This window comes from Electrophorus electricus, chromosome 13 (genome assembly GCF_041902795.1).
Source record: "Electrophorus electricus isolate QZ-2024a chromosome 13, ASM4190279v1, whole genome shotgun sequence".
In the NCBI taxonomy this organism is placed as follows: domain Eukaryota; kingdom Metazoa; phylum Chordata; class Actinopteri; order Gymnotiformes; family Gymnotidae; genus Electrophorus; species Electrophorus electricus.
The window spans coordinates 10,389,028-10,456,834 of record NC_137509.1 but is presented as its reverse complement, the minus strand read 5'-3'; the positions used below and the strand labels follow the sequence as shown (position 1 = coordinate 10,456,834).

The 67,807-nt window shown below is 40.8% G+C and overlaps 2 protein-coding genes across 5 annotated transcripts; one reads left to right on the top strand and one right to left on the bottom strand.

Annotated features, from left to right (window-relative positions):
- The first annotated feature begins 18,211 nt into the window (after positions 1-18,211).
- Positions 18,212-55,608, top strand: rbpjb (recombination signal binding protein for immunoglobulin kappa J region b). Of its 4 annotated transcripts, XM_035519694.2 has the most exons (11): positions 18,212-18,362; positions 38,315-38,353; positions 43,035-43,130; positions 44,974-45,139; positions 46,220-46,394; positions 48,268-48,405; positions 48,888-49,000; positions 49,289-49,429; positions 49,676-49,831; positions 50,052-50,155; positions 50,451-55,608. In XM_035519694.2, the coding sequence occupies exons 1-11, from the start codon at positions 18,343-18,345 to the stop codon at positions 50,779-50,781; spliced, it is 1,479 nt and encodes a 492-aa protein (XP_035375587.1). In that variant the 5' UTR covers positions 18,212-18,342; the 3' UTR covers positions 50,782-55,608. The 4 variants fall into 4 exon arrangements, with proteins under 4 accessions (XP_035375587.1, XP_081550801.1, XP_081550800.1 ...); XM_081694675.1 differs by lacking the exon at positions 18,212-18,362 and having other exon boundaries at positions 38,314-38,353; positions 44,251-45,139; XM_081694674.1 differs by lacking the exon at positions 18,212-18,362 and having other exon boundaries at positions 38,314-38,353; positions 43,987-45,139.
- Positions 55,609-56,458: 850 nt separating this feature from the next.
- cckar (cholecystokinin A receptor) lies at positions 56,459-64,251 on the bottom strand. Its single transcript, XM_035519925.2, has 5 exons — positions 63,793-64,251; positions 62,708-62,959; positions 59,343-59,604; positions 58,999-59,126; positions 56,459-58,822 (listed from the first exon to the last, which is right to left on the bottom strand). Exons 1-5 carry the CDS (start codon positions 63,932-63,934, stop codon positions 58,221-58,223), a joined length of 1,386 nt encoding a protein of 461 aa, XP_035375818.1. The 5' UTR covers positions 63,935-64,251; the 3' UTR covers positions 56,459-58,220.
- Positions 64,252-67,807: the final 3,556 nt, after the last annotated feature.

The following is a 67,807-nucleotide window of genomic DNA, read 5'->3' as shown; positions in this document are numbered from 1 at the left end:
GGTTGAAAGTAGATTGTGTGATCTGGCAGGGAATAGAAAATCTGGGAAAAGAAGCGGAATTTTGGAACTATTGATGGAACACAGTGCTGTCCATTGCCGAGTGGCTAACCATGGAGGAACCCCTCATACAGTGGATCTGACTCAACTGAACCTACTCTTGGTTAAGAAATAATAATTAAATGTGAATATACTTCCCAGGACACAAAGCAAAACATTACCCAGGGGTTTGAATATTGAATTCATTTTGTTGTGTTTTTTTTCCCCTCATTTTCCCCCCTTTTGAACAAGATCCCAGACCACCATGCCACTGTGTGCCACATTTCATTTCTGCGAGTTTGCAGTTTGTGGATTCTATTTAGTTCCAAAGACAGTTAGACTCAACCACAACCTTTCATAGAATAGGGTGACATGTACTCAAAAAAATGCCAGTGATGGCTTCAGCTTATGTTGATGGCACTGTTGGAATGTTTACTTACGGCATAAATTAACCTAACCTAATCAATCCACCTGAGTTAAGGTTATTTAATGTCTGCAAGAGATCCTCTATGTGAGGATACACTCAAAGGATTATTTTTAAAAATCTGATGATTCTTAAACCGAGAAATAAAGGGATATGCGATATACTTTTAATTGATGGGGGAGTCTCTATTTGAGTGTTTAAATCTTTGAATCTCAGAAAAGTTGAAAAATGCACAATCAGCAGCACATACCCAGCCGACCTGAGAAAATCTGAACCATTCTTGTCAGAACCGAACAATCCTCATGACGTCAAACTGCCAGAATCATAAAACCATGTGCCAACTACGCAGTGTTTTTGTTTGATGAATACAGAGTTTGCCTTGGAGTTATTGTAAAATGAGTGAGAAGAGAAAAACCATCACAAATTCCACAGTGAATTAGAGAGTGTGTTCACATTTCAAATGGTGCAGTTTATGATTAAACTATTGTTAAAGCCTTATTCACATGGAGACTGACCTCCAGGCCAGAGCCAAAGCATCTGCACTCGCCACATAGCTGCGACTCCACCAGACACCTATCCAGGCAATTTGCAGAAAACATGTAACCCTGTGTTGAGAGAAACAAGGGCGCCCACATTTAAACACACACCAAGAAGTGGCTGCCTGCCTAATGTGGCTGTTTACCCACAGCATGGAAATCCCAGCATTAGCCAGGAGCAAGGTATCCCTTCTGGATGAGAGATGAGGCTTTAGCGGATTGATTAAACCAAGCCCTCCTTTACTGAGGCATGGCACACTGACCACTTCTCCCCGCAGCTCCGTGTCTGTGGCCTAAACCCGGAGCGCATGTTTGCAAGGCTGGCAGAGCCCCAGACCAGAGCTCTATTCTGCCCCTGGCAATGTACAGATTAGGCCTGTAATTACAGGCCTGGGTTTGGACTCTGCTTTTGTTTGAGAAAATGGGGAGAGAGAGAAAGAGAGGTGGTGGGGGGGAGTGATGTCATCCCTGGTTTGGAACAGCATAGCTTGTGATCATAGTGCTGGTGTTGGCTTACTGTGCCCAGTGCAGCATGAGGGAACAGACAGGAAGAGATGAGTGAAATCGTAGGTTTAATAAGTCTTGAAGGCTATTAGGACACTGTAAGTGATGGAACAGGTGTTAATGGTCAGCTGGCACAAAAGTCAGACTACACTTTATTCTTATGATATTCTTGCACAATAAGATGTCTTAAAAGCCATTCTCTTTTATTTTGTACCTTTCTTTGGTAACTTTCTTTGTCAGGGAATGTTTTAGAGGCAGTACATAAAATTGTGCAAAGCCAAGACAGAACACAATTTTCCATGCTCCAGCTGAGGCCTGAACAGAGCAAAGGCTCAGATGAAGATTTTTTTACAGCCTGTTGTAGTCGGGTTTATGAGCCATTGTTAAAAAATCTGGGCATACTGAGAATTTATCCAGCAACCCCATTTTATTTGTTATCCTTTCTTTTGACAATATTTGCACAAGTCCAGTCCCAGTCCGGAGTCCTGTTAGAATAACAGAGATTAAGTGCACTTGGGTAGTCTCGATGCTTCTTGACGGGGGAATGCACTACCCATGTAAACTCGTGGTGCAGGGAGGAAGCAGAGATTGCTGGCCAAGGGGCTGGCTACGTTAACGTAAGCTGGGGTTGGGGAATAGTATGGAGGAAGCATTTGTGGCCATGCTGTCCTTAGGCTCTCATTATCTGCTGTAACGCAACGGTGCAATACACCGGTTTGCTGCAATGGATAGTGAGCATGCAGTGCAAAAGTGAATGCTACATTAGCAAATGGGTCACAGGAAACACACTACTGTATCTGACAGGGGTTACAGAAAACTGTATTTTATTTGTTTTCACTGTTTTGGACTTTGTTTTTTTTTTTTTTATTCCATTTTTTTCTCGGTAGATTTTTTCCACAGTGGCTCTGACTTCATCTAATTTTCTTCTTATCCGTCATTACTATTCTTCAATCTCTGTTATACTCTGTTATTTACCTATGTATTTTTTTTTGTGAAAGGAGAAATAGGAAAGAGAGCAGAAACATTGAACCCTACCTAAATGTTCCATACTAACAGTAGATGGAGCAGTGGTGACCTTGAGGGGCCTTTGGAGATCTCCTGATCCTCCCACCACCTAACTTGTATCTTACATTCTCTCGTTCTCACTTCACCTTCTGTGACCCTGACATCTCTGTTTCACTGCTGCCTCTCAGTGTATATGAAGGTGTGGCCAGGGTATGCAGTGAGTGATGAATGCTTTGTAAGGTGTGTGCTGGCATGGTGCCCAGACTCCTCCTGAGCCTCAAAATGCATTTTTGTGTCACCCCCTCAAAGTTTCACTTGGACACTGGCATCCACCTGCATCTACTATTCAGATCTGTGTGTGCCTAGAGGATGTCTTCTAATCTGATTACACTACTGCTTCCATTGTAAAATGCTCTTCAATTAAAGCCATATCAGCAACCTGGAGTTAAACTTCATTAAGTGGAACCACAGAGGCAGAAAAAAACTCAAATGAAAACAATGGAAAACACAGAGGCATTATCAGAGCTTTGGCAGGGGCGAATGGGTCAATCTCACTTTTTCCATGTTATGGTTTACTGGCCAAGGAACCATGTCCGGTCCCCAATCTTGGCCTGTCTTCCTTGTTCTCTTGCTTTCTGTCTCTCTTTCTGTCTTTTTGTCTTTCGCATTTATCTATTCCAGAGGAAAACCAGAGTGGACAGGGAAGGGTGGTGATGTAATGAGATAAAAAAAAATTCAAGGACTTATGGGACATCTTCCTCCTTTCATTTTTGAAAGCAAAAAACCCCCACAAAAGTTTGGTAGTGACTAGATGTCATCTGTCTCTGGTGTTGATTCATGAAGAAGACGAAGACCATTGAAACAATGTGGACACATGACCAGAGTGCCTTGAGTTGTGCATGAGCCAACCTCTCTAACAGAGCTCCCCCCCAAAAAAAGGGGAGGATGGACCTCAAGCGAAAGGAGACGCAGAGAGAAGACGAGGGGCTTTAAAGAGAGGAAATCCTTCTTTTGAGATGGAAAAATGGATTGTCCGGTGAAAGTTGTGCTCGCACAGGGGTGTGGTGTTCTATTACAAAAGCCTGAGAAAGCGAAGGGGCTTTTCCCCAGCGTGTTCTGCTGCTATGCTGGGGGTTTTGAGGCAGGGAGGTCTATTGTTTCAAGCTAGCTACCCACCTGCTCAACACAATATGGACACTGTATTTATATACTACAACAACTATACGTAAAATGATTTATGTGATTTATTACTCTGCACTCGCTTTATTCATTACTTCTTATTTATTTTTCTTTATCTATTTTACTCTCTCTCTCTCTCTCTCTCTCTCTCTCTCTCTCTCTCTCTCTCTCTCTTTCTCTGTGTTGCTCAGTATACTCACCGGCTGTTGTTTTTGACACCATCTGGCTGTGACCTCTCAACCTTTCACCCTTCTCCTTGTTATCTGCTCACTGACAAACATAATGACATCTAAGACTGTGAACAATGATTTTCAGAAACCCAGTTTCCAGAAGTCTCTTTCAAACCCATACATGCAAAGCACTGGTGTTTATTTTGAAATTTTTATTATTTAAGATCAGTTATTATGACTGAAGACCCATCTATTTGTGAAATATTTAAAGGACAACTGACCCTGCTCCCATATTGACTGACTAAATTAATACTTATTGTAGGGTATTGTTTATTATACTGATGTTGTTTAACAAACTCTAGCACTTATTGTTTATAGCACTTATCATTGTTTAAGATAGACCTTGTATTCTGTCCCTGTATTCTACAGTATTCTAGTTCATTGATATGTTTGACTCTAACCTCCTGTACTGTACTAGGATGTATTCTATGAGTAAACGACAAAGCACTTTTGTAAGTCGCTCTGGATAAGAGCATCTGCTAAATGCTGTAAATGTAAATGTTATTATCCCAAAGACAACACCTTAAATAATCTTTATATTTTAGATGACTTGAAGTCAAAGTAAAGTCAAATTCCTTTTTTCTTCACATTTTATGCTGTTAATCCCTTGAGACCGATGACTTCTTTTCCAGCAGACACTTGGTTGCAATGGCAGCACAAATTAAATTTCTTAAAAAGCACAAGAACAGAAGGGCTGGATGGTCCAGTGGCAAAGGAAGAAACAAAGGTGAACAGTTCAAACTAATAGCCGGATGTGGGATTGAAATTTCTCATGAAGGTATTCCAAATGAAAAACTCATTACTTATTTTTTCCATACAAAAGTTGTCCACACAGTTCTTGGACACCAACAAGAATAGTGGCTTTGCGTCAGCACTAGATGTAATAAATAAATCAATCAAATTTGAATGGCAAAGACACCATTTGTTTAGGGATTAAATGAATGCTGGTGATTTAAGATGCATGTTTAAGAGAAGCCAGTCCACATTGTTACACAGTCTGCAGTGATGAGTACAAGATACTGTGCTGTATATCTCAGTGCATTTGTAATAATAGCAAGAGAGAGATCAGGAGCCCAGACCATGACAGGAGGACAAGACAGAAGACCATTTGGCTTAGCTGTCCGTTTTACCCTCTAGATGTTTAGCCATTCAGCATATTCTATTAAACAAATAAACAAATTATAAATCTAAGGACAACACATACCACAGGCGTGGCCAGCAGAGTTAACCCTGCAGACCTCAATTCCAAAATATTCATTTAGGAAAGAAAAAGACAGTGTGTACTACTGAGATGCAAGTGCCCAATAAATGTAGCTAATCGTCTTCAATTCTAACTTTGAATGACTTTGAATCCATTTTTGTATCTTTATGGATGCTTTTCCTCTGTCTAAACTGAGTGTGTCATTCCCTTTGAGCAGCACACAGGGTTCTTATTAACCACCATTGGTAAGGAGATAAACACCCAAACACCGTCATCAATCAATACTGACTAAAAAGGAAGGAGGATAACAGATGATGTCCTTTCTATATGCACACACACGCACGCACACACACACACACACACACACACACACACCCACACACCCACACACCCACAAATGCTCTTTACCCCCTCCCCGCCCACACACACGCCTTGCCACGCGAAAAGGTTTTTGTGTGTGTGTTGGGGGTGGGAGGAGTTGAAGTCCACAACGCCAAGCTCAAATGCAAAGGCAGACGAGGGTGTGTGTGTGCGCAACACAAAGAGGCTGGAGAGCCTTTTGTAATGTATATCAACTTGTGCCACGCAATCACCTGACATTGTTCCTCCAGGGCCCGCCATCCACTCTCTTGCCCAAATCCTACCTCCCTTCCCTGCTTCCTCATAGCAGGTTGGCTGCATTGTCTGTGGGGCAAGCAGGCGGTGTGGACTGGGTGTCTGTTAGAGAAGGGGTGGGGCACGTGGGGGAGAGAGCAGTGTGGAGGGGTGACGCCGACCTCAACGAACACAGCGGTGACCTAAGCAGATGGCGGGCCCGGCTCTCCACTCAGCCAGAATTAATAACGTGTGCCATGTCACATTGTCTGAGATGGACCTGACAAATAAAAAAGAGAGGGGGGGAAAAAATGCTCTTTCCGTCTCTCGTGCTGTGTTCTCTGTAGCTAGACCCCCCCCCCCTCCCCACAAGCTCTGCAAACCTGGACAGTATTGGTCCTTCTATGCAAATGAATACATGTATACATGTAGAAATCATTGCAAAATATAGCATAGCATATACTACCACATTCAGTGGAGAAGCTCTGAATTCAAACAAGCATTTGTCAAGCATTTTTATTCCTTCCCCTCGCCCCCTCTTTTCCACCCAGTGTAGGGGGAGTGATGTATTGAGTCGTTGGGAGACATTTCCGGGGCCTCTTCTGGATCAGTGGGGGCTCCTGCCCCCAGCACAGAGTAGACCCTGAGCTCCTGACCCTATGTCTCCCCCTCCCCCAGCCCCAGTAATTACCACACCACTCTAACAGTCCAAAAGCAAGGTCATGGTCTCAGCACTGTAAGAACACTGCATCTGTGTGTGCGCATATCTGGCTTAGAAGAGGAGTCACACATCTCCTTGCTCTCTGTGAGTGAGTAGAGGAAAAGAAGAGGGTTTAGGGGTGTGCATGTGTGTGAATGTTAGAGGGAATCATCTGGGTCAAGGTTTTGACAAGTGCCCTTGGCTGAGGTTTCATCCCCCACGTTACCTCCTACATCAAGAAATTCTGTTGCAGTCAACAATTTCAGGCCGCCTAGGCAAACTCTTTCCACAACAATAGACAGTGAGATGTGCAGCCAGAAATCGGTCTCTACTCAAAACTAACTATCATACTGTCTCTACTCAAAACCGACTACACTGTCTCTACTCAAAACCAACTACAGTGTCTGTACTCAAAACCAACTAATGTCTCTACTCAAAACGAATTATAGTGTCACTACTTAAAACTAATTATACTGTCTCTACTCCAAACCAACTATCATACAGTCTCTACTCAAAATCAACTATCATACAGTCTCTACTCAAAAGCAACTCTCATACAGTCTCTACTCCAAAATGTACTATCATACTTTCTCTACACAAAACCAACTATCCTACTTTGTCTACTCAAAACCAACAATCATACAGTTTCTACTCAAAACGTACTGTCATACTTTCTCTATACAAAACCAACTATAATGTCTCTATTCAAAACCAATTATACTGCCTCTACTCAAAACCAACTGTAGTGGTGCTAGTCAAAACCAATCACAGTCTCTAATCAAAACAAACTGTTATACTGTCACTACTCAAAGCCAACGATCATACTGTCTCTACTCATAACCAGCTATAGTGTCTCAAGTCAAAACCAATTATACTGTCTCTATTCAAAACCAATCATACAGTCTCTACTCCAAAACCTACTATCATACTGCTTTGACTCCAAAACCTATCATACCTATCATGACAGTCTGTATTTATAAATATTATCAAACATAAATATATGGTAATCTTAAAGTACATTTACATTTACATTTACAGCATTTAGCAGACACTCTTATCCAGAACGACTTACAAAAGTGCTTTGTCATTTACTCATAGAATATATCCAAGTACAGTATAGTAGGTTAGAATTAAAAACACCAATGAACTAGAATACTGTAGAATACAGGGATGAATGCTGATACCTAGAAGTGCAAAATACATAAGGTCTCTCTTAAACAATGATAAGTGCTATAAACAATATAGCAAACTCTAAAAATTAGAGTTTGCTAAAAAGCATAAATAGTGCCCTACAATAAGTACTAAATTAGTCAGTCAATAAGGGAGCAGTGTCAGTTGTTCTTTAAATATTCTGCAAATAGATGGGTCTTCAGTCTGCGTTTGAAGACTGCAAGAGACTCTGCTGTCCGGACAGCAAGCGGAATTTCATTCCACCATCTTGGAGCCAGGACAGAAAATAGTCTCAATGCTTGTCATCCATGAGACCTGAAGCAAGGTATTTCAAGCCAAGCCATACTTGAGGTTCGAAGTACTCGAGGTACAGATTGGGCTTTGACCATTGACCTCATGTATGAAGAGGCTGGTCCATTTTTGGATTTGTAGGCAAGCATCAAGGTTTTAAATCTAATGCGTGCAGCTACAGGGAGCCAATGAATGGAGCGCAGCAGTGGAGTAACGTGTGAACTTCGGAAGATTGAAGACCAATCGTGCTGCTGCATTCTGGACAAGTTGTAAAGGTTTGATGGCTCTTAGAGGAAGACCAGCAAGTAGCGAGTTGCAGTAGTCTAGCTTTGAGTTCACTGCACAAGCACCTGGGTAGAGACTGCAAGAGACTGCACAAGCACCTGGGTAGCTTCCTGCGAAAGAAAGGGTTGAATCCTTCGTATATTACAAAGAAGGAATCTGCAAGACCGGGTTAGATTAGAAACATGAGTTGAAAACGACAACTGGTTGTCCAAGTTCAAGTGGTGGGCTGTCATCCAGGATGCAATGTCAGTCAAGCATGCCGAGATACGTCTGGAGACCTGCATGTCAGAGGGTGGAAAAGAAAGAAATAATTGAGTGTCTTCGGCATAGCAGTGGTAGGAGAAACCATGATAAGACATTACATCACCAAGAGAACGAGTATACAAAGAGAAGAGAACGGGGCCCAATACTGAGCCTTGTGGAACCCCAGTGGAGAGTCTACACGGTTTGGATGTGGATCCTCTCCATGTCACCTGATAGGACCGTCCATCCAGATAGGACTGAAACCATCTCCAAGCAGAGCCAGTCACACCAAGCCTGGAAAGAACAGAGAGAAGAATGTTGTGGTTCACTGTGTCAAAGGCTGCTGAAAGGTCTAGAAGAATCAAAACAGATGACTGTTTGGCAGCTTTAGTGGTATGAAGTTTCTCAGTCACCGCTATGAGGGCCGATTCTGTAGAATGTGCCAGTTTGTAGCCAGACTGATTGGGATTATGCAGCTGGTTCTGGGTGAGAAAAAGAGACAATTGATTATAAACTGCTAACAAATCCCAGCTGCTTATTACAAATTGTAAACAGTGTCTCTACTCAAAACCAATTATTATACTGTCTCTACTCAAAACCAACTATGCTGTCTCTACTCAAAACCAACTATCATACAGCCTCTACTCAAAACCAACTATACTGTCTCAACTCAAAACCAACTACACTGTCTCTACTTAAAATCAACTATCATACTGTCTCTACTCAAAACCAACTACACCATCTCTACTCAAAACCAAATATCATACAGTCTCTGCTCAAAACCAGCTGTAGTGTCACTACTTAAAACCAATTATACTGTCTCTACTCAAAAGCAACTCTCATACAGTCTCTACTCCAAAATGTACTATCATACTTTCTCTACACAAAACCAACTATCCTACTTTGTCTACTCAAAACCAACAATCATACAGTTTCTACTCAAAACTTACTGTCATACTTTCTCTATCCAAATCAACTATAATGTCTCTATTCAAAACCAATTATACTGCCTCTACTCAAAAACAACTGTAGTGGTGCTAGTCAAAACCAATCACAGTCTCTAATCAAAACAAACTGTTATACTGTCACTACTCAAAGCCAACTATCATACTGTCTCTACTCAAAGCCAACTATCATACTGTCTCTACTCAAAACCAACTGTAGTGTCTCAACTCAAAACCAATTATACTGTCTCTACTCAAAACCAACTGTAGTGTCTCAACTGAAAACCAATTATACTGTCTCTACTCAAAACCAACTATCATACAGTCTCTACTCAAAACCTACTATCATATTTTCTCTATACAAAACCAACTATCCTACTTTTTCTAATCAAAACCAACTATCATACTGTTTCTACTCAAAACCTACTTGATAAATATTATCAAACATCAATATGAGGTAATCTTAAAGTACAAATCCCAGGTGCTTATTACAAATTGTAAACCTTTTTTTTCATTTGAGATAATTTTTACAAACAATTTAAAAACGTGTTTGTCCCTTGCGCTAAAAAAAAATGTCCTTTATGAAAAAGGATAAAAAATAGGATGATGCATGTTTTTAATGATGGTCTGTAAAACTTCAGTTGTATCCCCTCCCTTCTTTTGCACACTTTGTGATTATGCTGTCAGTGTGCTCTTAAAATCTGTGGTGTGCTGCATGTTGTGGTGCAAAACTTAAATAGGCCGCACTTCTGATTCCCCCCACACACTGGCAGAGAGTGGAGTGTGGTGCAGTGCTGCCACAAAATATGACCAGCACAGGATGGCAGGATCCTGAGCTGTTCTGATAAGATGTAAGGGACTCTGTCTTGTACTTATCTTGCTTCCTGCTGAGTGTTTAAAGTATTTCATTAGTAGACAGCAATTACTGGCCCAATTGTGTGCTGTCATATCCTTACTTCTGAAACAGCAGTCAAGGTTACTCACCAAGAGGAAAGTGATCTCTGTTCATCACATAGTCCGATATTTTTAAAATACTTTTCAAGAAGCTTTTTTTTTTTCCTTTTTTTTTTTTTTTTTCTCAAACATGACCTTGCAAAAGCATGGCTGTGAGCTCAGCTGACCACATTGATGCTTGAAATCTTAAAATCGAAATACTGATTTTCCAACCACATACCACTGACAAACAAAATTATGTTCACAGAGATTTATGAAATAAACCAGTGTTACTGGAAACATTCACCTCGATTAATATTCCTAAATGAAAGCGCATATGGAAGATAATGGTATGAAAGATGAGCTTTATCATACAAGCTACTGCATATAGTTTGATAGAATCCCCCATTCTGAGCCAGGAATCTGCATGTTTGCTGGAAATATGCAACCTAAAATAGAGAAAATTCACTGACCACAAAATGTTGTGGTTTGTGTGTGTGTGCGTGTGTGTGTGTGTGTGTGTGTGTGTGTGTGTGTGTGTGTGTGTGTGTGTGTGTTTTTCTGCATAATGGTTTGATTTGTCATTGATGACACATGAATTGAACTGACCCCTTGGGACTTCTTGAAATGTTTGCTACCATACTTAATGCTACCATAAATTAAGCATTGGTAGTGGGAGATTACCACTGCTATTAGAGCACGAATCCTATAAAATACCTGGTTTTATTTTTTGCTTGTAATTTAGCTCATCATTTCCAGTCATGAAATCACCTGCAGTGATGAAAATTCCCATCATCAGACACTGAAATGTTGTTAAAGTATGCAGACCTAGTGGATTTAATGACAGGACACTGTTTCATACTGACTCCCCTACAATAATGCATTATATAATTAATTCCTTCACTCCCATATATAGTCACTACTGATGTTAACACTTTTTGTGTAATGTTGTCCTGTACATTATCTGTATATTATGGATTGTATGTATGTTGCATGTATTTATTGAGAGTTAACAAACAGTCAGAACCAAATTCCTTGTGTGTGGCAGCACACTTGGCCAATAAACCAGATTCTGATTCTAATGACCAACTAATATAACAGACTTTGCTGGTAGCTCTGTTTCAACAATGCAAATTAACAGTGACCAGCATGAACCAGCACTAACTTTATGATGCTCTATGATTTTTTCATTTTTCTCTCTCTCTCTCTTTTTTTTTTTTTTTTTTTTTTTTTTTTAGCAGAGTTGTCATGTCATAATAACATGACTGGATGTTAAGTCAGACCACAAGTGGAAGGAAGTGTGAGTCAGACACACCATTCCTCAGAAAAGAGTGTCAAGAACAGGAAGCAAAAGGGCTACATATCTTCCTCTGTCACTGAAACAGGCTTTGCTTCATGTTCAGAGTGTGTTCCCTACCAGGAGCACAGAATGGAACATTGCAGAGTCAGATGCAGAACACAAATGCACAAAGAGGTTGTGAACAGTGAACAATCAAAAATGAGTAGAACAAAAATGTGCAAAAGTTCAAGAAAACCAAGGAAACCATTAACTTGGAACAATGCAATGAGTTACATTCACAGACATAATAGCAATACTTTCCAATATTTACTGGATAGAGTGTAGTATGCTTACAATACTGGTCAAAACCCCTCTTGCTTCAGCTCCACTCTGATGTACCTGGTACTTCTGCCTCTTGTTTCCTTTTAGAAATGGTGGTGATTGGAAGCTGACGTTTGTTTGCCGCTTCAAAAACACATATTCACTACTTGTGCTGGCTTGGATCTTAGGAGAAAACTGGAGACTGGTAACCTAGAACACACTTTAATGGCAAGTGTCTGGAGTATGATGACACTGGTGTGGCCTAGCCACACTCTGACCAGTCTGACTGTCAGCCTGGTAAGGTCCAGAGTGAAGCTCAGGCTGGCACCCAACTATCCATAAATCTCCTGCACAGATCTGATGTGAACTGGGGTGCTCAATCAGAGATGGTGTCCTCTATCAATGATTTGATGGAATAGGGTCTAGGCTGTTTTTAAGGCAGCCGGAAGACCAGCCACAGGGATCAGTCAGCAGAGGCTTTTGAGAAATGTTGGAGCAGGCTGCATCAAGTACGCTTTATTATGGGTGGTGATCCCAGGATGATGTGGCACTTTAATCTGTGCGCAGACTGAACATGACTGTACAATATTCTTGTGGCTGCTAATATACAGATGCTTTCTGGCGTTTACAGAGAAGGGTTGGTATGGGCCTTGGCAAGAAGGCAAGGCCAAAGAGATGGCTGCATGTATATAAGTTTTATGAGTGCTGTTTCTTAGGTGATTCTGTTTTTTGCAAGATTGCCAGTTCCCAGATTTGCTTGTCCAGTTCACAAAGGATGTGGACAACCAAGCAGATGGATTCCATGCAGGTTATTGAGATGAAGGTGGTGCATTTGCTTCATGAAACAGTGCATCTGCCTAGGCAAGTAGTAGATCGCCAGTGCTTATTCAGTACAGCTTTTATAAGTACTTGGACTGTTCTAGCACATAGTCAGTACTAGATGAAAACCTGAACCTTGTAAAAGCAAAAAATCTCACCTGGCTTGGTGATTGGTTTCTGATGTATTCCAGTGCTCTATATAACAGCAGGGTTAGGTAGTAAAGGAATACATGTAATAGTGTTATGTAATCAGGGTACAAAAAAGATAACTGTTTTCTGTTACAGTTACAGAAAAAAGGCAGTAATATGATTACTGGTACATTTAAAAAATATGTTGATTTCTAGCAAGATTACATTACTGCTTAACAAGGATGATTTACTCCTTTTTTGTTTCTTCTTTTATTTTATCTTATCATTTATTTTTATTTTTATTTTATCTTATCACTTATCAAGTGATCAGTTCTCATAACTGCTGACACTGCAGAAGTATCAGCATCAAATGTAGTTTGAAGGGCCCATATCCTACATTTTTCTTGTCTTTATTTTTTTTATTATATGTCCGCTTACAATGTTTATGTTCCAAAAATATTTGGAGATCTGGGAGATTTGGGAGATTGTTCTGGTGTGGTTCACATCTTACTTTCCTTTCATTAACGTACTCGACGCAATTTGATTGCTAAAAGCGGAATTTATTGACACGCAATTTGTTTTTTTTTTGTTGGATACAGTATTTGTTTCATATGACTTTATACCTGTTAAGTGAAAGTTAATCTTCGTTGGTGTTTATTTGAAGGTAAATAGCAGATTATGGGTGTTCAAACACCCAGTCCTTGACATGGACACCGGATTTTCCTCATGTTATGTCCTGCAATCATTATCAGATATAATAAACTCCTGCTGGCATTTCAATGATAACACGCTGAGAATGGAAAGCGGTGACTACGAATTACGAATCGTTTTTCAAAGTGAGAGGCTACTATTCTCAGCAAATTTTTAAATAAACGAATCCATGATCTTATTATGGAAGCACTTTTAGGCAGTATCTTGCAACAAATCATCAGAGGTTTGTTATGAAGAACTTTGTTCTCACTGATGCCAAAAGTAACTATTCCTATCTGTAAGATGTTTACACTAGTGTAGCGTCTTGACAGGAGTGTGGGGATTGGATATTCCCAATACCCAATTCCCACACTCCTGTCAACTGCACATCCAATGAATATGGCCATGTAGTGTGAAGTCGTATGACCGTTTCTACCACTATGTAAAAGAAGTAGCCTTGGTGAATGCCTGTTTTTTTTTTTTTCAGGAGTGTGGCAACTCACTGGATGCAGCAGGTGTCAGGAATAGTGGTACAGGGGCTTCTATAGACAGGGAGGCCTACAAATGTGCAGATGCAGCTTGCCTTATTTTGCCTACCCCACATCTATGCATGAATTTGTGAACAGACTGAAGTTTACAACTTGGGCCCGATGACATGGTGGATTATCCTGCTGGAATATGCCCATCATTGTGGGGGTACGTGAAGGCAATGAAGGGCTGCAAAAGCAGTGAAATGGTCACCAGTCAGTGAGGTGTTTAGGTTTACCAGTGGACCCAACCCATGCCTTGAGAACACTCCCCAGTGGAACCTCCACCAGCCTGCACAGTGCCTTATTGCCAGCTGGGGTCCATGGCTTCAGGGGGCTATGCCACACACAAACCCTACCAAGGAAGCAATTGGTACCATGACTCATCGAACCACGCCATGTTGGCAGTCATCTAAGGTCCAATAAGCAACCTCACAAGCCCAGGTAGGGTGTTGTTTCTGTTGTCCTGGTGTTAACAGAGGCATTCTGGAAGGTCTTCTGCTCCCATATCCCATGGAAGTTAAAGAATGCTGCACTGACCTGTGGGATATGTGTGTGGGGCCTCCTGCATTGAATGTGGATGTGATTTCTGCCAGAGTCACAATCATGCTTCATTCGATTCTAATAAGAGATGTCATCATGCCGTGGACATGCTGGCTAGTGTTCAGCCTCACTCACAAGATAACACCTCACAACTTATACAGCTATGGGTGAGCCATCCACTTAGGTAACACCATTTCATAATCAATTTAAAAACTGCTATCTGCTATCTAACTGATGTTTAGCACATCAGTGTATATTTCATTGTGCATTTTTACAGATGTATTCACTATACAGATTTAGTATGTTTATGGATGTATGCCAATGTAACTACTGTGAACTTTACTGTAGTTACATGCACAAGGCACTTCAAAGTTCAAATTGCAGCATTAAAATGTCATGACCTACTGTGACAGTATTGTAAGTCTTTTATAAAGTGAATCAAAATGCACTTTAAAGAAGTGAAAATAAACTTTTTGCCTGTGTAAGAGAGTAGAAGTATTGTTTTATTTTATGATACACAGCGGAAAGGCCTTCTCTCAAGCAATTTATCCTGTATCAGTAATGTCATATAGCATATTCCGGTATTATTATGTGGTTAAAGTAAGGTGTACATTAACATTGTAATTATGTGCAGATGATAAAGACATGGTTTTATTAGATAGTGTCTCATAGGCTTAAGAATGTTGGCAACCATGGTAAACTGGCCTGGAACTCATGTTTGGCTCCACATTTAAACTACTGGTTTTTGTATTGGGGTAGCTGCCCAAGGCTAGGATTAAACTTTTTGATTTGCTGCACTTGTGTGTGTGTGAGTGTGTGTGTGAGAGAGAGGAGAGTGCAGAATAATACAAGTTCACAAAGAAGGTCAACTGTTTTCCACATAGAAAAAACAGTCTACTGTCTCCGAAACAAACTTTCTACATAGAGTATAGTGCATTTAATTCTCTCTAAACAGCGGACAGATGAGAAACCAATTACTTTGGACCTTATCAAATTAAGCTCATTATTTTTTATTTGATTGATTTACTGCTTTATACTGTAGGTTTTGCATTTTGAATAGATGGGCATATTTTGTAACAAAAATGTGTGATGTGATGTGTTCACTACTTTTTATACAGATAACTAATAACATTTCTTATCTTGAGAAACAGTGCCATGATAATGGTGACCTACTATTGTAGAGCTAACATCAGAAAGAGAAATGTCATTGTTATGGGGACCCAGTGGCGCCCAGCCTTTTTGAAGCTGATCATCCTTCCTTTGGACTGCACATCCTCAACATTAGTCAAACTGTCTGCCCTCTAATCCTTTGGGCTTCCCCCTGAATCACACACACACACACAAAAGGACACACAGATAGTTCAACTGTCTGAAACTCCAACACAGCAAAATGTCAGTGGCCTATTATGTCTGGAGGCAATGATTCACATATATAAAAGTATCATCTGATCTTAGAGCATAAGATGAGTCTGTGCATGTCATTGTGAATTGACTGTACAATTGTTCTGTCAAAACCTAAAAAATTCCTTTCACATAAACATAGTAACTCTTAGCAGATAGCAGTACTTCCAAAAAAATACTTTCTGTATATGTACTGGGTGAACGCCCTCAGAGAGCATCACACATTTAGTGCAGATAAAAATATCTACTTATAAACGATTTATATCATCCTTCACACAAAATCATTTTAAACCTCCACGGCTTGCTAATGAGAACTTCCTCCCTCTTTAAGGACAAATGTTTCAGTTTCTTTCTACATTACTCTACTTTATTTTTTGTGATAGCTCAGTTTTCACCACATCACTTTCCTTCATTTTGATTGCCTTTCCATTAGGACAAATACGTAATAAATGACACAAACAGCCTTTTAAAAAAGCCAAGGCTGGCAGTCAGCGTATCATAAGCTACATGCTACTAGCCTACCGCCCACATTTGTGGGTCAGAATGACAAAATCACATCTGGTTGGGTGCTGGATCAGAATTGGTGAATGGAGCCCAGACTTTCTCTTGGCCAAACACAGAAACAGTCAGCGGCAATGGATTTACAAGGGGCACACTCGTGGATTTTAGTCGTGATTGTTTGAATTGGCAGGAGTAGTAGACTATTCCTTTATTTAACCCCTTAGATGGGTCTTTTCCATTAAAAATAATAATTTTAACAAAGAACATAATAAGGAGAAAGAAGGATTAGAGGACATAGAGGACATAGTACCAAATGGACAAGCAGTGCATTCTGCAATACTAAAAGGCTGTGGTTCTGACATATACGTGTATATTTTATGGCATTATCAGTGATACTTGTTACGGAGGTGACCGTTTAGCTACATTTCCAACATTACCCTTGCAACAATACACTTGCAAGCATGCTTAATAGTCATAAAGAACCAAATGGTGCATGTAGAAAAACAAAATAGTTTAAAAGGAATTTAGAAAGAAACTTTAAACCATACCTGTAATTAGCTTTACAAAAGTTATTATTTTTACAACAGTCTGGGATCAAAGATTAAATACAATAGTCAAACTTTAAAAGACTGTTTCAAAAATAGACATACGGAAAGGCTCCTGTGGTTGCAATGCTTTTTGGGGGCCCTATAGCATGTGTACTCGTAGTTTTTTACTGGTTTCATCTGCAAAGGATTTGGGAAATTTTATGCTTCCTATAAAACTACAAGTAACTGGAGGGCTTCCTAAATCGTAAAAAAACAGAAGGAAAAAAATTGTGGAAAATTGTCTTGAAGGGTCGAGGTTCTCTTCTTTCAGACTCAGAGTCTTGGTGTCTCTGTTACACTCTGTCAGTTCCCATACCACTCACTTTTACTTTCTATCGCTCCATCTATCTCTCTCATCTTCCCCTTGCCTTCATTTCTCCCTCCCTCGCTCTGACAGACTTATAGAACGGTAATAAAAAATGCATAACGCAGTTCCGCACTGGAGACGTGAGCTGGGGATGTCGGGAGCAGAATTCTAAATGTACTGAATCCGGTTGGCATGACATCTTGCAAAGTATATTAGAGAACTGGGTGACTACACCACTGCGGCTAGCGTGTTTTTAAAAAATCGACTTGTGATGCAAATAGTTTTATTGCGGTTCATGACTAATTTCAGACGTTAACCATTTACGATTAGTCTTTCTCTCAGAATTATGTTTTTTTTTTTAGATGGTCACTGCTTTTAACAACAGGTAAATATTAGGATTGAAGTGGTTCGGAGCTGGCCTACAGAATTTAAAATAATAGGCTTATTCCAGATTGTCATGTAAATTGTGCAGCCTGTCCAAAGGCTGTCTACTTTAATCTATCGCACTCTTAACACATTTAGGTAAAAAAAAGAAAAAAGAAAAAAGATTATCAAACGAGAGTCTGAGTTATTTCGGTGCTCTTCTTGATAACTACAATGCTGCTTGTGCCAAAGCGCGAAGTCTGCGTGGGAATAGCTGACTGTTTCAGCCGCGTACACCACCATCCCCTGCGCTCAACGCCCCTCTCGCGATGGTACGAGCCCAGTTCTACACTGTTCTATTGTGAGAGTTTTCTTACTCTCGCGAGATGTGAGAAGTTTCCCACGCCTGTTGTTGTGGCGTCTGCCCTTTTCTCTCACTCTCCCTGCCCCCCCCCCTTCTCCTGTCCTCGTCACCCGCCCCCTTTCTCTCTTTCTCCCTCGTCCCTTCATCTCCAGTCGGCTTGTGTTGTCTCGGCGGCTACTTGGTCTGGGGGAAAAGGATCTCGCGAGTGTTGGAGTTTTGGTGAGAGTTTGTGGAAGATGGCGCCTGTTGTGACAGGGTAAGTCTGAGATTCAGAACTGGTGGCGGTGTTGGAGTCAAACATTTTATAAGAAGCTACTCTTGCTGAAATGATCTCTCGAATTTCAGCCCACAGACATGATTCCCGTTTCGGTTGTTTGCTGCTTCTTTTCCGTGGCTATGCATGTTTATTTTTGTGCACTGTGTGTGTTTGTGTTTTTCCCCCTTTGAGCAGCTCTTCTGTAGTGACTGTTGCTACCCTGCGCTGTGTTATGGGTCTGTGCATTGAACCCAGCGCACAAGGCTACGCCTGCATGCGATCTGAGGGCTAGCCAGCTAACAGTTAGCTACTAAAGACCGTTTTTGTGTAGCTTTTCGATGCAATTAAAATCTAGCAATACGATATTATTAAAATGTAGATGTAAAGACAAGCCACGATAAAGCAGTTCAATATAATTTTAATACATTCACTGCACACATGCGCGTAACCTGATGTTGAAATGAAATTTATGGTTCAAGCTTAGGTACAATTGCTTTGTTTCGGAGAGCCTCGTCTCCACCGGCTGGCTGAATTACAATCGCTTTGCTTTGGATGTCTGCATTGTGGTCTGTGTCCGCTCATGTTAGATTAGCTACCTATGATATTCCATGTCAATGAGTACTGTAATACAGACGTGAGAAGAAACATTATTTGACGTGTGTGTTAAACGTCGTTTACCGAATAGCCCCACTGGCTTTCCCATCGACCTCGCATTGCAGACAAATGATTATTTGATGTCGAGTGCAAATGAGGATATTAAAGCTCCCCGACTTGAAGTAGCCTGAAATTTAAACGCTTACAATCTACGATTTACAGCGCTACCGTTAACGCTGTTCCGTAGCGAGTGTGTCTTGCCTCCCTTTCTGTTACAGTAGCGAAATATGTCACTTATAGACAAATCTGAACAATATGTAGAAAATGTTGCAAGCCCCCATGGTTGTTGGCAGGTACCGATTACAAGAGATCCAACATCAGACGTCTGTCTATTGGACACTATGATGAATACAGCCAGTCCTTCCAAGAGGATTTTTCTTCCCCCACTCTAGTTCCAGTTGCGCTCACAGGCACCCATTTTGCATATTTTTTGGTGTCCCTTCGCACCGGTTGCTTAGAAAAGTTAGAGTGGTAACTAATAATTTACCAGCCCAAATTAAATATAGATTACTGCATACAGCAGTATATCAATTGTTATAATTGATCAATAATCTATTATTGCAGTGATACTTTAGTTGTATACAGTTAACTCCCCTTCAGAATATAGTTATTTAGTTTACAATTATTCGAAGTTTCCCCTCTGTGTTCATAAAAAGAGTGCCTTTATTACCATTCGCAAGCTTTCACGCCAGTAGGTGATAGACAGGGTAGGGGGGGGGGGCTGGCGGTGCGTGCTCATTTGGGGGCTTTCCAGCAGACCTGAACTCCCTCTGAGTCTTCAGCGAAGCTAGCCACTGGCTGAATAGCCACCTGTCTATCTGATTTTGTCCATCTGGAAGGAGGGATGAAGGGAGATGGCATCAGTTAGTGATTTTTGCAGAGGAGAAAAACATAAATATAATTATAGTGACATAAGGAGGCTTCATTAGCATGAGCGATGGCATTGCTGCGTCAGCGGCTGGAGATATTGAGTGGAAGGCTGCTCTGTTCTTTTTTGCAGTTGAGTTCATGGGCCTTAGTGGGAGTGCGTACTCCCAGCTGTGGGACTAGCTAAGAATGCTCACTGGAAGACAAGGGGTGTATAATCGAGACCCAATTTTTGATACGCCCATCCAGTTTGTTTGTGGCACATGCCAGTTCGGATTAATATACACCAGTTCACTAACAACCGTGTAATATCAATGGCAGAAGAGAAAACAAGGAAACTGAATGGAAATATATAGTCTGAATGTCAGATTGCTAAAAGTGCACTTTCACCGTTATCCTGTTATGTTTGGGTTTTGGGTATATGATAAAACTGATGGCTCTATCATTTGTTGTATCATATTTGATTGCATGATTGAAAGTCTAAGAAATAATTGTAGAGTCATTACATAGACCATGTTGTATTCTTGTTCATGAATAAGATTTGTGTATAATTTCAGTGTTCAATTTTATTGTTTTACTATATTTTATTTTCTTCTCTTTGAATATCTGATAGAAATACATTTTATTTCAGTGAAACAAGCACAATATTTCTGTCATAGAAAAACAAACAGAGAAATGTGTAGATTGCACCTTGTTAGTATAAGACAATTCAATATTAGCAGTTGTCATTTTTTAAATGTTCTAAAAAATGTATACAAATCTTGGAACACACCACAGAATGGTTTCCCTTTTTGCTGAAATAAAACACAAACAATTCCTGTCATTTGTTATAATCTTGGAAAATTGTGTTTTAGGGCAGAAGGTGTAACCAGCACTCAGAAACTCTTGCTGTTTGGGCAGTAATCTGCTTCACTTGGAATGATGAAAGAATTAATCACCTGTTCCAACATGATATGCCCCCAGGGAACAGGATTTGATTTACCGCACCATAGTTTTTTTTCTCTTCTTTTCTTCTTCTTTCTTTTTTACATTTTAATTTTCTTTTCTTCAGTTTTCCTGGAATGTGTGCTGTTCGCCAGAAGAAGAAAAGTTTAGCCCCTTCTGTCCTATAAAATGGCACTATAAAAGCTGCCTGCAAGGGACAGTAAAGAGTGTGTGTGTGTGTGTGTGTGTGTGTGTGTGTGTGTGTGTGTGTGTGTGTGTGTGTGTGTGTGTGTGTGTGTGTGCGCGCGTGTGCGGGTGTGTGGGTGTGTGGGTGTGTATCTTTATGGCTGGAGCCTGTCCTAGCAAAAGAGAGGTGAGATGTGTTAAAGGAGAACTATTCCCACAAGCCCTCTACCTTTCCTTAATGCCCATTATTAAGGTAAAGGTCTGAGACGGTGAGAGTGAGAGACAGACATGGAGAAGAACAGAAATAGTGAATGAGCAGACTAAAGAGGAGAAGTTGCTGAGCTTAAAGAGATTTGTTCTGATATACAATGAATCTTTATGTATTTAATCACCCCACTCCCAATTTTATTTTCATTTAAGCATTTAATTAGTTAGCCATTAAAGGATACATGTATAGGGTCCCCCTGAATCTTACCACAGCACATTTCTTTGTGGTTCTTATGAAACCAACTAATTCTGAAGTGTGACAAAGTGGCTGCTATCTTAAGAGATCAAGTAAGAAGGAAGTAAAAAATAACCTTGCCGCTTGTAATAAGGCTGAAAGTTTCATGAGCTGTAATTGAAGTTATACGTGGTTTAAAATATGTTGATTTTGTGGGGTGAGAATGCTTATTTGTTTTTTTTTCCAGCTGCATTGTTTCAGTCACGTAAGAAACCTGCAGAACAAAATGGCAGTTTTCTTTGCGATTTAGCTTGGCTGGTAGTCCACTTGTCACCCAGAATAAAATGTGGTCCTTTTTAACTTCTAAGTTGTATCTGTATGAAATGTGCCTGAGCATACATTTAGGGGGGTGTATTGGTTTTAGAGGTGGTACAAGATTATACTGACAATTTGGATTTCTGTGGAAATGTTAAAAACTGTTTGAAATTACTGCTCCAATTTGATTGATTCGTTACTTGACTTAGTGATTGACTATCCTCTATCTGAAGTGGGTTGTTCTTTTGCTAAATGTAGGCTGCAGTACCTTATGAAAAAGTGAGACACATCATTTGCTTGTGTGAGCTTGGTAATGCTATGAGTGGTTTTAGCTTTATCAGGGAGAGAGGACAGGTAATCGGAGCGTCATTATCAGTTTGAGCCAAAATGTGGAATTAGGATAGAAAGGGGAGTGCAGTTTCATGAAACAGTGGAATGGACAGAAATCCCAATTCTTCCATTGTGTTTTCCTTGGCTTGGTTTATGTGTGAGAAGGGGGAAAAAAAGCTTGTGAGCAGAGCACTGTTTGCAGTGCACTTATATATCATAGTTTCCTCATACTCGCCCCAGTCCGTCGGTTACGATTACAGAACAGTCAAAGGAACTTTTCTCTCTTCAGTGTCAGCAGTTCTGTTTTTTTTGTCTAACCTCAAGCATGTTTCATTCAGAAAACATGATGTGAATACCACTGCCTGATTCTTCATCACTTTCACTAACTTTAACTCTGTTTGCAATTATCAAGTAAAAAAATACTTTGTACTTAATTTAAGTGATTAATTTCTTTATCTTGTCGGTTGTCTAAAAAGAGTGGATGTATTTATGAATTTTGTACTGAAAAGATAGGAATGTAGAACTAAATATCACCTCACTATGAAATAATATCCTAATAAATGGTTTTGATCTTATTATTGTTATTATTATTTCCATTAATTAATATATTTTATTCTTTTAAACTTTTTTTTAACCTGGAATATGAACTATCAGAATGCCTGTTCTCTAGCACAGAAAAACAGTCCTGTGTTGATAAGTTGTTTGTTTTGGCTGCAGACAAAGGTCTATGTGTTGTGGACTGACTGTGACTGACAGGGTATACTCAGAGGGGTGGAGGATTTTTCTTTTGTGTAGCTGTTTATACGAGTTTGCCTAGTAACTGGAAGCAATGACATTTAGTTTCTCACTGTGACACTATGAATTGCTGCAATATGCATAAGAACAGGAAAGAGAAAAGCTGTAGTGGCAGATCTTGTCGGGCTATTATTATGCCATACAAATCTTCTAACTTTTCAGTTGAAATTTGCAGAATGGCCAATTACATTTTGTATATTTGGCCTTGTAGGCATCAAAATAACAAACAAATAGGTACTGAGTAGGTAGACCCGATGGGAACATGAATTAGAAGAAGCGTAAAGTTTTTATCAACTGGAAGTACAGATGATGCAGATTGAAAGTGTAGGAAGACAAAAGGTTTGATGTTTGGCCTCAGAAAGGGAAGAACAGTGGTGAAGAGAATGGAAAGGAGTTCCAAAGGGGCCATTACACTAAAAGATGTACCTGAGGGTGTGAGCAGGAGGTTAGAGTAAGGAAGCTTGGCTGGGTCTCGCATAAAGAACTTAATTTTAAATGCTTTGGCTACTGACAGAATTGGATTAAGGAAGAGGTTGAAAGAGTGAACTTGTTCATATGGTTAAAATAGACATTTGTTCAGACTAATTTTTAAAACCTCTACTACTGTTTTCTTTGTTGCACCAGTTTTAAGTATCCTGTTCTGGTGTATGTCTAGGGGAGAAGTTGAGAGAGCAGAACTAGCATGGTTAGAATTTAGCTGATGTATGTTGGTTGCTTAAACCATTGTTGATGAGATATGTGTCTAAAACCTGCATTACCATGGCTGTCTCCTTGTTTCAAACAAAGCCAACCACAATTTAGGTGTACAGTAATGATAACTTAAATGCCGCTAAACAATTCAAAGGTAATCACAGCTCCAGCCACCATTTGAATCCTTTAAATCCACATAATTATTTTGACTGGCTTCAGTTTTCACATGGAATTGAGTGGAGTTTCAGGTCTACCATGGAATTGAGCAGTGTGCGGATCACAATGCTTCTGGCCAGCATGTTTAATCAACACAAAAGTGGCAGAATTCACCATTTTACGGTGCTGCGGCATTAGCGGCCTCCCTCAGAGTAGCGGAGTTCACACATTCAGCTCTGTTTTGTCAAGGTGGTGAGGTTCTGACCAAGCAGCTGTGGAAGAAGGTGCGCTTCTGTGGCCCAGGGAACGGGGATGGGCTGACGGCAGAGGCGCAGTAGGTCTGGGCGAGGCAGCAGCGGCAAAGAAATCGGAGAGGAAGGTGTGCGCTTAGAGGTGCTTCAAACTGAGAAGGCGAGAGAGAGAGAGAGACGGAGCTGGGACTCCCCCCCCACCCCCAGTGATCGAGGAGCAGCAGTTTTTTTGTATGTGTGTGTCTGTCAGTCATAACAGTAGGCAGAAACCATCTGGTAGGGTATGTGACACAGGCAGAGTATCACAAACACCTTCTGTCTCTAGCATCTCTCTTCCTCCTTAGCTCCCTGCTAGGGTTCACATGTGGGCTAAAGGTTAGGGGAGATTTTAAAATCTCTGACCACTTTCTTCTTTTCCCTCTCATACTGTGTCATTAGAAAGTTATTTCCTTTCTGCTTTTTGAAGCTTCTGATTGCACTCTATAGCATTTTAGGTTGAGGATATGAAAAGTTATCCAAACATTGTAAGGTATGTCACTGGCGTGCAGACTGCTGTGGATATATGCACAGTTTGTTTAAGTGTAAAGGGGTCATGGGTAGACCACTACACAACAAAAGGACAGGAGGTGACCAGTGACCCATTTAGAACTTGGAAGTCCTGTGGAGCTAACATGATGGGGTTGACAGTGTCCATGCAAATGTTGACCCAACATGCTTTGCTGCTTTGTCCCAGCCCTTTTCTCTGTTGCACATGAATCTTCGTGGTGCTCAAGATAAAGAAAGAGGGGACGGGTCAATGTGGGTGCAAGGGCTTGGAGTCATATTCTATGAGACCAGCCTACTCTAAAAGGTCTTCATGCTCTGCATTCTTTCTGCAGTTCTCCATTGAAACTTCCATTAAAAAGGTGTCTCTTTCTTGTCTTAATTCGAGGGAGAATTCATCTTTTTTTTTGCAAGGATGCTGTGCTACCAATTATAGTGCATGAGTACTAATCAATATTAGGATTAGGATATGTAACTTCATCCTGCATTAATTCTGCACAGTGCTGTGTGTAATTGTGTAATTCTCGCTCATTAGCTTGCTTTTACATTACCATAAGATAATCCATTTCATTGAGGTCAGCTTTTACATTTACACGGAATATGGAGTTGATGCTTCCAAATTTGCTGTCAGACTGTAAAGATATAGAAAAGCATCCTTTGCTATACCATAGCGATCTAACTGGATGCTTACGTGTAATGGGGCTTAACTAGCTGATCAACACAACAGTGACTTAAGAAGAGTTTAAAGATTACAATACTAAAACCTGACTGTCATTAGTGTTCACAGAGATGAATAAAATAACTCGACACGTGTTAATTTTTTTGTATTTTATTGCATTGTACATACTTGGTTTTCACTGCTATTTTCTGGTGCATGGCATTTGAAGCCTGTTCCATATAAGCACTGCTTTAATTACTCGAATGTATGATTGCAGCTAATATTTGCCTGTTTTGAATTTGCACCTTGTGCACACACCTGTCTCCTGCTTAACGCAGTGGTTTAAAGGATATGAGATGAGTAATGTGACTGGATGAGAAAACAAACTGACCCCTCTCCATGAATAAACCACTGCAACCCTTATGATTGTTTATGAAAACACCATGCAACTTTTAGATTAAGGCACATCTCTAGATATAAGACTGCTCTTTTCATCATGAAGCTTTTAGATATTCTCTTATAAACATTAAAATAATTGGTATATTGTAACTTTTTAAAATTATGTGGAGATGGCACAAAATCAGCTTTCTGATACTGAGCTGATTTTTCTTTTCCTTAAAAACCACTGTGGAGTTGTGGTTGAGATGTTTGGGTCAAACGTTGTTGGGAATTTTTTTTGCGTGATATTTATTATATCTGTAGAAATATAGTATACATCATGCATGGATAAAAAACAGAAAAAACTTTGTTTACAAGACTAAAACATTAATATTTTTTTCCTTCCAATGCCAAACAATTTTTCTTTTAGTTAGATGATATTTATTGCCTTGGTCATCACCTGAGTGGGTTCCCAACAAACACAGACACACTCACTCTCACACTCCTCTCGCTCTCTCACTCTGCTCAGTACAGCTGCCTCACTCACTGACTCCTGAAATTTATACTGTAGTTCATCAGAATTTTTTTTGCAACTGTACTTCCACGTCAACTTAATATTGACAGTACGATTCTTCTTGTGAATCTCAGTGGTAAATTGCTGTTTTACCTGTTATACCCCCACACACCAGGCACTAAGTGGGCAGACAGGAAGGGAATACCTGTACTACAAGTCTCTCTTCACCCAACTTCCGCTTAAAACCAACAGAAACAAAATCTAACGGTAGTTTAAATTAGTTTATTCCCTAGCTTCTTATTCAAATTTTCCACATTAAAACTCAGCATGTTAACAGCAAACTACTTATTTAAATGCTCTCACTAGAAGGCAGACAACCCTGTCCCACACACTGGGTTATCACAACTACATGATAGCAAGGCAAGTCAGCACGTGTGTATGAGTGCATGGATATTTGCATTTACATTATAGCTTTGATAAATAATGTGAATAGCAGTTAAACTCTACAGTTGTATTAACTGTCCTCAAGCTGTTATTACGTGACCTGCTCATACTAACCTGCTGTTATCACATGACCTGTGCACTGCTGCAAAGCACTGCTGTGCTATTTTCAGGCTGGATTTGTGATTGTATCGGATTGGATTCCTTAAAGGTTTTTTTCCTGTTATCCGATCCAGCATTTTTTGCTGATAATGACCTGATTCCGATTCGTGGTATCAGATCAGAGCAATTTCTAACAGCATGTGAGCCATTCTTTTTCTGAGAATGGTGCAGTTTTGTTTCACATCTCCCTGTATTGGTTGCACAATGCAACAGTTCGTTCTGTGGTATTTTCTGCCTTGGAGCTATGAAAATCTTGTTTGACCAGCTGGAGATATTTCTCCTCTGAATTTGTTTTAAAAATTATTTTGGTGGAAGTGTACCTTTTTAGAACTAATGGACCTGTCATGTCTTTATAGAATTTTCCACCAACTATACCAGTGTTTTACTGTGAGGTAGAGTTGTTCACTACTAAATTGTTTTAAGTGTAGCACTCTCTTCTGTTGTTAATTTTTATTTATTTAAAGATTTTTACTCAAAGAAAGACATATGTGCACACGCACTAAGGAAAAAAGGGTGGCGGCACATAGCTAATCTGTAAATAATAATGCTATTTTAAATCATGCACACATCTTTACATACATACATACGTACATACATACATAACACACCTACCCATCATCTCACCCCACTTGGTTCTTAACAAAGGTGACAACATTTGACCAATTGGAAATAGGTTCTGCCTTTGCTGAAACTTAGCTGTGGTTCACTCCAAAATGAGAATATCCAAAAAAAAATAACAATGCCACAGTGTGGAAAGTCTGGCACAAACCAGAAGGATTTTTGGAGGCTGTTGAAGCTGCCATCAAAGCCCCTTTTTGCTGTGAGTTGAAAGTTATTATGGAGTCATCTCCCAGTAGGAGCAAGCCTGTACACAAAGCAATGTTGACATCAAGACCACCAGACAAGTGTGGACTTTTTAATGGCTTATTCTCACACATTAAAAAAAGATTTTCACTGGTGATTATGCACTTGAAATGTAATCTGTATAGCTACCTCAAGTTTCATAATTTCAAGTTTGTAACAATTTAGAAAAAATAGCAATTAAAAAATTGTATTATAGATGATGTTTGGTGGTGCAAGATTTTTAAATTGTAGAGATGGTACTTGATTTGTATTGGTTCTTTTACATTTAAATAACAGTCCTAGAAACTAGCCAGATGTGACCTTGTACTCTGTGATTGTTCATTTCTAAAGGAATCGAAAGCAAATAGTGTGTCCAACACACTTATGCTCTGAAATTGGATCCATCGCATTAAAATTAAATGATTCATTCTAGGGCAATCCAATTAGTCTCTTTATAAGCTTTGCAACTGAAACATAACACCATTTCAAATGTTGATGTAGTAGATCTCCCCCCCCCTTTCCCCCACCAGACAGCATATTGTATCTCATCGTGTCTGCAGCCAAAACTGGCTCTTTTCCTAAAGGAGAGAGCCAGCAAGTGATGGCCAGCTAAAGTCAACTGAGTATATGTATGAGGTGTGTACATATTACACCATGAGGAAGAGTGAGTTTTTTGCCCATCCTACCCAAGGTGGGGCATGAGACAAACCGGTGAAAAGAGACCTGCCCTGATCATATTTTTTCCCTTCCCCCCCCCATATTTTTGTCTAGTGTGTCCAAGACACCCAGGACTGAAAGCATACACATAGTGTGTGCATGCGCACGGGTGATTGTTTTAGGCGAGCAGCCAACAGCAAAACGGCGCTCCAGAAAGTCCCATATGGAGCTTCTATGTGCCCTGCTTGATGTTGGAAGTGGTCATGGAGAGGGAGAAGGAGAGGGAGAGTGTTCTTTGACTTTTCCCTGTCATTAAAATATCCCCTTGACAAGCAAGGAACTGGTGCTGTGGGCCCAGCCATATGTGCCTTGCCTCAGGCGACCCAAGCCGACCGAGCCTAACAAGCAAAACAGAACTACCCGAGCTTGACCCTCTTCCAGTGCACTCCACCCTTTCTGCCATTGGTGTGGAAGTGGGGTGGCGTATTTAGGGAAATTAGAGATATGTCTTAGTGAGTACTTTTGCTCCCCAAAATAGGACTCCACTCATCTCTTACTTCCTAGAGGTTTTGATACAGAGGAATGGAAATAACCCATAAAGTACATTAGTAGTGTTAAATCTTTTCTGACTGGCGGGGCTAAAGCCATAGCATAGCCAAATTCCATTTCAATGCATCCGATGACCCAAAGTGACCTGATCAAATTCACCCCAAAAACCCACAAACTCCTTCTGCACCTAAAAAGCCTTTACCCTGGTCCATGTACTGATCTCAAGGAATGGCGTATGGCTGATTTTGGCTTAGAGACAGTTTGTGGAACAGGTTTACCCTAATTATGTCTTTAGTTCTTCCTGTCTTCCTCTTATACATCCAGGTTTCCTTGGAAGTTGGCGCACAGGGTCATGTTTATATAGAGCTGTGTCCCCTCAGCAGTGTGGTGCTTGGCTCCCAGGCTGGTGCATGTTGGCACGGTGCAGGCCAAGCCCTACTCTACCCTGCAACAACTTACTGCAGGACTTACATGGAAGTGGTTTGTTTTATGTTTTGAAACATACATGCTCTTTTTTCACCAATTAAAAGTTCCAATATGGAACAATCATCTGTAGTGTGATTTTATAATCTTATCAAAAGATAAAGTTGTTCACTTTGAACTTTGTGCCCAGGATTCACAAGGAACAACTTGGGCTTGGCTTGTAAGTAGTTCTTGCTTAAAAAAACAACAACCAGATGCTGGAATCCAAAGGCTTGCAAAAAAATCAATCGGTTAATCAGTCATTCAAACAAACAAACAGCAAATAATCAGTGCAATGTCTGAACACATTGAAGTGCCTGTCTCCGGTTCTTGATACTGGCTGACCACCGGTGGTGTGTCCCAGCTTAATAATCATCCATACAATGACATGAAATTCAATATAACACAAAAGCAGCAACCTGGTCCCATAAATTTGTATTCATTATCCAGTTCTTGACACCAAATAAAATGCTTTTGTTGGCAGGGTGTGCTTGTATTGTTAAGTGACATCAGGAAGATGGCATTTCTCAATAAGCCACCACTGTAAACGTAGTCGGAGCAGTTAGCTCTCAGAAATTTATCTCTCTGCCTGCAGGCACCTGACAGGCCGGATATGCTTCTAACTTACTGCCCACCAACACACCGTAACTCACATTTTTACACTTTTAAGCGCATACGCGTTTGTGCATGCATACACATACAGCACAAAAACACACACCACAGAAACCTAAACCAGGTTTTGTCTGCCAACAGTGACCTCTTCCTTTTTTCTGAATTATGCAGCAACTTTTATCACATTTGTCTTAGGAAAGAAAAACCGCCCACCCCTAACCCCCATAGCCCTGAAATGGTATCCACACTTCTAATCAACTCCTGTCTGTTTGATAATATCATTGACGTAAGCGCCCGGTAATCTGCACCGTTTTCCCACAGCGATGTTGAAAGATGTGTAAACGTATAAGAAGATGCACACGTCTGATTTCCTTCACATAGTGTTTGTTCACGATTTGCTGAAAAGTACCAGCTAGCTTTTTGCCAACATGTGTGAGAGCAAGAGGATACCACAGTGCACAGTGCCAAGATGTGAGACATGCAGGAGGTGAGATGTGTAAGAGCACCACTGAAACGATTTACAATGCAAATAAATTACATTATAAAATACATGTGCACATTATGAATACTTTTGCATACCATAGATTTACTGTTTCGATAGTAAAATGTGATAGAAACCGGACAAAAGGCACTCCTGGACACGAGGCTAAAATAACTTCTATTAAACAATATGGCTCCTGGAGATTTTGAAGCAAATTGTAACATATAAATTACAAATGGAGCATGAAGCAAATTCTGAAGTCATTGCCTTACATTTAAAATGTGTTCTGATAACTATAGCTATAACTCTATAACTCTATTGGAAGCTGCTCCCTTGATGAAATAGACAAATATGAGAGAATGCCAGATGAGATGAGTTTACCTGATAACACTGACAACATCCTTTACATGATCATTCTGCTGTATCATTTCTCAGAAGTGCATGTCTGTCTGTGGTGTTAGTGCCCCTGTTTTAAATGTGAGTCTTGGGTTTGAGTTTTTCCGGGTGTGTGTCTCTCACTCTTTTAGCCATTTCTCTGCATGTACATTTAAATTGGTCAAGAATTCTCAATTCTCATTCCCCCATTACAATATATCTGGTTTTGGTGACAAATATGTGTCTTAAATATGCTGAGGTGAGAAAGTACATGGTGTGAAAGAGCCATTTGCATAGCTTTTGCTAATTGATTCGTCTGGATTTTGAACCAAATGACCATCTATCTCGGTCATAAGAGCCACAATAACATCTAGATTCAGTGCAGAACTGAGAACAGCCATGTGCTGTTTGGTCATCATGCTTTGCCCAAAGTAAGAAAGCAGTAACTCCTGTTTCTTGACAAGCCATTTGATTGGCTAAACTGACTTGTATTTGATGCACTTCCTCAAATAGAGCACTGAATCCGTTTTGTAATCAAGACTAAATGGCCACTGATGATGAATGGCGTCACTTCCCAGTCAGTGTCCACGATATGTTTCGTAATCATGCCATTTTCCACCACAGTTCCTAGTTGGACTGCTTTTGCTCATGAGCAGTGCGTGAACGAACTTGACACTGTTTCCCATGTGGTCTGCAGGGTGGGTGTGGGTTCAAGAGTGAAGCCTCGATTGGGCTGAGCTTGGACTTGGTCACAAAAATGTAAAAATAAAAAAAAAGATTTTGTGATGGAAAGAGTTTCTGTAAAAGTATTAGTGTAAGAGAAGAGGCTGGGGCGAGAGTGGTGGAGCAAGTTCATATGTATGACCCACCCCACCCTGACTAGGCATGACAAGGTGCAAATGCTGAACTAAACACTGAATCATGACTCGGCTCTTAACTCGGGCCTGAGATGTTTGAATCAAGAATATGCCATGTTCTTGTAATAATTTTTGTTTTTACTTCATTACAGTCGGCTAAACTAATTTATTCACATCATTTGCATTCATTTTGCTCTCATAAAGTGTTCATCTTCACTTGCTTTTTATGGTTGTGTTGCGAGAGAAATGTGCTCCTTAGGTGTACAAAATGTCCTTTGGAGACGCTTGCTTTGTGCTCAGGAATTGCATTTAATAACTCTATTGACATCCGCTATATCCTTTTCCCCAGCCTTTTATTTAGCAGCACTGAGGATGACCATAACAAAATAAGCCAGTTAGCTAGGTATAGTATGGCAGAACTGTTTAACTTAAGTGCCATGATGTGCTTTGTTGTGGTTTGTGAATTAATGACACGCTTTATTCACTACCATAGCTGATTGTATTGCACAGTTTAATTTAAATAGATTGGTCTAGCCACACCTGTAATTACTTGAACTTTCCACAAAAGACAACAATTAGCAGAATGTCACTAATTAGATATGCTAACAGAAATCTCATTTGATTTGCTTGCTGAAATTATTTTAAATTTGCATCAACACCCTATCCCCTTTAAAAAAATTTATCTCAATCACATGACCCTCAGTCATCCTATGTATGTAGGAAATGCTCATCCTGCCAAAGTTTTGGGTTGTGAAATTACATCATTCTTACTTCCTTTTGGAAAAGGGAGAGTGTCCCCCCCCCCACATCACTTAATATAGACACTGAGCCAGTCAACACCCATAATGACTCAAACTTCTGCCAGTTCAGTGACCTTGAGCTAGATGTACTCTCTTCATGCAGCAGGAAGTAATATACTGGCATGTGAGCTCATCAAAGTTTTAGAATGGACAGAGGTAACAGTTTACAGATTTTGTGCAGGAAATTGTTTTCTACTGAATAATTTTCTAAGATTTAAATTGTTTGCTCTGAAATGTCTTGAATCCTGTAAATAAAACCACATCCACCATGTGCACTTTTAGTATGGCTGCAACCCCGGAAACACAGTGTTTCTGTGCCAGTATAATGAGGAGTAGAATGCAGTAAACATATGTTTGGTTTACTCAACTCTAGTGAACTAGTGTTCGCCTGCCAGAGTGAAAGGGGACATTTTCCTCTTCTCCCTCTGGGATGAAGGGTGAGGACCAGTGGAGGGAAGGAAGCAAAAACTGGATAATGCGCAGAAAAACAGATTAAAACACAGTTCGCACAGAACTTCCCTTTCCTCTATTGAGCTCCTCTTGGAAGTGTCCAAGGGAGGGAAATGTGGGCGGCTGCCGCTTGCCTATAGCCTCACGCTTTGTTTTCTCTCGTTCTTCCCCTCTCAACTTTCCCTGCAGCTCCATTCGTTAAGCTGGTAGCGGCAGGGGTACTACTGCGTGTTGAGTGAATGGACTCTCTGACCGGTGTGCTGTGTGTGCTTTCTGCTTTCTCCTTGAAGTTTATGTGAAGCTCCTTACTGAGGGACTTTCTGTGGAGGACAGTCAAGGGTTCTGCTGCACAGTCACAAATGAAGGCAGAGAGGCTCAATATATGACCTCACTGACCAAACAGGAAACGGCCTCGGCTGCTATCTTTGCAGGTTTTTTCACCTTCTGATTTGCACCTTTTGTGAGTTTTTTTTTTTCTCTCTCTCTCTCTCTCTCTCTCTCATTCTGTGTTTGTGTGGGAGAGAGAGAGAAAGAAGAAGAGAGGTGAGGATGTGAGGAGTAGACAAAGAAGCAAGGACCTTTTTGTCCTTGTGAACTCAAGTGAGGCTAAGACTAATTTCTCCAGACCAGCTCACAATGTGGCAGAAAAAGTTTCTCCAAAAGCACTGATTGTGTTGTGGCGAGCTGATATGTAGCCCCTACCAGCACACTGGTTGCCAACTTTTTACTTACAGCACTCAGACTGCAGGGTGCAAACACTGTTGATTACTCGACATGGCATGTGTTAACAAGAGCACACCTTTAAGAGGCTCTTGGTTTTGCACTTTTTGTCTATTTGTCTCAGAATATAAGGAAATGGTAGTTTCATGGACTTTCTTACACTTTTTTTATTCACACATTATTTTTCTTGACACCTTTTAAAAAGATGGTAACACATTGACAGGTAGTGGAAATTAGTTTCATCTGGTTCCTGACTTCCACGGTCTTCTTTTTTTGGATGCAAAGCGCCCAATAATTCTCATTTGTAACTCAGTCCCCCAGCTGTCTCTCACACTACTTGGGACTGTGACAACCCTTCAATAATGAAGACTGGCTAATACTACTCTTCATAACATGAAGAATGTTAATTGAATACTATTTCCTGTTGGCAGACTTTTCCCCTATACTCCCATTATAATCGTCTGTTGTTTAATTTGAGGTATGAATTTCTACTTACCTAGCTTTATTTTAGTGTGCTCAAAGCCATCTTTTAGATAAATATGTTTTTTTGACTGCTGCTCATGTCTCAGATTTTTTGTGGGATTTTAAAACATAATCCATACGACTATTAGCTAAGCAGTTTTGCATGGTTTGGTTGTAATAGCAAGATTTTGGCTAACGAGCTGTCAGCTCTCAATTTTTCTCTTTGCGTTTTTGTTTATCAATTGCAAGGGGAGGCAAAACATAAGGTTTTACTTTCAGAACCAGGGGAAAGTAAGTAATTAAATGTGTGAAATAGCCAGCCATCACTTCCATGAGAACCCAGCTGTTAAAACCAGAACAACTTCCATATGTTATGAAGAAGGACAGGCTTAAATTAACTCTTAGAGAAATCTTCACTTCAGCCTGCCTCTCTGATATTCAACCCAGTTCTATGTCCTTGAGCTAGGTTGGGGAGCTGTACACTGGCACCACACCAGGGGTGCTATGTAAGAGTTGTGCTTCACATCACCGTGTGTCCTTGGTTTTTACAACCAATTTAATTCTGGCACTACTGATGAAGACAAATTTGCTTCTCTATTAATCTTCATCAGACCTAGAACACTTGTGTGGAAATGCCTGAGGATGGTTAGAATGCTTGCAAAATGGAATAAAAAAATTGTGTGATCTGTTAGAGAGCTTAATTGCGTATTGCACTTTCTGTGATGAGGCCTAGGCTTATATAATGATAATGATTAGCCTAACAAACAGTATGTTGTACAACCCTGATAGCATTCTTGCTAAGGTTTCCTCCTCACCCCCATGGTTAACAGTGCACAACTGATATTGTGAATTGAAGGCATGCTTTTTGAATCCTCTAAAAGGCCAAATGTGGAAAGAGGTGAAAGAGTGTACATTTTCTTCTGCATTGGTGCAGCTGCTGCTTTTATTGAGTTATGCATCCGTGTGCTTTTGGTGTAGATACAGCTCGCTTCTGTATGGCAGCCTAACCTTTAACCACAGCTGAGTGAAGCTCAAAAGATGAGCACTTCCATGTGGAGAGTATGCCACACTATGGATGATTTTCAGTTTTGTGATAATTTTACATTTTTAGTTTTGTGGTGTTTACGGTAAATGTCCATCTGTCATTATCAGTGAGCTTTGACTCACGACTTTGCAGTTTGTCCAAGTTTAGCAGTTGAAACGCAGTAATAAATAATAAAGTAATACGGCAATAAATAATAAAGTAATAATGTATCTGGCGGCAGGGGGCGCTTACGCGAAAACTACAATTGTATATGAAAATATGGACATAATTACAGCTTCAGGATAGCTGTACAACTTCAGGATAGTTTTAGGATGCAACTACAGTTTGAGGACTGAACACTTAGTTGAGTTGTTGCTTTCTCACTTGTTAGAATAATGATTGTGGTATTAGACTTTTTCGTTTTCAACCAGGTGCCATGCTATGATTCACCCAGTAGTGGCCTTTCAAATGTGATTTTTAGTTAAAGTCCTTTTTGTTAAACTTGTGTTGGACAGATATGATTGATCTGGGCAGCATATTCTAACATTCCAATTTATGCACACCTAATGTACACCTGTTACTTTTTAAGCGTTCTCAGATATGTTCTCATTTACTCTTCTAAGGCTGGGTTCTCATTTAGGTTTGCCTGCCCTTGTGCATCTGCAGCAACTTATGTTTTAAAAATACCATTAACATTAAACCTAAGTGGAATGAAAGTTTGATAGTGACAGTAATGATGGAGTGGCAGAGTCAAGATCCAGAGAAAGGCTGGGGGGTGTCGGTCAACCGCGTAGCCTCAGATGGACCTCTCACTGTGGACTACACAGCAGTGGGCCTGGGCTGCCTGGAAGAGGCTGGAATCCATTATCCACCCAAACATCAACGTTACACTGTGGGAACCTTATTGATCTCCAGCTCTATAATTATTCTACTTACACACCCTCTCTTGCTTTCTCTGTCTTTTTCTCTCTTGCTGTTTCAGTCTTTCTCTTCTGCCTCCTGTTTTATTCTCTTCTCTTCTCTTCTCTTCTGCCTCCTGTTTTATCCTTCTCGCGATCTTCCCATTTCCCCACCCAATCGCCTCTTTGTCCCTCTCTTATCTTCTCCCTTGTTCTCCTCCATAAGTGCCTGAAACCCCCCCCCCACACACACACACCATCCTTAGCCTCCATTTCATGTCTTTTCCAGTGTCTCATGTTGTCTGCTTTCTGTTTTCCTCTATGAAGGATATTTAAGTTGTTTATATGAAATTCTAATTTTCATATGACAATAACATTGGTGGTGTTCAAAGCCTAGCAGCATAAATTTGCTAATAGCAGTGTTAATACATGTACTAAGGATCCTAAGTTCTAGCTAAATCATCCAGCAGTCAACTGTTATAGCTTGTGCATTCAGTAAAAGATTATTTGGTTATCTCTCATTTGGCAAGTTAGTAAGCGGTATTGTATGTTTAGATTACTTGACGCTTTAACCACTCCCGATCTTTACCCGTTTTGCTGTTGGTATTCCGCACTACGGCAGCTGCCCTTACCCCGTTGGCCTGTGGCCAGCCGTGATGTCATGGAAGGGCCGGCGTGACTGCCTTGGAGATCCTGCCCCAACTCCCTGTGGTCCCTGAGCTGGTAGATCCAGCCATTGATTTTTCTCTCCTCTTCTATTTAAAACCCTCTGCAGCTTCCCCTGTCTCCAGACTGCCACCTTGCAGGGCTCAAGTTTGCTGTCAGTTCAGCTGGAGCCCTGGGGGACTGGGTGGGGGGGGGGGGGGGGTGTTGAGGTAGGTGCCCCCCTGTATGGGCAGTTACATGTAGCTAACTTGCCTCAGTACTAATAAACCCAATTCAGTATGCTGACAGAGGCTCTTTACAGAAGTGTGAAAGCACATTTCTGCCTAAATGTAATGATGGCTGAAAATGCTCTCCATGTGGTGTTGGTCCCAGTCCAGCTAGTACAAACTACACCATGGGCATGTTATAATCTTTAGCTGATTGGACCACTGACCAGTTGAGGCAGTGCTGTGTTGTCTTTGTAATATCCAGATTTCAAAGGCCTATCTCACTGACCAGACTATGTCAATCACTGCTGTCACAGCTTCACACCGAAATCAATGAATTGAACACAAAGGACATTCACTGCTAAATATGAACTTTTGGAGGCTTTGTGCCATAGTTAAAACCAGCTCTGTTAGGATACCACAGCTCAGGCACAGAGCCACACTGGCCTGAGTAAACTTGGGACATGGTACAAGAGGATGATGTCATGATTGATCTCGTGATATGACTAAACTGCTGACAGACTTTAGTTGCAACCTTAGAGGAAAACCATACATTTTCCTACAAGTTTTTGTACATTGATGATCTGTGATTCCTTTAAACAGATGACTAAATCACAGAAAGAGGTTCCTTTTTTAATCTGTGTCAAAGTTGGCCGTCATGAAATATAGCGACTGTACAGAATAAAACTGACTCAGTTGGGGCTTTCTGTGCCTTGTTTTCACATAAGCCCATGTCTGTTCACTGTTTCTCAGTATGATAGTAAGAAGTTACCCTTCCAGTATACTGGGTACTGTAAGATGAATCCATGAATAGAAACCTGTTAAGATATTTCTCATCTTATCTGAGTATTACTGGATATTACTTTGTAGATGAATTGAGTAGTAATCCTTCATAGCCAAGCACTGAGCTCTTTCTCCAGACCCTTAAATTGTCTGAGATTCTTTGCCCAAGATTCACAGGGCCCAATCTCAAAGCTTTATATCACTGTGAGTTCATTTTCTCTCAGACGTATCACCCAAACTCTGAGATTCACTCTCACAGTGTGATTTTGTGTTTTTCTATGCTACTGACATCTTCATGCAAAGATGCAAAGTTGTCAACTTATCGCTTATTGAGGTTGAAGGTTGGCCAGGTTTAGTTTGGTGCAGAATCATGGGGAGCGAGGAGAGGTTTGCGGTGCTGCTGTTTGCGGAAGACTACCGGAAAGACAAAACAGTCCCAGCCACCTGTTGGTGTTTGTACACATGGTCATGTGACCAAATTGTCCCAAGGTTGCTATAGCAGCTGCAGGCCTTTGTATGTCTTTGCCAATCATGTTGACATTTGAGGGCAAGAGTATGTCAGTAACCATGAATTATGGCAGACAAACAATTTTGGTTTGTTTGTGCAATGTGGGTGTGTACCTGTGCCCCTCTGTAGAAATGCACTCCGCAAAAATAATCCGCAGGACTCAGGCGGTTTCGCAGGTGTTTTCTGTGCACAAAATTGCACAATGTTTATGTTGTGGTTAGAAGTCACTGAGCTTTGCTAAAGAGCTTCTCTCATGTGCTGTCTCTTTCTCTCTCCTACCCTCTCGTTACAGGAAGTTTGGGGAGCGCCCTCAACCACAGCGCCTGACGAGGTAAGCAGACCATCGTCATCTGATAACAAACAAACACAAACAAAGAGGCAAATAGTCTAATGAGTGCAATGGAGCACCAAATGGCTTAAGCTTTGAAGCATTTTGTGTGTCAACATAAGGAAACAGTACCTACAGGTATTACATGTATTGCCATAGTCTTATGGGATGGATTTTTGTGGTATGTATTTCTTTAAAAGATTTCATACTGGTCACTGGATGCTTGGCGAATAATATGTCTGTGTTGTGGCTATGGCTATGGTTTCTTTATAGCCGATCTGAAAATTAAAGTGCTTTTGGCTCAAGGCCCTAAGGCCTCCACTGGGGTTTGGTTGTGGGCTTTCAGGACAATACATTGCGCTCTCTCGTTCTCTCTCTCTCTCTCTCTCTCTTTCTTTCTCGCTCTCTCCATTTTTTTTCTCTTTTTCCATTCTCAGAGGGGAAATAAGAGGCTGAGCATTTTTTTTTTCCAAAAGTGGAAGGAGCAGAGGAACCAAAGTGATTTTCATAGGCTTCCCGCGATGACTCCAGTGTTTGACTCTTGTTTGAGTCTCTGGAGTGGTGATACAAAGTGACTGAGATGGAAAATGACTCGGCTGGAAGAGACAAGAATCCAGACCTGATGGCCAATGACCGCTCAGCAACTTCCTCAAAGTGTGTCCACATTTGGAGTGCACACACAAACGGCAGCAGGAGCAGAGGGCACACTTCTTCCTGATTGCTCTCCCCTTAAAAAGTCTACCTCTGTGACTGAAGGGCACCAGAAGCAGAGTGCACACTCTTCATGATTACTTCCCCTTAGAAAGACACTTTCTGTGGCTTAGTTACCAAAGGCAGGGTGCCTGCTACTTCTCAACTTTTTGCCCTAGGCTTCTTCTCTTGCTCCTTGCTCACTTGGCCACAGCTGTGTGCTTGTTAGATAGGGGTAAGATGAGGACTGGGCCCAGTGTTGAAAGACTCCCAGATCCCACCTTTCAAGCCCCATCAGTTATTACTGACTTGGGGGAGACAGCAGAGCAGTATTCTGAAGGCTACGGTGCCAGCGGCCGGCACGTGTTAAACCTAAATGCGCTGGACAGTGTGATCAAGCTGGTTGTGACCATGGTGCCATCTATGTGTTTATGTATGGCTGCATTTCATAACAGATTCTGTATAAGGGTGTAGTGCAAGATGGTGCAACACATATGCCTCTTTTATGCATATCTAGCTGTAAAAGCCAAACAATCCCATTAACTTCCTCACTTGTCTCCTACCCTCTACTGCTGCCATTGTGGTCCTTCGCATCTCAGAATTGATTTCTGGGTGTGATGAAGCAATGATATCCAAAGCTATTCCTTGTTGCAGCAGATTAAGCACTCTGTAATGAATAGCAAGACGTGCTCGAACATTTCGCCAGTGAAATAGTCATCTGTCTTCACATAGACATCGACGTGCTGATAGTGAGTCAGTGGCAAAGCACTTTTGTTCTAATCCTGAAGGCTGGCGTTCTATGGTGCACATGCCTTTAAGTGTCCTTGTTAGTGCATCTGTAAGGGCATGCAGATCTGCTGTTGTGTGTTGGCATGTCACGGACTCTTACCGAAGTGCCCTTATGTGTCATATCCTTTTAGGAAACGTTTGACTCACAAAGGGCTCTTCTTCTGTCGTGAGTGGCTGTTTTCACGCATGGATCTGTACACACTCAAATGTCATGCTGGAACTTGTATTTATGTATTCCTTTTACCTTTTTAAATGAATTTGCCCAAATTGAGTGGGTTTGAAAATGATGGCTGTAGGAAGAGGTGGATTTGGAAAGCACCTGACCCGCTGTTCCTGGTCTGTGAGAGAGCAGCTAGCTGAGTGTTGGGCATGTGGTTTTTGTGTGAAGTGTACAAAATCACATGTTCCCAGGGCTTCCCCTTCACATGCGTACACGCATACGGGGGCCTGCGATGTGCCGACAGTACCCAAGGTGCAATGCGCCTCTCTTTCGTGGGGTCACGTGGTCACCAGTTGACTCTGAGACATGGCAGTAAGCTTTTGGCGGGACCTGGCAGGGACATTCCAAAGCTTTTCAGATGTCTGTTGGGAAAGTGTGCCACCGTGGCTGTCCACGATGCTCAATCGTGCACACGAGCGTGACACAATTTGCCATAATAAAAAGCCTGTACGGTTTTGGGCAACACACAACCTTGGTGAAGAGCAGCATTGTCATGCTTTAGGAATGTTGATTTAGAATTGTGCAGTGAAGAGCTCAGGTCCACACGGCATTAGTAGGCCACTTCTATGAAATGCAAACCAAAGGCTCCAGTCTTGGAGGGAGACCAAAGACAACTGCTGCAGTTTTTTGGAGTGGTTTCTGTGCGGCACCAAAAAACATTTGTGGTACACATCGTAAGGTGTGCATCAAAGAATCTTTCTCTTGTTAGTGAATGCTTCTCTCTCACTCTCTCTTTATCTGTCTCACCATCTGTCTATCTTTGTCTCTCTTTCTCTGTCTCTAGCGCTCTCTCTCTCACACACACGCATATGCACGTGCGTGTACGTATACACACACACACACACACACACACACACACACACACATATATCCCACTTGTGCACATGCAGGTCATACACCATATCAGACCTATCAAATGACATAGGCTGCAGAAGGATGACATCATCTTTTTTCTGCAGGAACTGGCCAGAGCGATGTACCTCTTGTGAGCCAGCATGGCATGCATCATGGTTCAATATTTGGTCCATTAGAGTGGATGTTATAAAGACACAACCATATTTTAATGTGTTTTATATTTCAAATCGTACATCCTTTGCTACACACATGAAAATCACAAAATCTTTTGTGACTGTGAGACTGTTAGCTGTGTTAGTTCTGCTCATCAGACTTTGGTGTGTGTTGGGGTGTAGCGTGCAGGTCTGCTGTGTACGCCTTGTGTTCTGTGTTTGCCCCAGGCCAGTCCGGTAAGGGTAACTCTTGTGCTGTGACTCCTGTGTCTCTCCATCCCACCACGCTCTCTCCTTCCCTATTCCATGTCTCAAGGGGCCCCATACTTTCCATAACAAAGGACCATCTAACTCGAGCGTGCGAAGGACGTCTGTGTGGCACGGAGGAGTGTACCGTGTGTGTAGAGAGAGAGGCAGAGGGAAAGGGAGAGAGACAGACAGACCTGCTTTCACCATTACTATGTGTCCCTTCGAGTCCTCTGGCGTGTCAGGTGTCACTGACATCTGTGCAAATGGAGCGTTCGACGTGTGTGCTGCATGCTTGAGTGTTTTTAGCAGATTGTGCATCCTGTGCATCTTTCGTCTTCTGCAGACAATCAATAATTGTCCTTTTGGTTTCGTTTGAGCCCTATGTACAGATTGTGTTGTACTGCAGCAATGTTAAGTTGTTGTTTTTGTATTTAACTTGTATTCAGAGGGTTCATGTTAAGAGAGTTAAATGTGCTTATGTTTTTTATTTAACTGAAGTAATTGAAACACTGATCTTGCACCATTTGACCACGAAATCAGAATTCTTTGGTCATGAGCTAAGAGGTTTTATATTCTTCTTCCCTTAGTCTTACCTCTTGCACTCACACAGAGAGGCACACAAAGTTTCTGTCCTTTTGCCCCCTTCATTACCCCCCTGACACACACACACACACACACACACACACACACACACACACACACACACACAATTTTTCCTAAAGACCCCCCAGCTGTTGAGGTTAAGGGTCTTGGCTATGGTGTTCGAATGCTCTCTGCAAGCAATACATAGTTACGCTCACTAGAGAATTGGCTAATCAGAGCTGGGTCTGCATTTCCAGTCCAACTCTTGGAAACTGTGGCTATGAAGCCCATGTAGATTTTCAGCAAGCTTTCTTTTTAACCAGACATGCTGCCCTAGGACAGCAGAAGAGTCAACATATTTTACATGTTGCTGTACAGATGAATACTGGTAATTTAACTGTTTTTGCAGCAGTGTAGCACAGGAATGATAGGGCTGTATAATATAGGAAGACCAAGAGAATACTAATACTGTGATTGTATTGTTATACAACTGCAGTGGATCATATAAATGCCATGATTCATCAAAACACCCAAAGATTGCTTACCTGAAATGCCTTAGATAATTGAGGATGCTCACAGCTCACGATAAAACATTGTGATTTTATTACAGCGCTCCTTTACGTATTATAGCTTCCTGTTGTACTAGAAGGCTGTAAGGCCTATGTTTTCATGACAATCGGTGTACAATATATTGCAAAGCCTTGATTAGAAATACATTGATATGAAATGTATAAGATTGAATGAATAATTAAGGCAGTTAGGAAGTTTTACCACAAAATGTAAATATAAGTTGGGAATGTTTTTAACTTGAATACAGATTAAACAGGTCATACGTCTTCATACCTTGGAAAAAATTGGAGGTCATATTAGTTTGACCGTGCTGGAAATTCATGTGGGGAAACATGAAGAATTGTAATGACTTGAGCAACTTCCCCAAAAAAAGGAAAGGGTGGGGTGGGGTGGGGGGGGGGAAGCGCATTTAATTTTCTTGTCCTGATTTAAGTATAGAAGTTCGTCTTTATTGTCAAATCCAGCCATGGCTGACCACCCAGTGGCTTGGACCCTCTCTCAAGGTTAGTCTTTCACGAAGAATCAACTAACTATTTGTCTGTTTTTCCTCTTCCTCTCTCTGTGTCTTGATCTCCAGAGAAGCGATGCGGAATTATCTGAAGGAGCGAGGAGACCAAACTGTTCTGATCCTACATGCTAAAGTTGCACAGAAGTCATACGGCAATGAAAAAAGGTAGCGCGCACCTGTGCTATGTCAGCCGGAGGGAGGTGGCACTGGGTTTCAGCGGGGATGTTTTGTGACGTGATTTTCGACCTCTTGCTCTCCCCCCGTGCCTCCCATGTGAGACATTGGAGGAAATGAGGTTTTTCTCTGCCCACAGGGAACTTTTGAAGAGAGGGAGAAGAAGGGATGAAAGTAAGAGGAGAGGAGAGAGAGGAGCAAGGGAGGGGAGGAGGAAGAAAGGAAACATTTTTTTTGGGGGGGGGGGGGGGGTGTATCAGGGTTTTGCAAAGATTGATCAGGGAGGAGCCGAGGCCATGTATGGGGAACTTGTGCCGTGGTTACATCCTGGCTGGCTTCTGTTAGCTGGAAATACTTTCCCCCTTATGCTTGCACCACAAGTGTCGCACTGTTAATCCAAAACTCACAGCCAGACGTAGGAAGCAGCTGAGTAGGGGAGAGAGCAGAAAGGAGACAGACCAAACTGTTAAAACCTCCTCGTAATATTAGCTGTGAAATGTTACCTGGTTCCATACAGAGGTGCTGACAGACATTGAAGAGCTAGTGAAGGCCACTGAATGTGTGGATGGGTTGGCATGACTGCATTTATATATTGTTCCTTTCCTTCTGTAACCTTTTAACCTGAAGTCTGTGTTAAAGTGCAAGATAGGAAGAAGTGAGCATGTGTCTGTATGTCTCTGTGTAGGTGTGTTGGTTTGTGGCGTGTCTGTGTGTGCGCATGTTTGTGGTGTGTCGCTGTGCATGTCTGTGTGTATGAGATCAGTGAGTATCAAATATTGAAGTTCTGATGTGTAATTCAGTCCTTTTGTCTTTTCTAAATGGAACGTTTCTTCAAACAAATGAAAAGTGTTTTCCAGTCGGTTCAGCAAGACCCCAGACACAGCTAGCTACTCCCTCTCCTCACACTGGCCTGGCCTTTCAGAAGCATTTTGCTAGTAGGATGTGAAACCAGACACCAACAGCATGCTAAAACAGCATAGAAGTCGATTCGTTTCCTTTTTTTTTCCCTTTTCTAAAATGTGTTCAAATAAACTCATCTGTCGTGACGCAGACATTGTTATGACTCATTAATGATTTGTTTGCTTCTTCTCTCGTTTGTATGTATGAGCAGGGTTTCAGACTGACTGCGTTTACTTGGACTATCTCTGCATTGTCTCTTCACCCCCCCCCCCTCTTTTTTAGATAATTTTTTCCCCTGTAACTCTGTACTGTTTACAAAGTGCTGAAGTGGTGTCATTAGGAGGCTGACACCAGAGTCCACACACACTTCCAGTCAAGGGACAGAACTGCACATGTGACATAGAACTACACTACCGTCTAAATTGTAACTTTAGACTACCAATTTCTGTGTGTTGAAGGTTTCTTTTCTTCATCTCAAGGTGTTTGTGTATATTCTTGATTGGTCAGTGTAGGATCTCTATTGATGCTATTCGATGGCTGAATGATTCATAATAGAATAGTTGTGTTTTGGAAGATCTTGAGTTTCATTATGGCATATTGTGTTTTGTCAGTGTGAGCCACTGAACTTATTAAAAGTATCAGAGTGTATGCTGCCATCTACTGGACATTTGAAACAAATGGAACTGTTTTGAGTCACCCACACCAGCGTGTTTATGGTCAGGAGTTTTAAGTGATGAACATTATGCACTTTTTAAGTGCCTTTTTTCCCCTGTAGTTCACCCGTGCGTGCGTGTGTGTGTGCGTGTGTGTGTGCGTGTGTGTGTGCGCGTGTGTGTGCGCGTGTGTGTGCGCGTGTGTGTGCGCGTGTGTGTGCGCGTGTGCGCGCGCGTGTGCGTGTGTGCGTGCGTGTGTGTGTGTGTGTGTGTGTGTGTAGATTCTTTTGCCCTCCCCCGTGTGTTTATCTGATGGGCTGTGGTTGGAAGAAGAAGAGAGAACAGATGGAGAGAGATGGCTGCTCAGAGCAGGAGTCCCAGCCATGCGCCTTCATTGGCATTGGAAACAGTGACCAAGAGATGCAGCAACTCAATCTAGAGGGCAAGGTACAACACACACACGCTAATGTGACTAACGTAACAGAAGCTTGGATAAAAGGCCAAATGTCAGGCTTAAAAATGGCTTCTGCTACTGTGATAGCTGACATGTTTTCTTCAACATCTAACTGAATGTTTGAGGGGTGGGGGGAACCAGCAAATATGTAGGTAACCAATAGATCAGTCCTTATACAAACATGTCCTTTAAAGCTTGAGCTTGTTTTTATGGTGACTGCCTAATAAGATAAGATCACCACTGGCATGTTTCTTTGAAAAGTTTACTGTTACAGTTACATCTAGAATTGTATTATAAATGTTTCTGTGATTTATCTTGTTTTGTTGACATGTCATTTCTCTCAAGTCTTTATTTTAATTTGCATGTGTTATGTAACGTCTTATCGGGTCTAAACAGCATTTTCGAGGATTTAAAAAGGCTCACGCAACTGTGTGCTCATGGTGCACTCTCTTAATCGTTTAAAATACCATCCAGCCAAGACTATGTGATTTCCACAAGTCTCGGCCTGCAGATTAACGATCAACTTTAACCATTTGCTTAGCCCCTCCTGGGGGGGAGGCTTCCACGGCTCCTGGGCAAACGCATACCCAGCAGCACACGTAGTGACTTGAAGCCAGTAGTTGAGCCGGGAGTAGGAGGTCTAAAGCTCTTGTCTCCTCCATTTCTCATCACCTTCTGACCACACCACCTCCACACTACAACAATTTTAGAGAAAGATTTTCATTGATTAAGGAATTAAAGCACATTGGAAGACAAAGAAAAGAGCCCCCTCCAGAACTCTATACAGCTGCATTTAACATATTATCAATCTCAGGACAATAAATGCCTCACACACATTCTTGACACACTGACAACCCTGGGGCTCAAACCATTCATGGATTCTTTGGCCTATTGGCTGATAGTAGAACAGATAACATGTAGTAGAAGTGATGTTGCCTTCAACATGCTTGGACTGCACAGACTGTGTAATGAGCAGTAGCCCTCTGAATAAAGCTACGGTGTATTCGTATATATTTGTGTATTAGTAGATAATACTATACATCAACACATAACCATGTCCTGTCCCTCCACAGAACTACTGCACGGCCAAAACTTTGTACATATCGGACTCAGACAAGCGCAAGCACTTCATGCTGTCGGTACGCATGCTGTACGGAAACAGCGCCAACATCGGAGTCTTCCTGAGCAAGCGCATCAAGGTCATCTCCAAGCCCTCCAAAAAGAAGCAGTCCCTCAAGAACGCTGACCGTGAGTGCTCAAAGCCTGCCTGGCATGACATGCCTGCGGCAACCTGCAGCTGTTGCCAGAAGCTTTGAGACGGGCACAGATGTTGGTTTTCACAAAGTTTGCTGGTTCATTTTTTTTTGGTGTCAATATGCATTAACTCTACATTGTTGTGAAGAGTGATCAGATGAATTGAAATTAATTGCAAAGTCATTCTTTGCTATGAAATTTCTTAATCACAAAATACTCATTTCAACTGCATTTCAGTCCTGCCATAAAATTACCTGCTAACATCATTTCAGTGATCTTCTCGTTAGCTCAGGAGAAAGTGTTAATGAGGACAAGGCAGCTGATATCACCCTGTCATGCAGATTGAATTAGAAGAGCAGACTTGCTTTAAGAGGTGGGTGGTGCTTGAAATCATTGCCACCTTCTGTTAACCATGGTCACCTCCCAAGGAAACGTGTGCAGTCATCATTGCTTTGCATCAAAAGGGCTTCACAGGAAAGGACATTGCTGCTTGTAAGATAAAATATAGGTGCTATCAGATCATCAGCAACTTCAAGGAGAGAGGGTCAGTTGCTGGAAAGAAGGATTCAGGGCGATTCAAGCCCAACAAGGGCCAGGACCGTCTCCTAAAGGATTCGGCTATGGGGTTGGGTCAGCACCAGTGCAGAGCTTGCTCAGGACTGGCAGCAGGCAGTGCATCTGCACACACAGCAAGACAAAGGCTTCTGGAGGATGGCCTGGTGTCAAGAAGGTCAGCAAATAAGCCGCTTCTCTCCAAGAACAACATCAAGGACAGACTGTCATTCTGCAGGAAGTACAGGGATTGGATTGCAGAGGACTGGGGTAGTTATTTTCTCTGATGAAGCCCCCTTCAGACTGTTTGGGACATTTGGACAAACGATTGTCCGTAGAGGAAAAGGTGAGCGTTACCATGAGTCCTGTGTCATGGCAGTGGTAGCTCAGTGGTTAAGGCACATGACTTGTAATCAGAAGGTTGCTGGTTCCACTGCCAAGTTGCCACTGTGGGGCCCCTGAGTAACACCCTTAACCCTCAATTACTCAAGTTGTACGCAGTCATAATTGTAAGTCGCTTTGGATAAATGTGTCAGCTAAATGCCATAAATGTAAAATGTAAATGTGTCATGCCAACAGTAAAGCATATGGAGACTGTTCATGTGTGGGCTTGCTTATCATCCAATGGAGTGGGCTCTCACAGGGTGAACTGCAGACATCTTGAAAAAGAAGGGTCACACTGCATAAACTTGATGTATTTTTCAAGAAAAATTAAACCTTTAGATGAAATACTATATATAAGTGCGTGCGTGCGTGTGTGCGTGTGTGCGTGTGCGTGTGCGTGTGTGCGTGTGTGTGTGTGCGTGTGTGCGTGCGTGTGTGTACGTGCGTGTGTGTACTTCAGTATACCATAGAAACATCTGACAAAGATCTAAAAACAGAGAAGAAGCAAACTTTGTGAAAACCAAAATATGTGGCAGCCTCAGAATTTTACATGGATGATCTGTCTTATCTATGTTTAAAAGAGCAGTACAAGAGTAGAATATTTAATAGAGTAAATTTGAGAGTAAACTGTACATGTAGCAAGTTGATAAGACACCACTAGGGGGAGCCATATGCAAGTTTAACTCCAGCGCTTCCTTGTTTAACAAGATCTGAGTGGTGGTTTGAGCTGTGTTTTTTCTTCATCTAATATAACTCCACTTTAAAGTAGGTATTCTCCCTCTCAAATATGCAGTTAATATTTTATGAAGTTTAGAAATGTCAAGCTAATCTTTTATGACTTCCTTGCTTCTCTCTCTCTCTCTCTCTCGCTCACTTTCTTTCTTTTTTCCTCCCTCTCTGTGTGTCTCTCTCTCTCTTTGGGTGTGTGTAGTATGTATAGCGTCAGGAACTAAAGTGGCACTGTTTAACAGACTGCGCTCCCAGACGGTCAGTACACGCTACCTACACGTGGAGGGAGGGAACTTTCATGCCAGCTCGCAACAGTGGGGGGCCTTCTATATTCACCTCTGTAAGTCTCGTTCTCTCTGCCTCTCTGTTACTGTCTCTCTCACACACACACACACACACACACACACACACACACACTCATTCTCTCGCTCTCTCTCTCTCTCTATCTCTATCTCTATCTCTCTGTTTCTCTGTCTGTCTCTCTCTCAAACTCGGGTGCACGCGCACAAAAGTCTCCAGAAAGAACAGCATACAGACATAAGGCATAAATTCTACACAAGTATGGCTGCTCATATCTAGTCATTAGTTGGAGCCAAGAGCAAAAGCTCATGCATACAAAGTCACTCAAAAATATGGGCCTCTATGTATAATTTGTTTAGCAGCTAGTAGACCAATTCCAGCACACAAACACACCTTCATCATACAGACAGACTCAGCCACACAGATACACACAGGACCATAAACATCTTAATCATACAGCTGGCACATACAGAGGAACACTGATTCCCTGCTGTGTGTGTTTGTGTGTGTGTGTGTGTACAGTGGATGATGAGGAGTCTGAGGGAGAAGAGTTCACTGTGCGGGATGGTTACATTCATTATGGCCAAACGGTCAAACTTGTCTGCTCAGTCACAGGAATGGCCTTGCCTCGACTGGTATGAACTGGGTCTCTTATCCCTCTTGTTTCTCTATCTATCCATGCATCTGTCTACCCCTAGAATAGGAGATAAAGGACCCCGGAAAACGCCAAAACAAACTCCTGTAATATTAATATCATGGACATTTCTATAACTATAGGCCTATTATATTTCTTGCTCTCTATATCTCTTTGCGGGGATCTCTTAATTGCTGTATTTGGTCTGCCTTCCGTGTGTGTTTCTGTGTGTGCGCACGCACATGCACCCATCCGCCACACATTCCTTTGTGCGTGTATTCCCTTACAGATCATCCGTAAGGTAGACAAACAGACTGCCTTGCTGGATGCAGATGACCCCGTGTCTCAGCTGCATAAGTGTGCCTTCTACCTAAAAGACACGGAGAGGATGTACCTGTGCCTTTCCCAAGAGAGGATCATCCAATTTCAAGTGAGAACACACACACACATACACAGGAGCAAAATCTGAAGTCATTTTAATACAGGATAACAGTTTCTAGCTCATTCATTATTTTTTAAATCAGCCATGATTTCCATGGTTGTCCCTCTCCAGACACCTGTATGCATCATCATCTGTTTCAATGAATAGGATTTTAGAGCAGAAACTTTAGCATGTGCGCTTGTGTTTGTGTGCGTGCGTGTGCATTTGTGTGTGCGTGTATACACTGTTCCTCAGGCCACTCCATGCCCAAAGGAACCAAATAAAGAGATGATCAACGATGGCGCCTCTTGGACCATCATCAGCACAGATAAAGCAGAATACACCTTCTATGAGGGAATGGGTCCTGTCCACTCCTCTGTCACACCTGTGCCTGTGGTTGAGAGCTTACAGGTACACACACACACACACACACACACACACACACAGCTGGAACAAAGCCTTTATTCTCTGTAACCACATCATTAGTTGTAGCAAAAGGCCCAAGGTAATATTTATAAATGAAAGAAATCACACACACATGCACTCTCACAGGAACTAATGCATCCTCACTCCCTCTCTGTATGTGTGTGTATGTGTGTGCGTGTGCATGCATGCTTCTGTATGCATGCAGCTCAATGGTGGAGGAGATGTAGCAATGCTGGAATTAACGGGGCAGAACTTTGCTCCAAACCTACGCGTTTGGTTTGGGGATGTGGAAGCTGAGACTATGTACAGGTAGGATTTTCTTTTTTTATGGAAGTCCTCGTACACTCACATGCACACATGCTTGCATGCTCGCACACACACAATGAATTGATGAGGGAGCTCAAGTTCCCAATATATAAACCCATGACCTCACAGAGGCATATGAAAGACAAAAGGTGCTAAAGCACCTAAAACATGTTGAGTTCAGTTGTGTATGAAGCGGTAGAACAGTGATGTGCACCGTCACTGAGAAGTACTGCATTAACTGCTCACCCAGCTCTTCCTGTTAACCAGCATGTTAACCAGCATGCTGCTTGTCCTGCAGGTGTGGCGAGAGCATGCTCTGCGTGGTCCCGGACATTTCGGCGTTCCGCGAGGGCTGGCGATGGGTGCGGCAGCCTGTGCAGGTACCCGTGACGCTGGTGCGCAACGATGGCATTATCTACTCCACCACGCTGACGTTCACGTACACGCCAGAGCCCGGCCCGCGGCCACACTGCAGCGCCGCGGGAGCCATCCTGAGGACGGGCGCTGCTAGCCTGCTGGCAGGCACCGCAGGGGGCGGGACTGGCGACGGGTCCGCGTACGTGGGCGGGGGCGGGCCCAACCCCGTCACGCCCTCGTCTTCCAACGTCACGGCCGCCGTGGTGTCCTAACGGCCACGGGAGCACTTGAGGACCCGCGACAAACCGCTGCCGCCGCCAATGACCGTACATGTACGTTTCAAAAGGAAAGTGCTGCATATTGATTTTGAAAACCGAGAACCTTCAGTAAAGAGAAGACGAAAGCGTGGAATACAGAGATTGAAATGACTGGGGGTAGCAGGGGGTGGAGTGGGGGATATATGGAGGTGTCTGGGGAGGTTCCCCCCACTCTCCCATGAGGCACACGCCTGTGTGGGGCTCGTGATGGACTGAGCCAAAAAGACACTGAGCGCCCGTACCAAGGAGATTGGATCACGGCAGTGAAGCACCTGACACACACCAAAACACGTTTCAAGACAGTACCCAGTACCCTGCCAATCCCCCCCCCACCCTATTTTTTAATTTTGACCTTTTTCTCTCTGTCCTAGTTTGTACGTTTGTGTTTAAAGAGTGAGGTGCCTGTGCAGAGGAATGGACTCATGAAAGGAGGGTTGTGGTCAAATTGTAAGAGGAAGAAATAGTTCTTATGGACCAATGTTATAGTTATGTTATAGACATATAGTTCTTATGGACCAATGTTATTGTATAAGCTTTAGTAATGGTACATTTTCTCCATATCTCTTTGTTTTTGTTTTGTTTTAATGAAAACATATAGTACACTTTTGTTACCAAATAGATTCTGTTCCTACTTTTCCTACTCTGAGGATTTACACTTTTTATTGTTACTTTATTTTATTTTGTTTTTATTTTTTAGGGTTTGGGGCATGGCAGGGTATTACGGTCCCTACGTGGCTTCTGTATATTGCTTCTTTCATTTCTATACGTATATTCTATATACGTAATGATATTCTTTTCACCTGTTTGCTTGGACTTAATTTTTTATACTCCTCAATTTTTAAAAAGGGACTTTTTTTCCTTTCTTTTTTTAATCTAAAGTTGTTTTCAATTTGCTTTGGGAAGCAACTCAGAGGGTCTATTTTTCTTATTGATTTTTTCTAAGTCTTTGAAAAGAAAAAAAGCTTTAAGTATTTCCTCTTCCTTGCCTGCAATACGGAGTGAATATGCTTCCTTTCAGAATTTTCAGTAATGTGCGTGTTGGCATGAGAGGAGGATCAGCGACATCTCTCTGCCTTCAGAACAATGAAACCAGAAACCATCACTCGCAATACAGAGGCCTATCTAAGGTTTGGAGCCCATGCGTCTGCTTGGTGAATCTAAGCAGTAGCCATAGAGTAGTGTACATTTCCAGCACACTCCGAGTGTGTGTCACTTGTCCATGATCTGACACGGCCCTCTTACTTCTGTGTGTCATAAGTGTCTGGATTGGACAGATCATTTAAAAAATTTGTTTCCTTCAGGTTTTGAAATTTTCTAAAACGTTTTTAAATCCCTTTTGCGTCTTCCTACACTTTAATTTCAGTTCTCAGAATGTTGACTTTTTGTTTCAAAGCATTTTTCTTATGTAAGTCCTGTCCTTCCATTAGACGTGGCCTTACCGGATCGGCATAGTTAGAGTGGAGTTCACACCTCACCGCTGTGGCCTGTGAACTGGAAGCAGCTCGGTCCCATCCCCCAACACAGCTGTTTAACATTCAGGCTTGACGTCCTTAACCTCTGTATGTTGTCAAACTTTAGATGATCAAAACATTTTGCTTTCATTCGAACGTACCCAAAGATCTTGTGATGCGTAGTTGTTTCTGTAATTGTTGAAGTGTGTCTTGGCAGCTGTGGCCTCTTGTACACCAAAAGTAGACAGCTTTACTACACCAGTTATTGATTTGTTTCTTGTGGCCTTGTTAACCCAGTAATGTATATCAAGGTTGTTAATGACAGTTAAGAGTAACTAACAAATCAATCTGCTCTAGGAGTTTTGTATAACATTTTGTCTTTCCATTGTACAGTAATTTAACTTGTGAGGACCATCACAATACTACCTTTTGTTAAAATCTTTTTTGTTTCATTGCACCTGCATCTAAGTCTCGTAGCCTAGTAACTTCCTGTGGTGTTTTGTGTCCAAGCAGTTTGATGTGTGATGTCCACATCTGTTACTTTCTTTCATTGTCCTCTTAGAAAGCGGACAAGAGACTAGAGAAGTGTCCAGTGGAAGTCAGTACCCTGCAGCTATGTGTTTAGTCTTTCAAAGATATATGCATACAGCAATATTGTGTAGGTGAAGTGGTGCGTCTTGGTATGTGGGAATAACCACTGGGAATAACCACTGGGAATAACCAATTTCACCAGCCTGATCCACTTCTGTGGCTTTGATGATTAGCACACTCACCTTGAGACCAATTCCCTTTCCTTTGCACTCATTATATCACCTTAGAAAAATGAGCATTTTTTTTAAACATTCAGTCTAACTCTAACTTTAACTTTAATTACACTGGCCAAATAGGATGCAAGAACCAGGAGTCAGTAGAAAACCTTAATGTAACTCCAGCTGCTCTATTCACATAGTTTGTAAACAAATGAATTAAAAATCCACTCATTGGGCATCTAAGGAATTATTTAACAGAATCGATGTATATGTAATGTTAAGACAGCATAAACAAATGGTTTTCTTTAGTCATCAAGTTTAGGTGGAGTTTACAGTCTTCCTTACTATACAGAGCTCTTGGTAATGGTAGTAAATGTAGTGAACAACTAAACAAGGCAATATTTTTTTAAGAATAAGTGTCATTTATGGGCAGAACTGTAATTTGAATATCCAAAGTAATAACATTTAGTACCCCCAGGGAGTTTATTTTGCCTTTTGAAGCTCCATTTAGGAATTGTCCTAAGTACCATCACGCTAGGGTTTGCAACGGCTGTGACAGTACTAAACAATAGCAGCAGCAAGGTAACTGCACGTAAGCCCTTGGAACAAAAAACATATGAATAATTTCCATTTTTTGTGTAATCTTATTTCCATTTTTTATTTTGTACATTATAAAATTACTTTATAATGCTAAATATGATTTATTTAGACTTGCCTTACTTCAGTCATGTAGTCATTTAAAAATAAAACTTGCAATAATGCTTTATATTATTGTTTTTATTTTGTAGAATGCTGAAAAACATTCGAACATTTAAATGATCTTGTATGGTTCTTTGGTTGCAAGGGCTCACGTGCGAACCATCCACAGTATTTACATTTACCATGTTACATGTCAAATTCAGCGTTTATCCTACATGATGGTGGAGATGTTTGGACTATTCTTGACTGGATCCGGAAATGGGCTTTTAAAAAATATATCTCTGTCCTAAATCTTTAGCATTTTGTTGGCTACTGATGTAAAAGTTGGCTTTAATGCGTAATAATTTAAAAATATTGATGAAACTGTCTCCCTGTTTAATGTGCTGTCAGCATTGACTAAATTAAGTGCTTTAAGGCCAGGTTGCCTTCATGTGGAAAAATTGTACCCCCCTCCAAGTATATGATTTTTTTTTTCCTTGGGAAATTATCATTTTAATTTTTTTGCCATTTACTCTCTTTGTTCTATAGTGTTTGAAAGCTTTCCGAACTGTTCAGCCTGTGTAAAATGCTGTTTCGTAGTCCCATCTTATGACATGATGCAGTGGCTCAACTCTGCTTTTGTTTTATGTTGAATCACATTGGTTGTTTGAAACCATGTGACAAGATTCATTGTATTGTTTTCCAAACAAGCCTATGTGACAATCCTAGCTGGGTTTTACTGTTTACATTGACTTCTCCTTTTTATGTTTTTGGTGTAGAGCTTTAGAATGAAGGACTTGACTAGAACAATTTCAACTTTTAAAACTGACCTAGGTCAATTGTAATTACATTGATTGCAAGACTGAATAACACATGATTTGACAAAACACACACAATATATTTGTCATATCCAGTCAGTAACGTCTTGGTATATCTCAGAGTTCAGGTGTGTAGAATATGTATGGACATTACATTCTTTAGCTGGAGGCATGTACCGTAGCAGCCATCAGATGTTACAGATGTTTCTCACCCGTAATTCCATATTCACAGTAAGAACTCTGACCGAACATGAAATCACCATTTACATTTCTGTTCTCTGTTTCTATATAACTGTTTTCACTTCCAATGGTTACATGTTCATGTGTCAGCCGGTTTCTTTGTCTCTTCCAAAAGCAGCTGTTTTTATGAGCTCTGATCAATGTGTGTGAGTGTGAGTGTGTGTGTGTGTGTGTGTGTGCGCGCGTGCGCGTGTGTTCTCTAATATGCCAAATGACTTTTTACCTTTTCGTGCACTGCTTAAAAAGTGTGGCACCAGAGGCAGCTTTTACATTTTTTTCATTGTGTTAGAACAGAGGTTGAAAAAGCAAATTTAGCTTCTTTGTGGCAGAAAACCTTACAAATTCAAGACTAGACAAAGTGCTACAGAAAATACAAAGCTGTCTCTCTCTTTTTCTCTCTCTCTCATCTCTCTTTCTCTTTCTCTCTCTCTTCCTATTGGCTGCACCTATTTCTGCTTCATTAGTTTGTGGTTTTTCTCTGTGATGCGTTGCACTTACTCAGTCTTCTTGTCTCATGTACTTGGAGAGAATCTACATTCGTCTTGTTACGTTGCTTACATACAGCCCTCTTCTCTCTTTCTCTCTGTCTTATTTTCTATCAGTGTATTGTTCTAGTGATAAGAAGAGGTATGGTAGTGGTATCAGCCCTGACAGTAGGATCCTGTGCCGTCTGTGATATTTTAGCAATAACGTGAACCAAGGGGACAGTTTTATATATAACATTAGTTTGTTTCTGTTGTCTGTTTTGTACATATTGCACCTGCTCAGTTCCATATGTCATTAAAAGGAAAAAAAACTTGCAATATTGGCATAAAAATCAAGAAATAAAAATGTGAGAAATTCTGAGATGTGATTTTTTTTTTCTTTTTTCTTACTCATGAAAATTCAATGGAAACATTTTTCAGTGGTAAACAGTCTTCTGTAGTTCACTGCCATCTTTAGACCTTTATCATACTAAAAGACATGGTTGGCTGTTTGTTTAGATTAGCGTTTTTTAAGCTTGCTAGTCACTCAGGATTGTTAAGATACGTGGCTGTTATTCCTACCAAGGCAGTGACGAATGGGTAATGTCATTGGTGCCTTGTCAAAATGCTGAAGTTGTAATCCTACTCTTCACATCCTCTCCACCATGGCTGTTAAAAGCTTTATTTCTCTCCCTTTGATTACTGTAATGCAAAGGAAAGTATTATATGCACGTGCACATTTCAGTAAGATGAGCGCAGACTCTCAGAGGCGTTTCCATTAAGCCGCTCAAATATATTCATGGGTTGTGTTTGTATATATCAAAGCATCCAGTTCAGTCGCTTAAAAGCTTTATTTAATCCTTTGTATTTCTGAAGGTGGCCATTTCACTTGTTATAACATACTGTTGATAAGTATGGCAAAATGCTATGCTATAGGTGATGTGTTAAATGAGTGTCTTTTCCACCTCACTGGTTGCTAATAAATGTGCAAAATTTGTTAAAAGGCTTCATATGACTTTCTCAGCATAAACAAGTGTACGAATTAAAATGGCTCCACACTCAAGCTACCTCTAACATATACCTATAACCTATTGTTTACAAAAATTGCTTTTCTGTTTCATGCTTTGAAATGGTGTTTCCTGGGAGTCCATGTTTCTAGACCTAAACAGGAATATTCTATATGGTCCATCATACCAGAGAGAAGGCTGAAGATTATTCAAGTCTTTATTAGGTTAATGTTTATTCACGATCAAGCACAGATACATGAGTAATTATGCTGTCTTAAGATATATAGTAACACAGTATATTTTGAATTGGCTATATAAATGTTGAGAATCAGTAAACAATGAAAATATATTGAGATTTTCCAGCGTGCCACAGGTACTAGGAGGAGAAGGGGCCAGGTGTGAGCAACAGGCCTTGGTTAGGTGCTTTGATGTTGCTGACAGGTGTGAAAAGTCTCATATAAAGATAAGGAGCACCTGTATGTCAAATAAAAGGTACAAGCTGTACAGTTTGAAGAACACAGTGTTTGGATAAAGAAGTGACTGTGTACCTTTTGGGAGGGAAAATGGTTGACACTACATTGACATACAAGATCTGCAAAGAGTGTCAGAAATGAAATACACCAAAATGTATTTACACATTTCTACATATTTATGTGGCAATGACAATAAATTGTAGCCATCTGAGGAAAAAAAAAAAAAATCTGAAAAACTGCCCAGAGGATAAGTAAATGATATGTGGCTAAGATAATGTACACATCTTCCGCCTGAGGTCTGGGTTGTTCGCTCGGCTTGATCCTGGAGGCCTGGACACGTTTCTGCTATGCTGGAGGTCTGTAAAGTCTCTGAAAGCCCTAGCTGTGCATGTTCTCAAAACATCTGGACAACCTCAGTCGTTTACAGTCTCTGTGTGCCACAGAAAGAGAGCAGTAAGCCAGTGCAGGGAGGGTTTAGAGAGACATTACAGTTTTTATTTTTGCCCACAGTCCCCTTTTCTTCTGTGAATTTTCAAGACTGAATCACATAGTTTGATTGTATATAGAAAAATCTAGGTAGTTCTTGCCAAACTTGGGAATTTCAAACTGTGGATACCATTTTGTATCCTCTATATTCAATATGTGTATGACTAAAATACTGATTTGTACTTATTTTATATATTTGTTAACTTTCAAAAATGTTATTGCTCCAGTACAGGATTTTAGGCTACCTATGATTTCATACAACAGAACCACAGTAAAGAAACTGCTCAAAGGAATATCATATAAGATTATCTGTGGCATTAAGGATCTTTGAAAATATTTTATATAAAGTATGACACTAGTTAACACTGCTTGTGTCATTCTAAAGTCTCTCACCTAGGTGCTTCCAAAACTATTACCATATACTGAGGCAGAAACAATCCAGAGTTGATTATTTTGTCTTTGGTAATGAAACCTAAAAAAAATTAAGAAAGAAATTTAATGGAGAAAATGTTGCCCTATAACCCCCCCTTAAAGAATAGGCTCTTTAATAAACAGTTCTTGCCAAGAGATTGTAGGTGGGCCAGACCACTGGAAAGAGACAGACAGGGCCAGAGCTAGTCCATAAATTCTACCTTACATAAGCCCAAGCATGAGCCAGTGTGCTAATGCAGACTGGAGTCCCTGTCAAGCCTTCCACTGGAATGCTCTGTATGATGCACGTGTTTATTCAGTTAAGACATGTACCCAAAATTACATCAGACTGCAGTCCTTCAATGTTCCTGTCCGGCAGCACATGATTATTCATGTGGGTCTCGAATGTCACAGGCTGAATAGTGATATTGCATGTTTCTACTGATTTCTCAGTCAGTGATATCTACATTCAATGTCCAAACTGACTGAAGTCTACTGTAGAGCTGTATGGATTGAATGTTATAGACTGTATTGCACTGAAGAGGGCTTCCTTAATGTTGACTACCCTTCATGGGCAGAAGGTCGCCAGTGAACTTCGTCCTTTCCCTCTTGTAACCCTACGCCTGTGCGGACCCGCGGACGCTGGAGTATGTGAGTCGGGTCAGTGTCCCACTGGAGGGTACAGTCCCACTCTCTTGCCCTGCCCCTCCTCCACAGCCCATACCTGTAAGCACACCAGCCGTGACCCCAAAGCGCCCACCGGCCCTGGCCTCACTGTCCAGGCCACATGCGCGGCAGGTGAAGGTGGCCAGCATTCCCTGGCGGAAGCGCTTGTTCATGAAACAGTAGATGATAGGGTTCACGCACGCCGACGTGTATGACAGCAGGTGAATGAACGAGATGGGTGCGCCCGACAGCAGTCGGTTGGCTGAGTTCTTGTCAAATGCCCGCCAGGCGTTCACAGCGAACACAGGCGTCCAGCAGAGGAAGAAGAGGACCACTATGACGAGGAGCATGCGGATGACGCGCTTCTTGGCCACCAGATTGGCTGTGGGGCTGCTGCTGCACACGCGGTTCAGCTTGGGTTTGGCCTCGCTGGAGCTCCCTCCTGCCAGGGCCTGGTGCGGCGACGGGGGTTCCAATCGCTTCCTCTTGGAGGGCTGGAGGTAACAGCCATCGCTGTCACTGGGCTTTAGACTTCCAGTGCTGCTCTCACGCTCTGGGAAATGCAGCCAATAGGAATGTCCGAACATACAGGAAAACATGATTATCACAGCAATTTAAACTTTAACATTTTAAATCTGGTTGCTAAATCTGGAAGAAATCCATCCACATTCAAATCTACATATTTCTTTCTGGTATTTCTTGAAGAATATGTATGCATGACAAATAAACCTCTGTTTGACTTCCTGTTAGCGATTTCAAACTTGATTCCTCTGTAGAGCTCGACAGAGATGAGACCGTATGCCGTCATTATCACAATTCCCGGCACCAAGAAGAGGATCAATAACAGGAACACATACCTGACAAAAAGAAAAAGCTGCAAAGCTAAGCAGATCAATACTTTCCAGCACTTTCTGCCCTGTAACGTGCCTAATGTGGCTACCACGCCGACGGTATGCGAGCTAATAGTCACCTCAGACGTTTTAGTTAATGTTCCATTCACATGTGCCAAATGATCATTTCCTCATTATCAACTGAAGCCTTGCATAGCTGTTGGGAGCTGTAGGGGACCTTACCACGACTGCTGGATGATGTCGCTGGGCCAGTGGAGGCGGCACATGTTGCCTGTGCTGTTGTTGGTGCGGCGGTACGGTACCAGGGTGTTGAAGATGGGATAGGGTAGCATGAGCAGGAAGGACAGTAGCCAAGTGGCAGTGATCACCTTGGCTGCATGGGACTTGGTCTGCCAGGTGCGTGACGTTAGAGGATTGCAGATAGCACTGTAACGCTCCAGGGAAATGGCAACCAGGTTGAAGGTGGATACGCTCACCGAGATACCTGTGTGTGTGTGTGTGTGTGTGTGTGTGCGCATGTGTAAACAAATAAAATCAGTAAATTCAATCTGCTTTATCGGGAATTTACATTGCATTATGTTAATGTTAATCAGCATAGTTATCACACTGCAAAGAAAAACTATATTTCAGCAGAGGACAGAGAATTTCTATCAAGTGTAAACATTGGAATGCTGTTGCTACACCCAGTAAGCTCAGCGACTGAGAGTACCAGCAAAAGAGTGTCTTGGTTCTTAGCTAGAAGGCTTGAACTAAAGAACTGGCAGTCCTAAGGAAACGCCTTGCCGTTCAGCACTAATGGAGCAACTTGTTTTATAGCTTGTCACAAGATATACTAACTGCATGATGTTAAGCTAAAGGCACACTTCTTTGTTATTTTAATGACTGCTGGTTTCACATTTTAGGATGTTCAGGCACTGATCCAAAAACCCACTCCTGTGAATGTTGACTAGTACGACCTGTTCTCTGTCCATGTTCCAAACCATCATAGTGAGGGCTGGTAAACCCAGGGGGTTAAATCACTAGGTGACATGGTGAACAGAATGGCAGAAGCATGCTGATGGATATGAGGATTTGTGACAGCACCATTGTCTTACCGCCTTGCTCAACTAGCTACAAACTATGAACGATTGTCACTAACAAAACTGAAAGCAAGCATATTATTCATTATCAGTGATTATATAACAGTGCTCATCTTCAGATATCGAGTGCAGCTCATTACCTATAGCTTCAAATACATTTAAAAAGATTTTGCAGTTGTGTAATTGCTAAGCATTATTACATTTGTAAATGTCTGACAGAGATTGCTAAATTGCTGATCAGTAATAAAATGGTTAGGTTTCTTTATACACATTAAGACAAAGATGACAGTTTTTTTCAATTGCATACACACATTTAAAGAAATGGTATTTCTAAATAGATTATGCTCCAACATGTCAAACACATTTTTCACAACTGTAGACACACTTTGAGGAAAATGAAAGGCTGTCTTGAAATCCATTGCACTATGCAAAATCAATGTCAAATCAAAAATTCAGACACATGAATTACTACAGCCAACAATTTTCCACAGTGACAAACTGACAACATATCAGTTACAATAGATATGCTCTTATCTTCGGTTGGTGCATACTGTAGAGTACAGACAATGAATAGTGTTTGTATGGTTATTTGATTAATTATTTATACTTATTTGCTTGTGGGGCATGAAGAATGGTCACCCATTAATGAGGACTGTGGTCACAGAGGCAAGATTGCTGGGATGAAACTTCAGTTGGGGATGAGGGAATGAAGAATGTGGGATGAAAATGGTAGCAATGCAGTATTACTTAAAACGTAGAGAACAAATCCTAATACAATAAATCTAGTAGAGAATAGCTCATGTCCCTGCACCTGTTGTTTTTTATATAAGCTTGAATTACTGTATTGAAGCCACTGTGAAGATGGGCTGCACACGCTGAATTTTGACGGGTTCCACTTTACAGTAATTAGTAAAATGTATCTTCAGGTCTGTAAAAAGCTCCAGTATTCCTGCTCAGAAGTTCACTGGATGAGCAATGGCTGGCTGGCACCCAGCTCATTATTTATGAAGGGGGGACACACCCATATATAGGTAATAAAAAAACATGCATATCTGCTTTATACTGTCTTAGAATTAGCAGTCTGATTTTGCTCTTTGCAGTATATTATACATAGGCACTTTTTTTTGGGGGGGGGGGGTTGCATTCACGTCCCCTTCAAAGTTTGGAGGGGGGGGTAACATGTCCGCCCCAATTATTTTTGCTCACAGCATCCTTGAATTTATTTGAGAGTGTGATGTGTTTTCTCCAACTGTTACTTTAACCGAAATTATTTTTGTTAAAAACAATTAGTGTTGGGTGCTGTGGTGGGAAGATGGTGGAGTGACTAGTCCTCCCACCAGTTCGTGCTGCCTGCTCCTCCCCTAATCACGGACAGTTGCTGTGGATTCATGGAGGAGCACCCACAGTATAAACACTCGAGCCTTCCAGCCTCGGAGCCAGAGCTGTAACAGAGACCGTGTTACAGATAAAGAAGGTAGTGTCTAGATGGGATCAGTGCACTGTGTTAATCAGACACTTGACTCACACTAGTGTGTATGCGCTTATGTTTTTCCACAAGCTCGGTCTTTTACATCACGTCGTTACGTCCTCACGCGTGTTTGACGCGAATGCAGTCCGTGTGCCTTTAGCATACTAGTGCTACTTTTCAAACATTTAAAAACAAGGTAAACTGAACATGCTTTCTGTAACAATGTGAGACATTCCTGGCTTGTTAGCTGTTCCCTGGATTAAAAACGAAAGACACGATCTGTAGTTTAGTTTAGTTGCCAATTTTGTACGACTATCTATCTATCTATCTATCTATCTATCTATCTATCTATCTATCTATCTAGATAGATAGATAGATAGATAGATAGATAGATAGATAGATAGATAGATAGATAGATAGATAGATAGATAGATAGATAGATAGATAGATAGATAGATAGATAGATAGATAGATAGATAGATAGATAGATAGATAGATAGATAATGGGCCAGTTTTCCCCCCACATGGATTAAGCCTAGTCTTGGGTTAAACTGCAGTGACCCATAGAGAATAATCACTGGAAATACATTTCAGTCTAGATTTAGGCTTAGTCTGGATCTGGGAAATTGGGCCTTAACATTTGTCCTGGTGTAGTCTGTCATTGATTCCCAAATTTCAGAATTTTTTTTGCATGTTACATGCAAAGGGCCGGTGTGGCAGCAGGCCTTCATTCCAGGTGAGGAGGAGCACACCTGATCCCACTCTGATTCTACTTGTGCAAGATCATATCTGATCCAACTTCGCAGTACTATATCTAATTCCACTTGTGCAAGAGCCCACCTGATTCCACTTGTTTTATCAGTTGGTCTCAGTCTTCAAAAAATTGTTTAGTTGTACTAAATGTGTTTCTACTTGCTCGGAACAAAATCAGCAGCCTCTCCCTAACTTAGTACATACAACAGATGCATTCTTTAATCTTTGCTATTAAATTCTCAGAGCACATGCACATTAAAGACATACACACTTGCCTGTATACTCACCCATGAAGTAAGTGGCCACTTTACAGATGCCACTGCCAAAGACAAAATTTTCCATCAAGTTGGGAATTAGGGTAAAGGGCATGCAGAACACACAGAGCATCAGGTCGCTGACTGCCAGAGAAAGCAGGAAGAGGTTGGTAACCGTTCGCATCCGCCGGTTCCGCACCAATACGGCAATGATGAGACTGTTGCCCAGGACACTGAGGAGGAAGATGAGGCAGTAGAGGACGATGCGGACCATTTGATTTATATCTGTTAAAACAACATTTGGTTAGGACACATAGATAGTGTAATGCAGTTCCAGGTTAAACAAGTTTACATATTGTGACATATAATAATAGGCTAAAAGGCTAATTTTTTGAATGCTGCACAGTTTTCCAGATTTATCTTCCCAAGTTCAGGTCTATTCAAATTTCATGATGAACACACACACACACACACACACACACACACACACACACACACACACACACACACACACACACATATATATATATATATATATATATATATATATATATATATATATATATATATATATATATATATATATATATATATATATATATATATATCCTTATGAACATTTGTAAAAATAACATATTTGTAAAATGAACTTAGACGTGGTAATGTCAAGATGAAATTACTGATAAAATAAAACAACTGTTCGAATTGTTCGTCGAATATATTTTCCATTTGAAGGATAAATTTCCACGTTCCCTAGCAGTTCCTTATAGCGTCGCTTTCTACAATGAAAATTAAATATATGTTGCTGTCTGTTCTGGGCTTAAGTCATATAGTTTGGTGCGTCAAGTAACGGCTACGCCATGTGCATCTAAGGATCTTTTAAATCACAAATAACCTTATAATAACCATATCATATTATTTACACTAAATTCATAAACTTTATCGGCTAATGTCCACCCATTAAAGATCAGTAGATATCTGCGACTCACATTTGTGCGCATAGGAAAAAGCGCGTAATTTTGTTGATGCCTAATTGGTGTATAATGATACGCAATTTTACATTGATAATAAATGAGATGCAACACTTGTGTTTCTAAACAAGAGAAATTTGATTTTACCTTTAGGCTCCCGTGGTGTCATTGTGGTGATTGTCTCGGTCTCATTCTCGCACTCTGACATATTTTTTAAACCGAATCCACACAATATTTTGTAAATATCTGTGGTATTGAAGACCATATCATGTATTGTGAATGTTTCCATCTTGTGTCTTGCTCGATTGTCCAGATATCAAGAAAGATTATAGAACTTCCATTCTGCATCGGCTGAAAAAAATACCAACAATAGCTGACGTGCCATAATTTGGTCCAGTCTCCGTCATGTCATGGTTGGATTGCCAAATATTAATAAGGCACAATTTTCTGAAAAAAAAAAAAACAGATGCAGCAAAGGTTCGAGATTATTAAAAATGCAGAAACATGCAGATTATAGCCGATACTAAAATATATATAAGTAACGATGACTTAAAAATCGGACCACAGTACAGATATGGAAGGCGAACGCACCAAGAAGTGGAGTAATGTTTGACGCGTGCACTTACGGCATCTACTCCCTACACGAAGCACTATAGCGCACGTGGATCGGAAAGCTAGTCTATGTAATTGTAGACCCCGCCTTACTTCGGTGAAATTTTTAGTAACAAATTTTCTTTTTCTTTGTAGCTCACAGAACTAAACTTAAGTTAATTCTCACATCTTTTTATCTCATTCCAAAAGCGGTTCTGAAAAATGGTATGTAAGTTACCCCTAAAGACCCCTAAAAGGACTTTTAGAACCAGTAAAAACATATGCAGTTCTCCAGGTCTCTTTCCATGCCAAATAACTATTGCTGATTTAACATGCAGTGTTGAATCAACTAGCATTTTTTTTTAAAGTTTCAACACAGCATTTGCCGTGTTCGAAAAGGGGGTGCTAATTTGGGATTTGTAACAGTACAATTTGTGATTTTTCAGTACTTAACAATTAGGTTAAAAATCAGCGATTAATCTGTGTATAGCTTTACTTAGTTATTACAAACTTTGACATTCAGTAAAAATTGTAAGTAGGTGGAGAAATGTAGGAAAATGCTCCATACCAAGACACCTATACTTCATGAACCATTCTAGAAAAGACAGAAGATAGAAACAATAGAAAAGACAGAAGATAGAAACAACAAGCATATGTTCCCAACAAATAAAAGTCTAATGATGAGAAACGTATGTGTGTGTGTGTGTGTGTGTGTGTGTGTGTTGGGGGGGGGGGGGGGGGGGCTTTGTTATAGCTTTCATCTGGTTTCTGGCTTGTATTACATGGACAGTCCTTACAATAATGGCATAGTATCTGATAATTCAATAAACAAACAAACAAACAAACAAATAACTTTGATATACTGCATATCAATTTCCAATAGTTTACAGTGAACATGCAGTGTAAGCAACTGAAGCAATAGGAAATGATGTGTACGTCTGGCAAAAAAAATGTACATGTAGTTTTTCCTACCAGTTACCTAATACGCAGTGGTAATAATTTGTGAAATCACACATCAGGACTGTTTTAAACAAAAATATTGTTGAAAACAGATATCACCTTTCGAACTACTCTTCATAAAACTTGAATTAACAATGACATAAACACATAAAAAGATTTATGTACGCATACATTTTGAGGTAAAATATTTTAGTTAATGCATATTTCTTGGAGAAAACTGAGACAATTAAATTATTATTTCCATCTGTACAGACTACTTTCAACATACGAAACATGTTGCTGTGTGATGCTTCTGTGTGAACTGAGCATTAGCCTACTGTCTTCCACACCTACCATTGATTACCCACACCTGCACAGGGCTCATAGGGACCCTATACATACTCTCCTTTACACTTTGTGCTTTGCTGAATCTTGCCCTCCTAAAGTGGCTATCTGAGCATTCTTGTTCTGTCAGGTGTTTTATAGTGATCCAGCTAGTTTTAGGCCCTTTGCCTGTCTTTGTGTTTTTGATAATGAATGCACCTGTGTTGTGTTTGTGTTTCTGGAAACGAAAGCACCTTTGGATACCCAGTCATCTAACTTTTTTGGCCCTTCTGCCCTTCTGCTTGTTTTGATAGTGTCTCGTGCCCTTGCGAACACCCTCAGTATGTCCATGCTACAGAAAATAAGTTCTTCCAAACATGATTACTTTGAGTTAAACTACCATATGGAAAATTACATTTCCATCAGGACTGACATGATATTAAGTTAGTTAAACTAAAGCTAATCATGTTAATTTTCTCAATAACAAGTTAGTTTAACTGAATTATGTAATACATCCTGTACATTGGATCAATGTACAGTGTTTCACATATGTTGCAATCATTCTGTTCATTGAAATGGGGATAACCTGATATTTAAATATTTTTAAATATGGAAGTTGGAGATCATGTAACTGCAGGCCCTGAATCTACCTGTCAACCTGCAACTACTCAGTGAGACACTACTCTAACTGCAAGAAACTGGATTCTGCTTATCACTAGAACATGTCTTTGAATCTTGCTTGGGCAGTAATTGGGACAAAGACTAAGTTGTTTTTAAGTCTAATTTAGTAATATCAGACTGACCTCTGTATTAAAGTTCTCTGCCATATAACATTTGTTTCATTCATATTCCAATGGAACATTTGATATTATGTTAGAGTTCAAAGTTCAAAGTTTATTTGTCATGTACATAGTCATACATTTTTATAACTGGCAGTGAAATGCTTTTTGTAACTACTCTGTCTGTGGCTGAGGAGAGATGCAGGGAAATGGAATGCGGTTTAATGAACAAATAAATATGTTATGAATAAATATGTTATGATGAATGAAGTGGGAAAATGTATACTATGCATATATACACTGTACAATTCCAGTTTTTACAATTTAAAATTCCAGTTTTTTCAGTTTTTCTTATTTTTTATGTTATTGTGGACATCATACGCAGAGTAGTCCCATCAGTTCCATCAGCTGCCCTGATTCAGGGCCTGAATGGTCTGCAGGAAGAAGCTCCTCTTCGGTCTCTCTGCGTTGGCCTATCAATTCAACTAACAAAAACAAATGGTGTCTAGCCAGGGATGTTTAAAAAAAAAAAAAAAAAAAGACTCACTGGAATAACAGCACATTAATACATTAGATATAGAACCAGTTTCCCAGGTCAGCATCTTATCCAAAACTAGTGTGGACTTTGTTCCAAAGCTAGGCTTAATTCATGTGCAAATCACTGGCCCTCAGTGTGAACTTGAACTGCTTGATTTAACAATAGAAATGAACAAGGTGTCATAATTTAATCTGATGTTAGTATTTTGTGAGTTTGTCAGATTTCACTGTGTTAATGATGAAGTAATGATGAAGAAGAACTATAACATGAAGCAGAACATATTGTGCTCTTGTCAATCAGTGAGCACATGATGGTGGTGAACAGAGGACAAGATACTGATTCCTGTCAGCTAGAACTAATACCATAGAGCAAATCACTGTGGGCTTAGACTGCACTATTTCAGAATCACGCAATAAATCTTATGTTATGGTAAATCTTATGTTGGCAGCTAAAGCTGCATAGCATAGCAGCATAGTAGAATATATTATTAATATGTATATATATTATTAATATAAACAGGGGGGCCTAACAGTGTTCAAGAATGTCAGAAGAGTACAACCTAAACAAACAAACTGGTTTCATGACTTTATAGCATTTATGTGTGTGTGTGCGCGTGTGTGTGTGTGTGTGTGTGCGTGTGTGCAGCTGAAGCACTTTTCTTGCACAGCTGATGAAGGACCTCTGTCCAAAACATTCTGTTTCACAGAATATTTTGAATATCTCTCTCTTTCTGTGTGTGTATATATATATATATATATAGATAGATAGATATTAATAGCTCTCTCTATATCTATCTATCTATCTATCTATCTATCTAGAGAGAACGAGAGAGAGATATTCAAAATTGTAGCAAAGTACACAGAGTATATATATATATATATATATATATAGATAGATAGATATTAATATCTATCTATCTATCTATCTATCTATCTATCTATCTATCTATCTATCTATCTATCTATCTAGAGAGAACGAGAGAGAGATATTC

Bases quoted from the DNA above. Each gene is read 5' to 3' on its own strand.
- rbpjb (XM_035519694.2), top strand. From the start codon at position 18,343: ATGGCGCCTGTTGTGACAGG. The intron at 49,001-49,288 runs GTATGAACTGGG...ATTCCCTTACAG, and splicing joins GAATGGCCTTGCCTCGACTG to ATCATCCGTAAGGTAGACAA. The intron at 49,832-50,051 runs GTACACACACAC...GTATGCATGCAG, and splicing joins CTGTGGTTGAGAGCTTACAG to CTCAATGGTGGAGGAGATGT.
- cckar (XM_035519925.2), bottom strand. From the start codon at position 63,934: ATGGAAACATTCACAATACATGATATGGTCTTCAATACCACAGATATT. The intron at 62,960-63,792 runs GTAAAATCAAAT...TTGTTTTAACAG, and splicing joins GACACCACGGGAGCCTAAAG to ATATAAATCAAATGGTCCGC. The intron at 58,823-58,998 runs GTTTATTTGTCA...TGCATTTCCCAG, and splicing joins TAACAGGAAGTCAAACAGAG to AGCGTGAGAGCAGCACTGGA.